Below are 72,089 nucleotides of genomic sequence, written 5' to 3' on the forward strand. Positions count from 1 at the left end.
GATGATCTTCAGGGCAAGTACGTTTCCAGGGACCTCTTGCCCGACGTCCTTTCCCATGTACGGGTTAACATGGGGTTTCCTGTTGATTCTACACCCTGCTCCTCTCAGGATGCTCTTTTGCTGCAATTTCGGAAGCCGGTTGCCTCATCTCTGCCGGTGCATCCTTTTTTATCTGATGTTCTGCTGAAGGAGTGGAAGGACCCGGATCATATTGCTATGCCCAGATTTATATCCAAGCTTTATCCTTTGTTGGATATGGTGGACTCGTTGCCTGATTCCATTCCTGTGGACTCAGTTGTGGCCAGTCTTGTGGGTCATCCTTCCATGGCGGATGATAACATTCTGAAGGACGGTGTGGAGAAGAAGGTGGATTCAGGTCTGAAGAAGTCTTATGCTGCCTTTCACCTGGCTATTCGTTCTAGTGTTTATGGGGTCCATGTTGCCCAGTCTTTGCTGACCGATTTCAAGTCCCTGTTTTCTACGATGCAGGAGGGTGGCAGTTGTCCGGAATTACTGGAGTCCATGGAGCGCCAGGCAAAATTCCTGTTGGACATCGCTTTTGATTCTGTGAGGGCTTCTGCGATTTCCTGTGGTTCCTCTATTGCTGCCCGCCGGAACCCTGTTGCTGTGGGATTGGAAGACGGACGTGGCCCAACTTTCCATGGCTTTGAGGCTGCCATTCACTGGTACCCATCTGTTTGGTGACTCTCTGGAGGAGAAGCTGCATATGGTCTTTAAAGAACGCAAAATTTTTTGTCTTTTTTTGTGACCTTCCGCCCCTCTGGTGCCAGGTCTTTCCGCCAGCCTTCCAGGTTTCCACAGTCATCCTTCAGGTCTCTGTGTGGCGCTGGCCAGTCTTTTCCATGGAAATTTCAGAAGAAGTCCCAGCGGGGTGCTGGGTCTGGCCCGTAGCATTCCTGACTATGCCGTCCAGGGGGACGTTCTCGATGGTGGTCCACCTGTGGTTAGTGGGAGGCTTCGCATGTTCCTTCCAGCTTGGCGCTTGATGACCTCCGACAGATGGGTGCTGGACGTTTTGTCTCTGGGTTACCGGATCGAGTACCTGTCCCCCCCCCCCTCCAGGGTGGTGGTTACCCCATCTCCTCGGGATGCCTCCCGCTATCTGGCCTTGTTGGAAGGGGTTAATCTTTTGGTCAGCAAGCTTGCGATAGTCCCTGTTCCGGAGAAGGAGCTGGGAATGGGCGTCTACTCCATCATCTTTGTGGTGCCGAAGATCACGGGAGGTTTCCGGGTGGTCATCAACCTTCGGGGTCTGAACTTGTTCGTGAAGAAGATCCCGTTCAAGATGGAAACTCTACAAAAGGTGATTCCACTGATCCAGTCCTGATGGGTGTTCTCCACTCTCGATCTTCAGGACGTGTACCTTCACGTCCCTGTGGCTGTGAGCGATCAGCGTTACCTGCGCTTCTGCCTGGAGGGTCAGCACTGGCAGTTCTTCATCCTTCATGTTGGTCTTCGGTCCACCCCAGGGTGATCACCAAGGTGGTCGCTCCCTTGGTGGCACATCTCCAGGGGGTTGCCAGTGATCCCATATCTGGACGACTGGATGGTTCAGGCTCCTTCTTTGGAGGTCATGTCTCGCCACCTTCTCTTGACCATGACTACACTCAGGGAACACGGGATCTTGATCAACCTTCCGAAGAGCCACCTGGAGCTTGCCACCCGGAGGACCTTCATCAATTCTGTAGTAGACAAGGTGTTCCTGCTGGACTCCCGGTTTCGTCGCCTACAGTCGTTGCTGAGGAAGTTATTGTCACAGGCGTCGGCTCCCGTCCTGCAGTAGCTCGAAGTTCAGGGTCACATGGCTGCATCTGTTTTCACCGTACCATGGGCCAGGGTTCATCTGCGCCCTCTGCTGTGGCATGTGTAGAGGTGGGTTCCCTTTCCTGTCTTGGACTATGCTGTTCCTGTGCCTGTGTCTCCGGACATTGTTGCTGCTCTCCAGTGGTGGCTGGATTCTTCCCACCTTTCAATGGGGATGTATATCCATCTGCCCCCTTCTTCTGGTTGTGACCATGGATGCCAGCGCTTCAGGCTGAGGTGCGACTCTGGATCATTGGGCGGTGCAGGCTCGTTGCCTCCGTCGGAGTCGCGCTGGTCGTCCATCTGAAGGGAGTTGTCTGCCATGGAGAGGGCGCTCCGCGTTTTCCATCTTCATCTGAAGGGTTGCCATGTCCTGGTGAGATTAGACATCTCAGTGACTGTGGCCTATATCAATCACCAAGGGGGGACCCGCAGTTCATTCCTGAATCTGGTGGCTTGTTCCATTTCAGATTGGGCGGAACAACATCTTCTGGCCCTGTCTGCTCAGCACATTGGGGGTGTGGACAACGTGGTAACGGATTCATTGAGCCGAAGGTTTCCTTTGTTTCTGTCCCTGTGTCTGGCTCCCTGGACCTTTCGGTTGCTCTGCCTAAGGTTCGGGACTCCGGATCTGGATCTGTTTGCCTCCCGGTCCAATGCCCTGGTTTCCCTGTTCTGCTCCAGGTCTCTGGAGGTGGGCGCCTGGGGGGGTCGATGCCTTTTCTCTCCTGTGGCCTCCTTGGCTTCTATATGCCTTTCCTCCCTTTCCTCTGATTCCTGCCTTTTTGCTGAAGGTCCAGCGGGAGGGGGCTCAGGTGGTGGCTGCCCTTCCACACTGGCCGAGGAGGTCTTGGTTTCCTCTGTTGCCTGGCCTGGCCGTGGGCCCTCCTTGGCTTCGGCCCTGCTACCCCTTTCCATTGAGTTCCCAATCCCCCCTTCTGGTTCCCCTCACCTTGGCGGTCTGGAGGTTGAACAGTTGTCTCTTGGGGTCCCCGGTCTGCCCGACCACATTATTTCTGTGATGTAGGCCTCTCGTAGGCAGTCTACCTTGGCTTCCTATTCGAAGCACTGGTCTTCTTTTTCGGGGTGGTGTTCGTCCTCTGTTCTGTCTCCTACCTCTTGCCCTGTGTCTTCAGTTCTTCAGTTTTTTCTGGATGGCTTTCAGAAGCGCTTTGCTTTGTCTACCTTGCGGGGCCAATGGGCTGCTATCCGTGCCTTCCGGGATCCGGTTTCTTTTCTACCTTCAGATGGCTTGTCGGTTTCTCGCCTCTTTCAAAGATTCTCTCTCTCTTCGCCTTCTGTACGTTCCCTGGTGCCCCCTTGGGATCTTTCCTTGGTGTTGGGTGTTTTGCAGTCCTCCCCTTTTGAACCTTTGGAGTCTGTGGACCTTAAATCCCTATCCTACAAAGTGGCTTTTCTGATGTGTATTACTTCTACGAGACGGCTCGGGGAACTTACGGCCTTGCGTTGTTCTACCCCTTTTTTGCGTTTTCTGGATGACGCTGTGGTGCTCTCTTTGGACCCTGGGTTTGTCCCCAAAGTCTCCTCTCGTTTTCATTCTTCTCAGTAGCTGGTTCTTCCTTCTTTGTGTCTTTCTCCTTCTTCTCCTTCTGAGCTCTTCATTCCTTGGATCTGAAGCGTGCCTTGTGAGGGGTTTCACTCTTCTGACTCCCTCTTCGTGACCTTTGGTTTGGCTGGTAAGGGTAAGGCTGCTTCCAGGCTTACTTTGGATCGCTGGATTAAGGCTGTCATCACTCTTGCCTATCTTGGTGCTGGTGTGCCTTGTCGGGCGGGTGTTCAGGCGCGTTCCACTTGGGGCGTGTCTGTCTCTTGGGCTGCTTATCATGGTGTGTCTCTTGATGAGATCTGTAGGGCTGGGACCTGGGCCTCCGAGTCTACGTTTGTTAGGCACTATCGTTTGAATTGTACCCTTTCTGACGGGACCAATTTTGGTCGTGGGGTGGTGCAGGCTGTGGGGGATCCCCCCCACTCTGATTCTGTGTGTTTTATTAAACTTTCACTTGCTGCACTCCTTTGTGTCTGGTCTGTGTTTTGCTGTGTTTGGGTTGCCAAAGGCCTGCTTGGGTGTTGCTTTGGTATGCCTCATGAGTGATGGCTGGGTCGAGGACGAAGGACGTAGAGGTAATGCTATGATTACTTTGGGTAATCCCCATTACTTTTAGTCCTACTCGTCCCAGTCATACTTCCCACCCTCCCTCCCTGTCCAGGCCTTTGTTGCTTGGTGTGTCAGGATGTGCATCTGGTGGTTTGGTATGATATAGCACCTGGCAGGAGGGAGGGTGGAGCCTAAAAGCGTTTCCTGTTTTGTTTCCTGTCTGTGGAATACCTTATGAGTGATGACTGGGTCGAGGGCGAGTAGGACTAAGAGTAATGGGGATTACCCAAAGTAATCATAGCAATATGTATTGTAACTAAAAAAGAGCAAATGCACCAATAGCATTTTTTCTATTTCTATTGTTATCACAAGACACAGAAGCCCCATAGAGAAAATAACACAAACAAACACTGTGGGTATAAAAATAGTATGCGGACTGCGTTTCGGCATGTGAGCAACGATACTTCGTTATCCGATCAGAACTGTAAAAAAAGGAATAAGGACCTGATTTTTCCACGTTGATTTGGTGTCCGTGACTCTCTCTCCTCTCGTCACCAACTGGGAAGCGGGAAGAGTTTGGCAAAGTGCTTCATATTTATCAATATATATATTGCTTCATTTAAAACTTATCACAGTATTGTGGTGTGCTGACCACCAACAAGCCAAGCCACCATCCCTGTTATTGTAGGCAAATGTAATGAGTTGCAGTTTGTTTACTACCGCATTACATCATTAATTATTACTGAGGTAGGTCACATTGTGATCCACTACGATTCTGTATTTTGTGAACTGAGCTATTGGAATTTAGGTCAGCTCACAAAATACAAATGCATTTTTTTAAAAATAGCGTACTAATTGGGACCAATTTCACTGAAAGCATTTTAGTCCATGAGGCCTCTACTAGGCTATTATTAGTACCAAATATTTGTGCAATTCCATTGAACACCTTTCATGGATATATAAGGGAAACACATTTTTAGTTTTAACAGTTGCTCAAAACAGTGTAAGGGTTTTTTTAGTACAAATATGTGTTTAGTATCGTGTGTTTGGAACTACTGCTGATTCTTACATTTGGAGGCAGAATAAACAGCTGTCTCGAGATTTGACTCTTTGCCAAACATGTAAATGAAGAAACAACAGTTAAAAAGAGATACAATGCTAGATACATGCAAATTTAATGGCTACAAAAGAGTCTTTGTATGGCTGCTGTGAAGGCACCGAAAAGTTGCAGATCCAAGTCTTACAAATCCACAAGGAGGTACACCCGGGGGATAAGTATTATGCATGATTCAAAAGCAGTGCAGATTTTCACAAAAGAATTATTCATCTTACATGTAAAAGTCAATTTAAGCAATTAAAACAATTTCAAGGGAAAGTTTGTTTAGCGAACATTTGACAGAAGATGTGTTTCTTATTTTTCAATGCTCTTTGGTTCATAGAATAATGAGGATGTGCAATTTTTGTGAGTTATTGTTGTAGAAGTGAAATAAATATAAATAATTATGCTTGAGACTATATAACAGTGTTGTTGTTAAACACTCAATAAAATGAGAAAGAATACACCAATTATTGAGCACAAAATGACATATATATTATTTTATAAATGCTTAGAGATAAACTTAAAGTCGAATTGGATGCATGGATGTGCTTCTTTCTGTGGAAACTGGGTATTGACATATAGTCACTCCTCATTTTTACTTATTCACAAAAGGTTTGTGGTAACTTACTACAATAGTGAGCATGCCTTACTGCTGAATATATCAGTACTTCTAGGTTACTCCATAAATTGAGGAATAAGCCAGGAGAAATATCAATGTGAATCCATCCAGTTATGTTCAATGGGTTTCCCTGATGAGGAATTGGGTCGATTTTTAAAGGACATAAAAACCTACTCAATATTCAGCAGCAATCCTTGTCAGGATGAACCACTAAAAAGTCACAAAATTAACCTGTGCTTTACCCTGCGGTAGCTAGGCATAAAAGCATTCAGGCTTAACTTAGAAGCAATGTGTAAAGTATTTATACATCACTCGAACAGTAATCCCACAACAATTTAGAAGACATGGAATGAGCTACCCTTTCATCTATGGACCACCTAATCTCTTCCATAGTTCAGAAATTCCCTCAAGACCTGGCTATTTGGTTAAATAACTAGACTCTGCCAGCCCCTGTATGCCTCCACAGGGACAAGAAGTACTCCACAAATCTACTGATTGAGTGTTTTTTTTTATTGTTTGTTCAAACTAAAATTTTAGTTTTTAGAATCAAACTCAAACTATATTTGTTGTACAATGGGATTTAATACTCAGATGGATCAGCTTTCTGTGTGAAACCAATCGTGTGAGGGCTTTGCCGGTAACAAGGTTTATCTTGTGAGTTTCTCACCATTTTTTGTTCAAAACAGGGTCTTGCACTATAAAAGTTAATATAAATACTCTGGTGTGTGCACATTGTGCATTGAAATTTAAAAACTCATTAATTAAATGGTACCAAAACATGCAAAGATTAAAATTACATGTTAGCCTTTTTAACCCCTTCCATGCTGGGCCATTTCCGCCGCTGTGCGGTAAACAAAAGAACAGGGCGGGGCCGTGACGGACCCCAGTCGTCATCAGCACACGAGCGCCTCAGAGCGTGACGGCTGGGGTTCGTCACCAGCATGGAAGGGGTTAAAGACAACGCATCCACCCTATGGGCTTGTTTAGGGCTTACCCTGACGTGTATATATTAAAAACGGAATGCTTAGGCATGTGGTTTATTTTCCCAAGTTGATTGGCAGTTTAATATTGCATACAGGCTGTAATGGCTGGCCTGGGACATTTTTCAAAGGACTACTTAAATGGGTAGTTCAATAAGTGCTTCAGGCCCTCTTTTATCACTGGGTATACAGTGAACCAATTTACAAGGGACTTGTATGTAAATTAAATTCGCCAAATAGGGTTTTTAGGGAGTGAGCATATGCACTTTAGCACTTGGTAGCAGTGGTAAGGATTTATAGATTCCTAATGCCAATAGGAATGAATTCAGAAAAACAGGAGAAGTCGAGGTAAAAACCGCGGGGTGACCCTGCAAATTGTTCAAGTCCAACCCCCCCAAAACCACAATGGTTCTACTAATAAGTTAGTGTGAGAAAGTGTCTATGTGCATGGCCATCCCCCTTTTATTTGTGGGCTGATGCTGCTGATTCTTTTATTGTGTGCACTGGGACACTACCAGGCAGATACCACTGAATGTGCTCTGACCCCTGAAAGATTCTGAAATTGGCTAAACCATTTTTAGAAAAATGTATTTTATTGAGTTTTTCACATAGCGGATCATATCAGATGTAAAAGACAATCAGCATAGTAATGACTTTTCGTTAATAGATACATGCAGCACAGCCATATGAAATCAATGGTAGCACATGATTGAAGTACCAGGAAGAAAACATAATGGGCAGTCCATTCCAAGGGCATATAACACATGTTTTACTTGAGAGGAATAGCGTGGCTCAGTGAGTGAGAATAAACAAGAGAACACGACAGGAAATGATTCATACAAGTATGTAGGCACCATATAGTAACAGGCAGTATCCAAGCTATAAGGCACAATACGGAGAGTGGAGATCACGTATTGTGACCACTGTCTGCAGGATGTTCCAGGAGATATGATTGGAGTGGGCCCCAAATATCCCAGGGGCGTCAGGAGGCCAGAAGGAGTTCAGCTTATGTGCTTGTTTGATCTTGCCAGAGTGGCATGTCCCCAATCCATTCCTTGGATTTGGGTGCTCTGCCCGAACCCCACCTGTAGGCTACACGCCGTCGAGCCGGTAGTGGGCTAAATGAGACACATTTTCGGTGTGTTACTGGTATCATTCAGTGTACGTCAAAATCAATTGATATTAGTTTTGTGGCTGACATGTTTCAAGCCCCAGGGATTCTCCAGGAGCTCTCATCATGGCTTTTTAGTTATAAGACATTGGTGCACTCTACAAAACAACCTTCAACTTTACTCTATTTGCTTCTGTATCTTAATTATATGACATCACTATACCTGCTCGTGTGGGGATTTTCCTCAACTTGGTTGCTGTTTGAATTATAGGGGAACCGACTGTAGTAAACCTGTTCAAACAAAAGTCTAATTAGACTTTCCGTGTTTGATTTACCTGTTTTAGCATTTATATTGTACTCTATTGCACCTACCTCAGTTTACTGAGTGGGGCTTTTAAAATGGTCTCTACAGCATCTGTTGCACGCTTGAGCAAATCTGAAAACAAAGACGGGAGTATTTCATGATATATTCCCTCTGCTCTCTCGATTGTTACTTAGTATGCCTACTCAATAATCTCTGATGTGTCTGCATACTTGTATCATTCCACACTTCCTTTTTTTGGCTCCTCTTTTGTAAATCGATAATCTTTATTTTAATACCTCCATCACTCTAAGATAAAAATAACACTGGGCTTTAGGACGATGGTCATATTTACACGCCGTTGTGCTTTTTAGTAAGAGTAGAAATTAAAAGTGTACCTTGTTGGCACTCCATGATTGTGCCGTTCCGACTCAATCTGCAGCAGGTTACTGTTGCCAAGTGTGTCTATTTATGAATACAAAAACGGAACGCGCAAAGTCAGTTTTAATCCTACTCGCACCTCACCCCTTCATCTACAACCTATTTTCAACCACATCTCTACTTACTTCATTCAGCAAGGGCTCTCCTCCCAATGTAACCATGTTCACAAGCAGCAGGGGCACTTCCTGATTAGAGCTTCCGTTATATTCAAAAGTTGCTAGGGTTTCTGGGAGATGTAGTCTACAATGTTTTTCCATTTTATTTAAAGGATTAGAGTTCTCATACTTGTGACAGCTCAGACATTTTATTAAGACCTGTAAGGAGACTATTGAACTTCAGTATTACATATGCTTGTGTTAGCCAACAGTACTAAATCTATATCTATCATTATTTTGGATAGATTAGGTAACCCCAAAATTGTCCACTTAAAGTCTCTTTCTGTATTTGCAGCTTTAATAAAGTGGTCTACCATAGAGGCAGTGACCACATTCTTTTTAATTCTGGACCTGTGCTGTGTGATTCTTTGATAAATTTGCTGATTTGCCTTCCCTCTATAGATTTTTGCACAGTGGCAAATTACAACATAAACAACCTTTTTTAATTTACAATTTGTGAATGTAGGGTGGTTCCACTTGATATCCTGATGCACAAACTCAGTCCCTTCAATGGTAGAGTCACACACGGTGATAGAGCACAAGCTCACCTGTTCAACATACTCACCTCGGCCCATAAAACTAAGTTTACATTTAAAACAGGTAAACATGCACTCAATCAATTTTACAGTTTTATCATTCAGAATCTTTACCATTTGACTTACCAATCCAAGTCACCAATACCTAAAGTCCTAGAGGATCAAGGGAGTTACAAAGAAAATAGGTAGTAAAATAGCATTTGGCATATTTTAAATACCCACAAACTTGGGAAAGGTGTGCTATTTTATCTAAGTAAACTTTAAATGATTAAAACCATGAAATCAATAATTTCTTGTCTATTTTAGAATAATGAAGTTTGAAACAACATATGCAATAATTTGGAAAGAAATATCATTAAGCATTAGACAAAGGGTGGGTAGAGAAGGGAAAACAGTACAATGACAAACCCACACTTTATAGTTACCTAGAATGGTGTGAAGACCAACCCTAGCCAAGGGCTGAGACAAAGGATTAAAATCCCAATGTGCAGGAGCCAGCGAGGAAGAACAGGTACAGATTAGAATCAGGACAGATTACGGACCAAATTGGTTCAGGACAGGACCACCACTGGCTAGGACCAGCACCCACAGCTAAAGTGCAACGCCAGCGCCACACCCCTCTCTGCAGATAACAGTCGAACCCCAATTGGGTTATCAAACTCCTTCCCAGAACGCCGATTGGGTTATCGAATCTTCTGACAGAGTGCTCTGCCAGCACCTCTGCTCTAGATCACCTATTGAGTGCGTTGGGTCAGTTACAGGTCAGCTATTCGGACACGTCGGACAATCTAACTAACTAAACCTACCCTAGTTATACTATTTTCCAGGTCAGTGTACCACCCTCCAATGTTGCAAATGGGTGAATCCCACAATTTTATTGGTCAAAAGACAAGGAGAGGACATCACACCATATTAATATGAGGTAACTGTCAATCATGTATTAAAATTACGTTCCTCCCATAACTTTATCTTCCCATGTACTTGTTATTCCACCCAGCAGTCAATGTAACAATAACATACAATGTTTTAACAAATTAATTAATTCAGTTTCCTCTGGCAGGGTGAGGAGGTCACTTTTCTCATAGTTTCTCAGTCCATGTCTGATTCTGGCACTAGTTTAATGCCATGGCTTCAGTGGCTTGAGTTTCTTTGCGCCGACGCAGCTCCTCCAAAGATGGAGTTCAAAAATAAATTTCAGGCCCAAATGTGATACATGCAAAAATAGAAGAGAAACAGTTTTAGAGACACAGAATAAATGAATGAACTGTATACCACTTATCTCTTTCTATTCCCATTATTTTATTTTAACTATTGCATTAAAGGTTAAGCAGGGTGAACAGATTAGCAAAAGCAGTGATGCAAAGCTTCTGGCACGTTAGGACACAAAACAGCCATCTTAGTTCTAGTGCGCAGAAGCAAAAGTTTCCCACCAAGCGAAATAACACATCACGTCACGTGAGTGTGACAGACGCACGCGCAGTAGAAAATCCCACGTAGCAGCAGCCATTTTAATGCAAGCGGTTTATAGTTAGTAAAAGCACATTGTCGAGCTTCCCCTAGATACTAGAAATGTCATGTAATGCATTATTAATATAACAAAACATGTTAGTACATTAATATTATTTTCGGGAGGGCTGAATACAAGCAAGTCACTTTACGTGTGCAACCTTGCTCCATCAATCCCGTCTTGATGATATTCTATATCATCACTAATTAATGAAACAGATGCCAACTTTTACATTTCACCCAACTCAATTTCTTCAAACTTTCTATTAAAATTCTTCTCATTTTTCATGTGAAGATCTTTCACTTTCTTGTACAAATGTCCATAATGCTCTTCTAATTCAATTTCATTATAATTTCCTTTCGTTCCTCTGTTATTCACTGTATATGTCTTTTTTTGCTTGCGACATTTGCAACAAGTTATTATCCCTACAATCAGTAAAGCTATACTCACCATTGGCATCATTATTCTACCTACAAAACTTTTCCCTACGTTAGAAAACCGACTACCTATAGAGGAGAGACGATTTGTAAGTCTCGTCCATGCTCTGTCAATCTCCAGTGGTTTGAGTTCTCTTCCTAAATGTGTAATATTCCTTACATACCTTTTAATTTCTACACTTTTGTCAGGTATTTAAGTGCAGCAATGTTGCGTTTTCACCATTCTGCAGACTCCACCCTCTTTTGCTAACAATTTATCAAGAGCAAGTCGATTTTGTAAAATCATTGACCTTACTGAAACTAGTTCAGTATTAATCATTAAGAGTCCTCCAGCAGTTTCAGTCAATAAACGATCCACCACTGTTGACAATTTGCAAATTCTTTGAGTATCAGAACCACTCCCACTGAAGATATCAATGCACTAAATATATATACTACAATTTCTGCAAAACTAGCACTTTTACTACGAGTTAGTTCATTAATTTCTTCATTACTACCAGTGTTTGTGTTTACATGATATACCTTTGGGAATACTATTTCAAAATAGCAACTCCCATACCAATGATCAGGCAATTTGTAATATGCTTTGTTCCCACATATGTAATAAATTCCAGGGAAAACTGGCTCAGTTCCATCCTTGAAATCCCAACCCCCAATTACTTTATAATTGTGTTCACATTCACTAGAACCAATGAATATATTATTATAAATAACTCGTTCTCTACCTGTGGAGATAGAGTTTCCCTTTCTTTTCAAAGTCCAGCAACATAGCAGCATGAGTTTCGGCATTCAAGGTGTATTCTTTGTTTTCTGCCCATTTAGGAATTTTTAATTTCTGTTCTTTAGCTTTTCTCTAGAAATCCTCTCTCCTTTTCTCAACTAAATTGAAAAAGATATTTTCTTCATCATATAAAGTGCATGTTAAATTGTTCGTATGTGCTTCAGCTATATCTATTGTACCTATTGTTAGAAAATATTCACCCATGTAACGAGTTATGTCACCCTTAGTATGTACAGGATTTAGATTACTATGAATAGGAAGTTCAGAGAAAATTACATCTGAGCTAGAATAATAATATTGCAAGGGTCCTTTTTTATAAAATAAAATAGCTAAAATACTACATGAAATGCCATAGGTCAGGGGCAAATTGTGATAAGTGACAACCTCCGCTACAGACAATGGTAGTTTCATACAAACATAGCAATCGCTTATTTCCATTGCCTCTACATAATGTACTAATAAATGTGCAAATATGTTCAAGTGTTTTCTATTTCTAACTTTATTGTAATGCAATTCTTCCTCATCAGAAGCTTCTAATTCTACTCTTTGCTGCCTAAAATTATCTATTTGTACATGGTTTCTAACTTTTCAGGTGCATTTACTTTCTCATGAATATTAGTGTTATTCTTCTCACTTTTATTTATTAGGTAAGGAATAGCTACTGTCAGTCCTAACTACACCATGAGCATTATTACTGCACTACATGTGCATATTCTACAGCATGTTTTTAAACAGTTTCTTTATGGTTTACCATCAACAGTATAATCAGCCATTTTTCGATTAAGGAGACTTTAGCCCCTCTTTGATATTTTTCACGGAATTTTAACCTGTGAAATGTTCAAGTTGGTCTTACTTCTTCATCTGTTGGATCATCAATTAATTCGTCATCACTTTCATCACTCAGTTCTAGATTTTTTAAATGTTCAAGGATGACATAGGTCCATTCTGGGCCCCTGAACTTATTCTTCAGTCTTTTCAGCTGTGGACTCCTCATTTTTAATTGTTCTGTGGAAAGCCCAGTTTGACTTGATATTTCGTTTACTTGCTCTGGTTCTTCATTTATTATTTTGAGGCGAAATTTCAATCTTTTGATAAAACTAGGCCACTTATCTCCCTTTCTGAGTCTTTTAGCTGGCACTGTGCTTTGTTTTTCTTCAAATGTTCTTTTATTCTCATTCAGTTGTGGCACAATTTGTACATCTTCGTTGTTTGTATTGCTCTCTATCTGACTTGGTCCAGGTCTTGCTTCTGTTTCTTCTGCCTGGATGCTAATCTGGCCTTGTTCAGGAGTGTGCTGTATTTGGCTTTGATTTTGTTTGTTTTCTTCTTCCTGAACATGTTTTTCTACATCTATCTGATCTTGCTCAGGTATCTCAATCTTTTGTTTTTCTTCTGCCTGAGCCTTTGCCCTATTACCTATCTGTCCCTCCTCAGACTTTTGAACTGCGACAGGTATCTGGAATGTTTGAGTATATTGATCTCTCCTTATCTGTTCCTCCTCAGAATTACTATTGGTTTTTATTTCTGTAATCTGAGTACGTTCTTCTATTCCTGACTCATCCTCACTATCACTCTGTCTATCTAAATAGGTCTGGCTTGTGGTTCTTATAACATCTGCAGGAATGTCAATCACTGTAATCCATTCATCCTGACTGGTGCTCAGTTCTTCATCATCAACTACTTTGGAATCACTTTCTTGAGACTCCTCAGCTTCACAACCTTCAGCTTCAGTTTCATCAGGTTCAGCCACTCTTTTAGTGTGACTTGCATGGATCCAATTAGGAACTCCCCTGCATTTTACAGCTGTAGTGGCGACCAATATCACTTGTTTTGGCCTTCCCCACCTTAGAGCTAGACAAGATTCTCAAGAATGTTTCTTTCTCACAACCCAGTCACCTGGAATCAAATCATGTGCTGGAGTTGATTGTCTGGTGACAGCGTCTTCTCCAACCTGGTGAGAGATAGATAAAACGCACTTGGTCAGCCAGTTATTTGCAGTATTCTAATACTAAGTCATCAGATATATTTATCAGCTTTTGTCCTGGCACCCATACCTGCCTCATTGCTCTTCCCATGAGTATCTCATGAGGACTCAAGCCTGTATTTCTGTCTGGAATGCTTATGAGTCCCATCAAAGCAAGAGGTAAAGCATCTGGCCAATCTAACCGAGTAGATTCATATATTTTTCCCAATCTTGATTTGATTGTGCCATCCAGTTGTTCCACCACTCCATAGGACTCTGGTGTCATTTAGCTAATTCTTTTCTATATACTGTGTTAAGTTAGCTTGAGCTTATTAAATGTTTAAACGTCATTTTAACTTTCTGCCTTATTTTGCACACAACACATAATTGTTGTTTTAGCTTTCAACCCAGCTCTGAACACTGTCTGCACAGTGAGTGCTAAAGGCTGCAAGGATAACTTGACACAATGTTGTTGTGAGGTCTGATCTTTGCACCTCAATAGACATAACACACATGCTGCTGCCAAAATCTGGCTCTAGGCGGGTTTTATATTGTTGTGCTGAACATACACGTAACACACTTGATGGTGCTTTGCATGCAGAGAGCTGGTGAAAGATGATGTGATCCTCTGCCACTGAGATTTTGAGGAATGGGCCTGCCCTGCTAAAACCAAAATGAGACCTTCATAGATATAAAATAAGCGTGAGATTTATGGTACTTTTGCCTTTTGTGTAGCAGAAGAGAAGGCATGGGAATTTAAAACAGAAATTATATTATAGGATCAACGAAAAGGACAATATGTACATTTCATGAGGAGTGCACCAAAAAGATTCAGAAGCAGAACAAGATAATAGCCCTTTGCAATTATTCATTATATGATTGATGTGCGATGAATTAGGTGAGAGCAATTACAACTAACAATCACAGACAAATGGCTGCATGTATTGGGCTAATCAAACTTGCAGCTGTCATGATGATCATCATAATATGTAGCCTAACACATTAATAATGTGATAATCACATATCTTTCTCCAGTTACCTACAGCAACAGGCCACCCACCCAGCCGCTAATTCCCAGCCATTCTTTTTTTAGGTCGCTGGCTTGCTCAGCAATCCACATCTTGTAGCTTGAAACATTCCTGTCTGAAAAAGAAACGAAAGTGTCCAGTAATTGTTTGTACCAAGGATCAAGAACTGAGGCACAGATGTAATGTTTGAATGAAACAATGTATCTTTGCACCTTTGTATTTACAGATAAACGAAGGATTAGGCTCTTCACTAACTCATGCGCGCATTTTTTCATACACACCTGTGTACATTTCAGACACCTCCTTTAGATGTTCCTGTAGCATGTGCAACAAACAACAGGATAGCTTGGCCCATGGTACTACCCTCCCTGCTGACCTCCTCTGTTAAAACCTCAAAAGGAAGCAGCATCTCTGTCAGGCATTTGATTAGGCCCCATTGGTCCATCTCAATATTCATGCCTTTCACAGTTGCATCTTCTCTTTGCATTACATATTTATTGATCGGCCTGTACCACGCAACAGGTGTTGCAACATGTAACGAGTCTAGTTCCAACATGTTGGCACCTCCTGTATGAGTTATTTAACTGCCATTCTATTATCTTCGACAGATTGACAGTAAGTTGTTGACTCTGTCTTCTTATCTAAGACAGCCCTGTACAACACTGTTGATGTAGTGCACCAAACACAGAACCCTGAAGCAGCCACCATCTGCCATAACTTTCATTATTTTACTGCCATTGTCCCTGGCAACACATCCAGTGTTGAGCCATCTTGGTCACTGTCATTCAAAACCTTGCTGTTAAAGTCATTGAAGATGTTTGTAGCAGCATGGGATTTTTCCATGTCAAAAATGGCTACTGTTGCATGCTTCTGAGCACCTTTAAAAATGTCAGCATTGTCAAAACCTGCAAGTATAATTTCTCTTACCTTCATAAAAGAGATGCAGTGTGCAGTGATGCACATGTAATCAGTGGATTGGCAACTGCTACACATGCCTGTCATCAGGTTGAAAGTGTGAACAGGACTCTGCTGCCAAGCTTGTCCAACTAATTGCAGCACATCCTGACTTTGGGTGGTTTCATTCGTACTGCTCCTCCTGCCTGAACATGCCAGTAAAAGTAGCCTGATGTTTTTATTTTCTGGTGCCTCTGATGCAGGTGCCTTCTTGAGAGCAGAAGGTGGTAGGCTCAATGTGTGTGTCAGCAGGGCAGTCACTGTATAGTCCTGCCTTGGTGTCTCAACCTGACTTGTGCCATTGTGATGTTGCTGACAGGCCTGATTTGCTTAAGGAAAATGTCATTCTCTTCACCTTCTACTGTGATCGGACTGGCTTCCCTGCTCTCACCCACTTCACCTACACCACCTGCAGGTCACTAGGGTACTCCTCCCAGCAAATTGTGTGGTGTTTTCTCAATTGAATTGTGTGGTCTACAGTACCACAGTTTGTACCAAGCTTACCCCAACTAACACTTGCTCTACAATTGGACCATATGGCAATGTTTGGCTCCTTCTTGCTAACCATGAAGAATGCCAAAACTGGGGAGGTCCACTTTCTGACACTGATGCCACTGCCAATGTTGGGAGAAATGGTGGTTGGTGTGCTTTTTGGTGTTTGCCTCTCCGCAGTGCTTACTTCTATGGAGGTGGTTGTGGATTAAGGTCACTGCTGGGGACTTGCAAATATGAAAGGTGACAGTGGTGCCACATCCCTTAGAAAAGGTTCAGCTGGGAAAGCGTTGGTCTCTTATAGGGTTTAGCTAACAACCATTATGACTATCTCATCATCATGCTCCTCTTCTTCATCCAAAATTCTAAGACTTCAGGAACCTTCCTTTTCAGTAGCCTTTCCTGGCGTGTCTCAAACTGAGTCGCATCTAAGTCGAGGTTTGATCATCAGACAAGGGGCTTAGAGAAGAAGATGGTGTAGTACACCTACCCCTCCTTTTTCTTGCTGGGGAATTAGAAGATAATAGATCTTCTCAAAGAGGGTCTTATTCTACCTCACCATGAAGTTCAATCTCCTGAAGTGCAACTACTTCAGGAGGAACAACTTATTTGCTGTGGCTTTTGTCCATTTATCTGAGTTTCCGCCAATGATTGGGTACTACTTTGTGACCAATTTAATGTCACTGCTCATCTGCGTTGACATGATTAGAGTGGCCACCTCTCTGCGAGACATGGACTTGGGCCTAGGTTGGGTGGGCCTGTTGATGCAGGAGTGCTGCTCCCAACATGCTCCCCGGAGGCTTATGCGGCAGCACAAGTTTGCCAGAAATGGTTCTGGTTGGCACACCAGTCATTGAAATTGGCTTCTTCTTCTCCAACCCATTGGCTACTTTATTTTCAGTACCTTTCTTTGGGGCCATCTTGAAGCTGTCAGTTGGCAATGGAACTTAGCTTCACAAGCTGAATAAATATCAGTGTTGTGTGGTCGCACGTCATGTCATGCACAGGATTCTGTCTGGCAGTACTGTGGGAGGTGTCTGTTCGCTTGTGTACCTAAAAGAAAACAAGCGAGAAGAACATCAGAGAAACATGGCATTGTTGCAGTTGAATTAGTAGTACAAGCAAACAATATAATTTAGTGTGGTTACTTAAGTCATAAGTATTTAACAATGCAGTGTACCCATTCACAAAATCATTTCACACACAAACTTCTATGTACACTCAGGAAGGATATGAAAGAGCAACAATAACATACAAATGTAACTGATTAGTTTTTATACATCAAGTTGGGGGAATAATCCTTAGAAAAGTAATGCTCTTGTGCAGATGTGAGCCTGTAGCAGACATGGGGTTGATGCTGGATATTAGGCTACACATAATCACATGGTGTGATTGCTGAACTGTATCAGTCAATAGAAGGGTCCGACCTACAGGATCGTGCTAAGAGACTTGCTGCCTCCCTATTTCCACTTTTTGATATTGAAATTGCTGCTATCACAAGTTTTTAACTGGTTTTACTGTTTTACTCTGCCACAGGTATTGATTGTGGAGCGGTGTGTAATGCTTCGAGGGTAGTAAGGGAATCCAAGGGATTAGGAAGCACGCTGAGTTGGCGACATGTCAGGATTCTAGTTGCTGAATCCAACGCACAGCTGACAGCTCAAATACGCCAGATGTCGTGACCGCGCATCAGTCATTAGAAGGGTTCAACCTACAGGATCACGCTAAGAGGCTTGCTGCCTCCCTATTTCCACTTCTTAAAAATTAAATTGCTACTGTCACAAGTTTTTAACTGGTTTTACTGTTTTACTCTTTCACAGTTATTGATTGTGGAGCTGTGTGTAATGCTCCGGTGGAGGTGAGGGAATCTAAGGGATTAGGGAGCATGCTGAGTTGGAGCCGGGACTGCATTCTAGTTGCTGAACCCGACGCACAGCTGACAGTTCAATTATGCCTAATGGCGCGACCACGCCACTGGTGGGGCGAAGGCTTGCCTAAGGCAAATTAGTCTGCACCCGTCCGCGGCCGACTGTTACCAGGGGCCAGAACCCCTGTGTCAGGGCCTTCAGAAATATTTCGCTATTCTAGTTCAGTGCTACGGCAATTGAGCAAAACTCCTGGTCCTAGCTGTTTGCATACTATTTCTTTGGACGAGCATCAGGATAGATGCAGATACTGCAACTTCAGTTTTCCCCCTAGGGTCCCTCCCGGCGCTCCCAGGGTCTACAACTTTCAGCTCCTTTTGCTCAATTGCAGATCCCTGCCCAAACATATGGCCAAGATGTTCACTCTGCTAAAAGATTGTAGTAAATAACTCCAGTCAAGTTGAGGTATTCCAAGAGGTATTTATTGAGATGTTAAGTCATCTTGAGTAAGTCCAGAACAAGAACCACCAGGAGCCACCAGCAGGCAGCTCAGCCTCATCATAACTGTGTGTTTCTTTCAACCTCCACCCAACATTCTATGATGAATCACAGTGCAGAGGCATTCCAAAGGCATTCCATTAGAAAGCATGAGGTGGATAAAGGCATGCATAGAAATATGCCATAGTAGAATATAACATACCTCCTTTTCTTCGACAACAAAATAGAGAACATAGGAACACAGAACATGGAAGTAAGAAAAAGCGTACCCATCATTACAAGCTGACACACCCACTGGCCGTGTCGTAATTTGACAATGGCCGGGTTAGCGCTTAGCTTTGCTACACGTTATTTCCCTTAACTTGGCCTTACTCGAAAACGCCATTTTGTATGTTACGGCGGCCGTTTTAGGGAATGAGCGGCCTCGTGGTCAGCATGCCCTTTAGTCCGTTGTCCGTACCGCTGACCACTCGAGTTTGCCCAGCAACAGGCTATTTTTAGTAACGGTCAAGCCTGTACATGCGCAGTTCCAACTGACCAGTCACCCCTCAGGAATGTTCCGCCAAACTGACCAGTGGCGTTGTAACCCCTCCCATTAGTTGGCTGTGCTCCAAAAATGACCATATATGTACATAAACTCTGTAACCTTGTACCGCCTATCTTTTCATTACCTGTAAAGTGTATAAAAGAAGGACTCACACCAACGTTCGGGTGATACTTCTTGCATTGCCGAAGGGTGCTGTAGGAATGTACCACCACCCCATGGGGTCTTAATAAACTTGTCTTTTGTACTTTTCAGTTTCCCTGCCAACAGTTCTTTTGGTGTAAGTGGGTTATCTGCGGAGCATGTAGGCCTTGGGAACCCAATACCACAAATTGGCGACCACGAAGGGACTTATCGGCGACTCGATGCCCGAAGGAGAGGTCGTGACGAAGGATTGGAAACTCGCCATGGACGCGTACGCTGCCACTGAGTGACCCGAGTCTTGGCACCCACGGTGTTTTCTTCCTTTCCTTCTGATCTGACCTTCCAGGTGGCGCCGGTCTCCGACTGAGATCCTGATCGTCTGCGTTGCTGTACAGTGCCTGTTTGGCTGATTCGATTTAAGACCTTGGCAGTTGGAATCTGGATATTTGAGATTGGGTAAGATTTGTGATCGGTAAAGTAGTCTACGGACGCTTACTGAAGTTCTATGATTGTGACTATGATTTGAGTTAGCTAACATTTTTGACTTTGTGAACTTTGAATATATGTGTAGTGCACTTCACATAGGCAGGCATGTAGAGATGTTTCTCTAACTTTGTTTTGCATTCTGAGCGGCACATTTGTGTGAAGTACTGTAAGTGCCATTTGTATGGTATCACGCTTTCGTGGTACTTTTTGAACATGCCTGTTTTCAGCACACTCCGAGGGATGTGCTGTCTTGGAAATGGTACCACAATTAGGTTAGCGGAATCTCAGCCGGCTCCCCCAGAGGGAACTCCAAACCGTGAGATGTATGTCAAATTTGGCCTTCCCCCTATACTGTACAGTAAAATATGGCATAAATACACTAGAACTGATCCCGAGTTGCAATGGCCACTACATGGGTCGTTTGATTTGCGAAAGGTTCAATTTGTGGAGCAATGTTTGTTTCAGCGTAGGTCTAGACAGAATATGTTTGATTGTGTGCGAATGTGGGAGAAAGCGGTGCGTGAATGTATGAAGCGTGAAGTTGCCTTGGCGGACAAAGAGCAGCGCAAGGCTGCTCGAGATAAAGCTTTACAGCTTGAGGAAAAGGAAGCGCAGGAAAAGAAAGAGAGGGAGGCACGGGAACGTAATTTGCAAATGACCGGTCAATTTCCTATTCGACGACCGCTTTATCCTGTCCTTAATAATGAAACTGATGATTTTTCGTTATTAGATCGATCTCCGCCTCCGTACGTTCCTCCTACGGCTCCGACTGAGGATTCCGGTGATGAAGAGCGGGATAAGTCGGATAAGGTGGATAAGTCGAGTGTCAGGTTATCGGCGGAGAGATCCGCAGAGTTGCGTAGTCGTGCTCGAAAATTAAATTTAAATCATATAACTGTGTCAGACATTGTCTCCGAAAGGAGTAAATGGACAGAACGAGAATTGATGTGTTTTTTGAATACCTTTGCAGATGAAGTTGTTACTCGATTTCGTAAATATTCAGAGACTTTAGAACCTAAGGCTGTGTCGGTTCATCGTGAGAATTTGGATAAAGGTTTATTTGTCCTTTCAGATGTCGATACCTTTTTCAAGCAACTGATCCAGCTGCGGGATGAGACGTCTAGGTTGCGGGAAGAGCAGAAAAAGAATAAGGAGTCCGTGCCGGGGTCCACTGAGAAGTCTAAGGAGTGTTCTCTCCGGGGTTCAGATAAGAATTCTAAAGTGCATGTTATGCCTATGCGTGAAGCTGCACCTTTGTATGTTCCCCCTAAGGGGGATGGTACAGATGAGGATAAAACGTCGAAGGATGCGAAGGGGTACTTTATATATAATTGGGTGTATACGCCTTGGAATAGAGCAGATGTTATGGCATTAAAAAATTCTTTGCCTGATCTTCTAAAAAATCCAGCCGCATTCTATGAAGGGGTGGAGGGGGCCATTTCCTCTTGTGTTATGACTCTTGCTGATATAGATCTCTTTTTTGGGTTAATTCTTCCACCTGATATGTGGAGGACGATTCGAAAAACTAATGATCAAGCGATGCTTGGGGGAACTTGGAAAGAAATAAACCAGGCTGACTTAGATAGGGAGCCTGCATGTAAACCATGTGATTTGATTTTAGACCTCCCAGCGGCTATTCTAACAAAACTAAAAATGCTTGTTCCTTCTAAAAAGATCGATTGGACTATGTTAGCCTCGTGCAAACAAAAGTTAGACAAATCGGTATCAGATTTCTTTACACGTTTCGAAGAAGCGTTTCATGATTATAGTGGTCAATCGTTAACAGATGATACGGGTAGGCATCTGTTTGTTGATAAGTACGTGGCTAATCTCCCACTGGGGATTGCGAAGCGGTTAAAAGCGAGTGAAAGTTCCTGGACCACGGCGACCCCTGCGTCTTTGTTAACAATGGCTCAGTATCACGAGCGGCAGGAATTAGACGCTAAAGAAAGTGCAGATAAGAAAACGAAGGAATTGAAAACGAAGGTGATGTTGGCGCAGGTTCGCGGGACGCAGTCTAGAGGGAATGAAAGAGGTAGACGAGGAGGGAGTAATGCGTCGTACGGTCGTACTGACATAGCGGAGGACCAAAGTGCATATTGTAAAGAGTTTGGGCATTGGGCTGACGATTGTCCGGTACTTCGTGAACAGCGTAGTCAGCGTGGTCGAGGAGGTGGTAGGGCGAGGAATAATTATTCAGGAGCAAGAGGTGGCGGAAGTGATCGTGGTGGGTTTGAAACGAGGGGCCGTGGTCTGGATGAACGAAATACTTTTGATAGACGAAACCAATATCAGATCTCGGAGGGTGAAAATGTGGAGCATCAGGATTATGTGCATGCATAGGATTGCGTAGGATGGGGTATGGAATCAGTTGAAGTGCCAGTAGATCAAAGAGGTCCATATGTATCAGCAGGCATTTTGGGTTCTACTGATCAGTTTTTAGTTGACACAGGAGCTACTCATAGTGCTTTGTCCAAAAACTTGGTTCCAAGGGCTACCCTGTCTGGCGAAACGATAACATGTATAGAGTTTGATGGCACACCCTCTCCTAGCCCATTATCACAACCTCTTGCACTTTGCATAGACACATTTTTTAGTTTTGGTCCATTTTTGTTGTCACCTCATACTCCAGATAACATTCTAGGTATTGATTTGCTTAAGTACTTTCGAGCAACAATACGCTGCGCTCCTGAAGGAGTGCGGGTTATTCTGAATGACAATTACCCAGATTCAGACAGATTTTGTACCATACATGAAATAGAAGCATTAGCCTCTCTCCCTCACACGTTGTGGGCGACCTCAGATACGGATGTGGGACAGATGCTTATTCCACCTATTCGAATTACTGTCAAGGAGGGAGTACTTTTGCCACGTGTACCACAGTATAAGATTTCTAGGGAAGGTGAAATTGCCCTGACGCACATCGTTCAGGATTTGATCATTGCAGGAGTAGTGGAGGAAGTTCCTTACAATGTTTGTAACAGCCCTATTCTCCCGATTCTTAAGAAAGACACCGACGATAAAGTCTATCGATTTATTATTGATTTGAGAGAAATAAACAAAATTGTCATCCCTCAATACCCAGTGGTGTCTGATATCACGACATTGCTTACATTGGTCCCTCCATCAGCGACGACATTTACTGTTATAGATCTCAAAAATGCATTATTTTCCATTCCCATTCATCCCGACAGCAGATACTTATTTGGCTTCACGTTAAATATTAAATCGTATAGATTTTGTCGTGTTCCTCAAGGTTACACTGAAAGTCCTAACATCTATAGCTAGGCTTTGAAAAGACAGCTTGATACTTTTGAATTGCAATCCGGAGTAGCCCTTATACAGTATGTTGATGACCTCCTGTTGGCTGCAGACACTTACGCACAATGTGAGGAAAGCACACTTGCTCTGCTTTCCTTTCTAGCCCAGAACAACCATAAAGTCTCCAAGAAAAAGCTTCAATATTGTAGACCCAAGGTGACCTACCTCGGTCATCTTTTGTTTAAGGAGGGGCGTGCATTAACATCAGATCGAATTCAGGCGATTCTAGACACACCAGTCCCCCGCACTCAGAGAGATGTATGCGCCTTCATAGGATTAACGTCCTTTTGTAGACAGTGGATCATGAGGTTTTCGCACATTATAAAACCTTTGCTAGCGTTACTGTCCAAAACTACACCAATGCCTCTTGAATGGACAGATGAATGTCAGAATGCCTTTGAACAATTGAGACAGGCCCTTTGCTCTGCACCCGTGCTAGGCACACCAGACTACTCAAAGATTTTCACGTTGTACGTGCACGAGAAAGATGGGTGCGCGTTATCAGTGTTAGTGCAAGCACACGGGGATAAGCAGAGGCCATGCGCGTACTTCTCAGCCATTCTTGACCCTGTAGCACGGGGGTTACCTGGGTGTTTTCGAGCAGTTGCAGCAACAGCAGTAGCTATACGGCAGAGTGAGGGAATAGTGTTATCGCACAAACTGTTGGTGCTAGTTCCCCATGCAGTAGATGCCCTGTTAAATCAAACAAAGACTCAATATCTTACCAGTGCACGTTTAACGGGATATGAGCTCACACTTTTGGCGCCACATATCACACTGAAAAGATGTGCTACCCTGAACCCTGCCACATTATTGCCTTATCCGGTTGAAGAGGGTCAGGAAGAAAAACATCATGATTGTGTTTTCCTGACTGCGGAACAGACAAAGGGTCGTGTCGACTTACAGGATATGCCACTTCCAGATGTGGATGGGGAACTGTGGGTTGATGGATCGTGTTTGAGGCTGCCAGATGGCACGACTTCCCCAGCATATGCGATCACGACACTTAAGACAGTGGTAGAAACAGCACGAATACCACAGAAATCGGCTCAAGCAGCAGAGCTGATTGCCTTGACAAGAGCTTGCGAACTGAGTGCTGGCCTATGTGTGAACATCTACACAGACAGCCGGTATGCCTTCGGAGTAGCACATGACTTTGGGCTACTCTGGAGAGAACGTGGGTTTTTGACCTCTCATGGAGTACACATTATGCACGGAAAACTGGTGCGTGATCTCCTAAATGCGTTGCTTTGCCCAAAGAAAGTAGCGATAATTAAATGCAGTGCACATAAAAAGATCACTGATGAAGTGGGACAAGGTAATGCTTTTGCAGACAGTATAGCAAGACAAACAGCAATGTCTCGAAATGACTCCCCCATGTATGTAGTGAAGTCGCAGGCCGAGCGATGGCATGATGCTAGAGCAGAGATACTAGACATCCAAAAATCAGCGACTGAAGCAGAACTTGTAACATGGGCAGCCGAAGGGATACTGGATGACGAGGGTTGTTGGAGAAGTAAGGACATGGAGAGATGGAAATTGCCGGCAGCTTACTTGCAGGCGATGGTCCAGATGACACACGGGTTAGCGCATGTGGGAGCTCTCGCAATTACTCGATTGTTAACGCGAGTTTGGGAGCATCCTGAGATTGCTAATACTGCTAAGAGAGTAGTGCAGACCTGTTTGATATGTTTACAACACAATCCTGCGAAAGGGACGCATACTCCGAAAGGAGGTTTCGTTCCACCTTCTGCACCATTTGAGGTACTTCAAATGGATTATATCCAGCTTGAGCGCTGCAATAACCTTAAGTATGTCTTAGTGGTGGTGTGTGCCTTTAGCAAATGGGTCGAGGCCTTCCCCACGAAAGATAATACAGCTTTGACAACAGCTAAGGTTTTGCTCAAAGAGTATTTCCCTCGATTTGGAGTTTGCAAATTTTTGTGGAGCGATAATGGTCCTCATTTTGTTGGGAAAAGTATGTACTAAAGGGGCTGGGGATCCAGTAGAAGTTTCATGCTGTGTTCCACCCTCAGTCAGCAGGTCTTGTCGAGTGGTACAATGCCACGTTGAAGTTGAAACTGGCTAAGATTGTGGCGTCCACGTCATTGAAGTGGCCGGATGCCTTGCCGCTAGCATTGCTTTCTCTTAGATCAGTGCCCCACTCTCGAACTGGCCTCACACCGTATGAAGTGGTGTTTGGAAGGCCTATGAACATATGGGGAGTTCCTAAGCCGCGATTGTTACATGATGTGCCTTGTATAATGATGAACGATTATTTGGCACGATTAACAAATGATTTGCTTTCTATTCATCAACAGGTTCGAGAAGCGCTCCCTGACAATTCTATTGGAGAGGCCCATAGTCTCCATCCTGGGGACTGTGTGATGGTGAAGTCGTTTGAGAGGGCGAATAGCTTGGAACCGAGGTGGTTCAGCCCCGAGCAAGTCCTCCTGGCAACTCGAACGGCTGTGGGAGTGACCAACAGAAAGCGGTGGGTGCATTCAACTCACTGCCGTCGCGTCTCTCCGGACCTGTTGAATCCTACCGTGCTGTCCGACTACAAAGAGATTTTGGATAAAGAAAAGAGCCCAGCTGTGACATCGGCCGAATCTGAGGGAGCCTTCCCGGACCATACTGTTTCTGGACGACAGCGCTACGATCTGCGGCCAAGATAGGAAGAAGATTTTTGTGCAAGACTGGTTGGTTACCGCTCTGGGGTTTGTGAAACGGAAGCCGGGAATCTCAAGGGGGGGGATCAGTTTTGCCACGAGTAGCAGCACCCGTCTTGACCCCGGAGAAGAAAACAACGGCTACCTCGGAGCTCAGCACCACTGTTTTTGTTTTTAATTTTTGTAGTTGTATATTTGAGACTATTTGAGACATTGTGAACTTTGAACTATGGCTTCTTCTACATCACGAGACAAGAGAATTCTTGGTGCCATTTTGTTCGTATTGACAATTGTGGTGATAGCAGTAATAGCCTGGGTAGTAGAACTTGTGGTGCCTGTACGAGAACATTTTCTGCCGACTACCCCGGCTCCATCTGAACATTTTCACTTCACCTTACCCTACCACGAAGAACGACATCGACAGACTTACTTGAACAATAGCTTTATTCAGATTTTGCATCATACTCATAATATGACAAACACTTCCAATTGCTGGGTGTTTGGGATGTTGCCTGGTCATCAGAAGAAAGGGGGCACTCCGCTCATCCCACTCCCATTCTCCCACAATGGTTCCTGCAACGCCTGGTATACTCTCCTATTCACTTTACGATGGCCAACAAAAGGGGGGGTGCTTTTCCGTTTAAACAAGATATGTTATCATGACCGGGATGGGTATCCACGAGCTGAGGGTACTCAATTTGAATGGGAAGAGTATCGCCCCGATAATGTGTCTGCACCCCGCGTTTACAGCAATCAAAGAAACATTAATATGTCCAGTTCACATGTTAATAATGTTATAAATACCAAGGCTGATCTCTGCATACGTAATAAAGGTACAATCCCGGTTGGAAAAAGTGAATGTAACACCACACTTACATTTGACAGTCCGAATGGCATATCATTTGTGGCATCCCGAAATACATACTTTATCTGCGGTAATAAAGGTTATCATCAGCTCCCTCTAGGATGGTTAGGCACATGTTATGTATCTTTTGTATTGCCCCCTGTATTCATTGCCCCACCAATGTATCATAATGACTACGTGCTTTATCACGACTTTGTGTTAAATCGAGTTAAACGTGCTGTGGTCCTGGACGACATTGACCAGACCGATACTGCCTTACAACAGTATGTAGACTTTAATCTGGGATTGTTTTCTTTTGTGGGGGCTGCTTTGAACAGTCGGAAAATACGACGATTGACTCGTGTAGTTGAGGCTGTAGCTAATGACACTGCTATTGCCCTAGGGAATATCACAGAAGAACTGCAAATTTCTAGAATTGTTACGCTCCAAAATCGCATGGTTCTTGATGTGGTTCTAGCTGATCGAGGGGGGGCATGTAGAATTATCGGAAGTAGCTGCTGTGTATACGTGCCAGATAATTCGCCATCTGTTTATGATGCAATTTCAAAACTTCACAAAATCGCTGCTGAAATACACCCGGACAATGGAACTTGGACTCTTTCGGGGTGGTTCTGGTCAATGCTTAGCACATGGGGTTGGAAGCTGCTGACAATTTTATGTATTGTAGTTGGGATACTATTCTTTGTATGTTTATGTATACAATGTGGCCCTGCCTTATGTTCCATGTGTTTATCAGCCTGTATTCCATCTAGACGAGCTCTTGCCCAAAAAGAAATGATGCTTCATGCAGAAGTAGCTCAAATAATGTTAATTGATATTGAAGATGAGTATCCCGACTACGTCCACTATGAGGTCGCTTCAGCTAAACGCTAAAAGGGTCGTCTGTCGTAATTTGACAATGGCCGGGTTAGCGCTTAGCTTTGCTACACGTTATTTTCCTTAACTTGGCCTTACTCGAAAACGCCATTTTGTATGTTACGGCGGCCATTTTAGGGAATGAGAGGCCTTGTGGTCAGCATGCCCTTTAGTCCGTTGTCCGTACCGCTGACCACTCGAGTTTGCCCAGCAACAGGCTATTTTTAGTAACGGTCAAGCCTGTACATGCGCAGTTCCAACTGACCAGTCACCCCTCAGGAATGTTCCGCCAAACTGACCAGTGGGGTTGTAACCCCTCCCATGAGTTGGCTGTGCTCCAAAAATGACCATATATGTACATAAACTCTGTAACCTTGTACCGCCTATCTTTTTATTACCTGTAAAGTGTATAAAAGAAGGACTCACACCAACGTTCGGGGTGATACTTCTTGCATTGCCGAAGGGTGCTGTAGGAATGTACCACCACCCCATGGGGTCTTAATAAACTTGTCTTTTGTACTTTTCAGTTTCCGTGCCAACAGTTCTTTTGGTGTAAGTGGGTTATCTGCGGAGCATGTAGGCCTTGGGAACCCAATACCACAGCCAGACAGATGTGACAGGAAGAAATGAACAGCAAGAAGCATAGAAACTACAGAGAATATATGAAGGAAAATAGATCAGATACATTCCAACTCTGTAAACACAAGACAAAGCAAAAAGCGAAAGAGACAAAGCAAAAAGCTAAAGTACACCGGGATTAGAGGAGTGAGACAAAAAAAGCAGAAGGACATAAATAGAAACTGAGACAGAAAAGCAGAAGGACATAAAAGGAACTATTCTGCCCTTTGTTCCCAACGAAAACATAAACATGGAACAGACAGGTAGCAAAACTGGAACACAAGAAAAATAAGAGCTTTCATTCTCCTCTACAGAAAATAATGAGAAAGGGAATACAAGGAACACCCCAACAATCACTCCAGACACACCCACAGCTAAGAAGAGTATCAAAAGGAGAAACATTGGGTATTATCAAAAGATGAAACATTAAGTATATGATGGAAATACCAAACAGAAGCAGAGGAAAGAACAAATAACGATCTTTCATACCACCCTCTTTAACAGAATTAATAAACAAGTTGAATAGCTATTAAAGAATTTGAAAAAAAAACTTCATAAACAACCTGTAGAAGTCATTAATGAATAACGTTAAAAAATTGAAAGGCTGCAATAGAAATTACATCCTCGAAAACATTGAGATTGACAATCCTCCATGGCGACAACCTCTGAAGGTCAAACATTGAAATATTGAAAGGCAGCAATAGAAATTGAAAACTTAAAAGTCACACATTGAAAACATTAGAAAATCCCTTGAATGTGACTATTTGAAAAACGTGAGCACGTCGAAAAGTACCACAATATAATCCCTAGAAGGGAACACAACTGGACTGGATGCAGATGTGATGCACATTTGAAAAAAAACATGTTTGTATGCACAAACACAGATAAAAGTGAAATTGAAACCATGCTCACATCTCTCTAAAAGTAAACAGGGTAAGCAGAGTATTCCTGTAAAACTAAAATTTGCGCACGTGAAGGAAAAAAAACATTGTGATGTACTACAGATTAGTGTGAAAACATATAAAATGTGAGCACTATCCCTTCCTCGTTGCCATCAAAATGTAGTAAATAATTCCAGTCAATTTGAGGTATTCCAAGAGGTATTTATTGAGATGTTAAGTTTATAAGGAATAAGTCAAGAACAAGAACCACCTGGAGCCACCAGCAGGCAGCTCAGCCCCATCATAACTGTGTGTTTCTTTCAACCTCCACCCAACATTCTATGATGAATCACAGTGCAGAGGCATTCCAAAGGCATTCCATTAGAAAGCATGAGGTGGATAAAGGCATGCATAGAAATATGCCATAGTAGAATATAACAAAGATCTAGGACCTGAGGTCCTGTTCCTCACAGAGTCATGGCTAAACACCTGCTCAGATCCGGACACGTTCCAAGCACTCCCACCTGGATATTTAATCCAGAGGAAAGATGGAATTCCAAAGATGGGCGGTGGGATCTCCATTATATATAAAGAACACCTGATCTGTAGACTACTAGATAGTCCACTTGCAGACTGTGAGAATGTTAATTTTGCAATCGAATTCACCCTCTAACTGTCATTCAAGGGCATTCTGATCTACCGTCCACCTGTGTCATTGAGCCAATTTGAAAAAGCCCTGATGGAGACTGTTATGACCCTGGCTAGCACCTCGGCTTACTTTCCCCTTCTAGGAGACTTAAACCTGCACTTTGATGACTCCTCAGCATCAACAGTGAGTGAACTAACGAAAGAGCTAATGGCATATCAACTCCACCAGAAGGTCTCCCAAGCAGCCCATATCAAGGGTCACCTCCTAGATCCTATCTTTTCAAACCTGTTGGACCTCAATGTTAAAATGTTCACAACCATACCTTTGTCTGACCAATTCCTTATCTCCACAATTTGGTCCCCGTCAATCCCCTGCATCACACTCACTCTCAACGCGAACTCTGGTCTGTCCGTGGTCCAAACTCCTGTGGTAAGAGTGGGTTCAGGAAATTAAAAATACATAACCAAATCTGGAACTCAGCCCTAACACCGTTTACCAGAAGTTCACACACTGGATTGAGGAATCACTGAACACAGTGCTTCCAAAGAAATAAATCCAGAAGAAAGTAGGTTGTATCAAGACCGCATGGTTCTCCCCTGAATTACTGGCGCTAAAACAAAAATGCAAATGCCTAGATAGGATTTGGAGGAAAAATGTATTTGCTGTAAGGAAACAGGAATATAGGAAAGCCATTGCTAACTATAAGGCCGAAATAAAATGAGAACAAGTCACCTCCTATGCGGAAAAGATTTCTGGGGCAGCCAACTCCTCTAGAGAAACCTTCTTGATTGCAAAAAAAGTCTTGAAGCCCTAGACCCCCTTGCGGCCCGATCCTTCAGGGGATCGCTGTAATGAATTTGCTGAATTCTTTACCATCAAGGTTCTTAATATTATCAAACACTTACCATATAAAAGGCAATGACCCCCTGAAATCGATTGCTGCATGCCAACATGGAGATAAACACAATTTGAAATCCTTAACTCCACTGACGCAGGAGTCATTCTAAGCAACTTTAGCTAAGGTTGAATCAGGTCACCTCTGGGCCTGCACCACTTAACGTATTAAAGTTGGCAGCATCTACGGTGGCCCCCAGAATGTCCTGTCTGATCAACTCCTGCCTTCCATTAGGGATTGTTCACCGCAAGTGGAAAAAAAACTATGGTAAAAGCCCTGCTCAAAAAGCCACACCTGGACCCGGCAGACTTGGGCAACTACCACCCTATCTCGCTGCTCCCAGCTGTTGGTAAAATCACAAAAAAATGGTTAACCATACCCTCTTCTCTTTCTTGGAATCTGATCACCTTCTCCACCCTTCACAAACAGGATTTCGCCCACGTCAGGGCACGGAGACGGCCTTACTGTAGGTTGTGGAGAAAGCAAGGAAGATCCTAGACTCCGGAGGCACCGCTGCCATTATGCTCCTTGACCTCAGTGCGGCTTTCGCACGATGAACCAACCGATACTTGCTCACCATTTCAAGAATGTAGGAGTTTTCGGAAGGTTGATAACCTGGCTCAAATCCTTCCTGGAGTATAGATGTTTCCATGATTTCTCAGGTGATGCCCAGTTCAAATCGGTCCCACTCAATCGTGGAGTCCCACAGAGCTCATCTTTGAGCCATACCTTTTTTAATGTCTACATGCATCCACTGGTGGAGATGGCTGCCCCCTTTGGGATCCATATAGTTACCTATGTCAATGACACCCAGCTGGTAGTGGCTCTGTCCCAGTCCGAACATATGTCCCTGGACCTTCACCACTGCCTTGAAGAAGTCACTAATTGGATGAGTCATTCCCAATTAAAAATCAACGGTGACAAGACTAATCTCATGCTACTTGGCAACCAGCTAAACTTCAAAGCCAATATTATGTGGCCAGCCTGCATGGGTCCAGCACCCACACCAAAATCAGAAATTAAAAGTCTGGGGTCTGGCTGGACCAAGACCTCTCATTCAAAGTACAAGCCAGAAAAACACTGCATTTTGCTTTGGCCAGCTTACAATGGTTCACAAAATTCTGCTATTACCAGATCAAGCTAAGAAAACTCTGGTCCAAGCACTCATGCTAGTAAGAATAGACTATAACAACGCCCTCTACCTGGGTGCCCCCTCCATGTAGTCTCAAAATTGCAGACCATGCACAATTCCACTGCTAATCTGCTTATGGGAACTCAGAAACTTTGTTCCGCTAAACCTGCACTACGCTTGCTCCATTGGCTACCAGGACAGGAAAGAATCAACTTCAAGGCCCTGTGTGTCGCCCATAAATCCCTGGGTGGTAATGGCCCTGCCATACCTAAATCCATAATCCGTCCTTACAAGGCTTCTAGTAGCCTTCGTTCGACAAGATTTATAGTAGTACCAAGGGTAAGGTAGGCCAGAAGCAGAGGTCAACGCTTCTCATATAATGCCTCCAAGCTGTGGAACAGCTTGCCGTTGCATCTGTGTCATCAATCCAACCACTTACCTATGCGTAAACAACTTAAAACCTGGCTCTTTCCTTAGAAGGCAGTCCCAACTCTAGTGAACGCACAGCGCTGGGATGCTTCCTGGTAGCCATGGGCTATAAAAAAACCCTTCTATTCTATTCTATTCTATTATATTCTATTGGTATTACCAAGGGAATTGAAGTACTATGTAAATGGTCAGAGGACTGCATGAGTAGTGCATAGGGGATTAGAGCGGTGCTTGTGTTAGTGACTGGGTCTTTGCATGAGTATATGTGTACGGTGTGGATGATCAAGTATTGCAAGGATACTGCGTGGTAAATTTAGAAGTGTTTGGGTATTGGCAGTGTGTTTGTATTCATACATGGTAGTGGCTGGGTGACTGGAGGAGTGCATGGGAAGTTAGAGGGTGATTGTTGGACTGCATGGCACCACCAGGGGATTTGAAGAAGCAAATGAGAACTGTGTAAGTGGTTAGAGCAGTTAATGAGTAGTGCAAAGGGGATTGCAACAGTGTATGTGTATGTGACTGGGTCATTGCATGAGTACACTGGTAGTGACTAGATGATTGGAGTACTGCAAGGATCGTGTATAGTGAATTTATATGTGCTTGTGTATTGGCGGAGTGATTGGATTAGTGCAAGGTTCTGGCTGGGTGACTGGAAGAGTGTATGGGAAGTAACAATGTGATTGCTGGACTGCATGGGCACTACCTAAGAAAAGGAATGTATGAATGAGCAGTGTGTGGGTGGTTAGAGGACTGCATGGGTACTGCACATGTGATTGTAGCACTGCATGTGTTAGTGTCTGGGTCATTGCATGAGTACATGGGTAGTGACTGGATGATTAGAGGACTTCAAGGAGAGTCTGTGGTAAATATATAAGTGCTTGGGTATTGGTGGAGTTATTGGAATAGTACATGGTACTGGCTGGGTGAACCCATTCCTGATGACGATCCGAATTTACAAGGATCGAAACGCCCTCGACCTAAAAATCTGAATAACAGGCGCACTCCTCCTTTGTAGCTCGACATTTAATTGAAAGAATTTGAACCAATTGTGATATCACGCTGTCACATCAACTTTTGAGCCACTCACTGTAAATTATTTGCACTTTATTCACAGTGCGCCGTCCACGCTGTTCACCTTCACTTGCTTCGCCACCTGCACTCTGTACACTTTTTTGCACCAAGTTTTATATGGTTGTCACCAATTGAATTTATGCAGTGCTGTTCTTAACTGTATAAAATCTGACCATGAAATTAATGTTACAATATAAAGATGATTAATTATCTTTTGGCATACCAACGAATATTCTCCTTCTTTCTTTACAAGAAATGCTATGTGCATGCATGTTTTAACTGTCTACAGATCTTTACCTCTCAGGACATTGGGGCATATTATCAAGGGGGTTTATCTCCGCTTTTTTGGCTTTAAAAGCCAAGAAAGCAGAGATAACATTATCTCCCTATTACCTAGCGTCGCTAACACCAGTTATGTTATGTTATGTTATGTTATTGAGTTTTTTGTATAGCGTACAGCTACTCACAAGGAGTGTCCCGACGCTTTCCACCCTCAACTCGAATTGAAATAACACAACACAGCTAAAAACAGACAACAAAACAGAACAAAAACAATGGGCAGTAAAAATAGGCTAGGAGTTGAAAAGCCAGGTCTTCAGGCCCTTCCTAAACTGGAGCAAATTAGCGACAGCTAGTAGGAGATAGCGACCATCTTGGGCCCCACTTTGCATGTCAGTGATATTTATCACTAATGACATGCAAAGTGGGCGTGCCAAGATGTTAGCGACTGGAAACAGTCGCTAATATCGCTATCTCCTATTACCAACTTTTGGAGATATTCGCGCTAAGCGCGATTATCTCCAAAAGCTAACACCTGCCCTGAGCAGTTCTTAGCCATGTTATCCAATGGGAGGTGGATAACATTGGTAAGAGCATTAGCTCTTTAATGCATGAATATCGCTTCATGCATTGCGGCCGATTTTTATCGCATTTTCGATAAACCTTGGTAATACCAAGGTTTATTTGCGATAAAAATCGGCGCAACTCAGCGGTAATTTTTTGTCTCTAACCAAGCAATAGAGATAATTATCGCTATTGCTTGGTAATATGCCCCTCTGTTTCTTTGTTGCAAAATGTCAGGAAGGCATGTTGTGCACTTCCATGCACAACATGGCAGACACCACGCGGTGCCTGCCATGTTGTGCTTGTAAAAGCAGGGGGTACCATAGGTACCCCCTATGTGCACCCTCAAAACCAAGAGTCCCTGGGGCCCACAACAGGCCCCTAGGCAGAAACCGTCTGCCTTTCTGTGGCAGCATTGTAACCACAGAAAGGCACATTCCCGCACTCATGCCAATATGGATGGCGGTGTCTCCCAGACACCTCCACCATGTTATCTGCTTTTCCGCCGGGTCGACTCTGCGACCGGGCAGAAAACTGATGTACGGTCTTTACATCTGCCGGGGTCCCCCCGCCATGGTAATCTGGCGGGGGAATTTGGGAGCATGCAGTGGTTTTGGCGGGGAGATCGCCTCCGCCATACGGGCGGTGGCTATTCACCCGCTTTACAAATGAGCCCCCTATGTGTTCACATTTCCTAAAATAAACTTGCTCAATGCAATTGCATATAATACACATATCGGATATATGAAATGCTTCTTTCTAAGACAATTTTCGAAATAGAATATCAAAGAACACAAACGATAATTGAATCAGCAATCCTTAAAATCTTCCCTTTAGTCTAAATGATGTTCTTGAAATAATTTGCAGTAAGAACAATCTAAATGCACTTCTTAATTTATATCGATATATTCCCACTAGGCTGAATGATATTACAGAAATTCTTTGTATTGAAATTATCTAACATAATCTCATTAATTCATATTGACATCTTCCCAATAGGCCGAATGATGTTCTCAGAAATTTGGCATAAAAAAATATTAGGTATGAATTTGGTAGTTCATTAGGCAACCAATATTTGAAAACCAAATGGACATCATTACAATGTGTCCATCCTTTATTGTACTTTAAATAGACAGTGTAGTGTCCAGATGTTGCAGAAGGTCCATTGTGGGAAATAATTGCTCCTGCTATGAATGTTCTTCCTGATATTGTTAGTTGAATTGCTATAAAAATTCTAATTACAGTTTCCAATTTTCTTCCATCTGCTGATCATTTCTGATTTGCAGTGACTACACTCCATTTTTTGAAAAGCTGATTTAACTAATTTATTAAAAGACACTGTTTTACAATCTGGTATCGTCAAATATATGAATCTTTCAGTGTCTATTTTGATACGTTTGATACTGTCTCGCATCCTATCCTGTTGCATCTCCTGGAGGAGATTGGGCTGGGTGGACCTGCCCTCCAGTGGTTCCGGTCTTTTCTAGACGATCGTTTGTTTAGCGTTGCCGTCCCACCGTTCCAGTCCCAATTCCATCCTTTGAAACAGGGGGTGCCGCAAGGATCCTTGCTGAGTCCCACGTTGTTTAATCTTTACGAGAGACCGCTGGCTGAGGTCGTCAAGCAATGGGGCATGACTATGGTCTCGTATGCTGACGACACTCAGCTAGCGGTTACGATCAGCGGGAATGCGGACCGGGATGCCCCCAGGTTTCAGAGTGGACTTAGGGCGGTGGCGAGCTGGATGAAGAACAACTGTCTCCAGCTCAACGCTAAGAAAACAGAGATCATGATCGTCGGCAAGAGATCGGAGCTATGGGGGGACAGGTGGTGGCCTACAGAGCTGGGGCCGGCCCCCCTTCCGGTCACGGAATTAAAGAACTTAGGAGTATGGATGGATCCCTCCCTCAGCTATGTAGGCCACACGAAGAAAACCGCGGCCTGTTGCTTTGGTATCTTACGGTCGCTTCGCCCTGTTCTGAAGTTTTTTGACCATCGCACCAGGCAGCTGATAGTCCAGGCTACAGTGTTATCTCGCCTGGACTATGCCAGCTCTCTTCTTGTAGGGTCCAATGTGGCTGAGGTTACCCGCCTCCAACGCGTCCAGAACGCTGCGGCGAGAGCTATTGTTGGCCTACCTTGAACTTGTTCTGTCACCAGCACATTGAGATCACTGCACTGGTTGCCTATCAGGGCCAGAATTCAGTTTAAAGTGCTGTGTGTGGCGTTCAAGATTTTGAGGGGGGTAGGTCCCCCAATTCTTGCGGACCTTCTGTCTTGGTATGTGCCTGCTCGGCCCCTGAGATCCCTGGGGCAAGCACTTACTGTGATTCCCCGATACAGACTGCGTCGGGTCGGTGGCCGTTCTTTCCGGGTCAGAGCAGCCGAGCTCTGGAACTCCCTTCCTGTAGAGATGCGGCTGTTAGACGATCTTTTAGTCTTTCGCAAAGTCTTAAAAACTTTTTTGTTTTAATAAATCACTTTCCTCCTTTTTATTATGTTTCCTGTGGTGTTGCATTTTTATCTGCCATGCGCCAGGACGCCCCTTAGCTGGGGCAGCTGTGCGCAATACAAAAGTTTGTAACATAACATAACATAACATATGTTAGTGAGTGGTAGAAGTAATTGTGCAATTTTCACATTCATGTTCCAATCTGTCACAAAGTCCAAACCGATTTTCAATTTGTATTCCTTTATCTTCCAATACTGCAACACAAACAAGAAATTCCTGAGCATCTTGCTGTTCATTCTGTGTAAATTGCGAAGAACCAGAACATATATCCAGAAGATTCTGAATGCCAGAAACACTTTGGATTTTAGTTTTATCAGTATTCAATTTTTCAAAAATAAACTGCAAGAAGGAACAAAGCCTTTTTTTACAAATCTCCAAAGTTTGTTTCTGGAGATTTGCTAGAACAAATACGACGTTCACAACTACATTAGCATAGCAGTTGATCTCGTCAACAGTGTCTATTTTCTTTTCGTTTGGAATCTTAACTTTCTCTTGATTTTTTTCCTTATTTCCAACTTCACTACAGAGTTTCTCATATGTTCATTTTTGATATGCTACACCCTTTCTATATACAGAATATTCACCTAAGTTGGGAGCATCAAGTCTTCTTAACTGATTATACTCTCTTACACAATTTGCATCTGCACTAATCTTTCTCTCATTAAAATCAATCAAATACAATCCAGATAAAATTCTGACTTTGGACAATCCAACATACGCCATTCCCTCTTTAAACATGGTACTTCCAATGTTTAACAAAGCACTGTCTACTCTTAAGCCTTGAGATTTATAATTGGTCACCGCATATGATAGGGAAAGAGAAAACTGGTACTACGAACATACAAGTCTTTAACAAGCAAAAAAACTAAAAGAACAACTTCAAATCTGTTTTCCCTCTTCAATCTGATCAAATGTAATCTTCCAAAATTCAATTTCATCTCTATTTTGATAATTACCAAAATAATCTACTTTTCCCATTGCTCCATTTACTAAACCCTTTTCCACATCCAAAATACGCCTTAAAGTTACCAGAAAGTTTTCACAAACATATACTTTCTTTTCTAAACCAGCAGTCTTAGATATAGATTTTTCCAATGAATCCAATTTTTGTTTTAAATTTTTTGTCAAAATAATAGTAATTCCTTTGCGCTCTATTTTAGCAATGGCTTCCATATTTGTTTCCCAGCTTAAAAAGTTTTTTATTGATTGTAGAACACTCTCGCAGTGTTGACATTAGGCAGATTAGCGTTTTATTTTCTCAGATTTTTTTGTATTTTATATCCGGAGCAACATTTTCATTTGGAAACAAGTTTGTAAGTAGCCTACTTTGCAAAGCTTCTTTACCATGTTCTATCAATACACCAATTCTTACATCTTGAAGTATGCTTCCATAATCTTCATTACTTGCCTGTCCCATATTTTCAATAAGTTCTTTGTATTCAAAATATGACTAAATGTTCACGTTTCCAATAATGCCCAAAGACTTTCTGGTGTCTTCATGCACAAGTTTTTTAAATACTGATTGCCCTTTGATCCAGCGGGCCAAGAGAAATTCTGTCTCATATATATAATTCTGTCTCATAAATACATTTCTACACCACAATACTCACCATAATTCATAAATGTATCACTAGGCCCAGAGACATGAATTGACCAACTGAATCTTATGACCTAATTAATCACAACATATTATAAAACATTTAATTAAGTCAATATCAAAGGCAATGGATTAACTAATGGTAACTTAAGAAAACATACAAGTCCAGCTTGTCATTTCAAAATCTATGTATTAACTTTATTTTAAAGCAGAATGCATTTTTAAGCGAAAACTCTTTTATTAGCAATTTTATTAAGCAAGATTATTTATTAGAAAAGGCACATTTGTCTGGCAGTTCAAACCAAGCTCAGCATGAGAAAATGCTCAAACACTTAGATTATTTCTCCAAAGCCCTATTTCCCTAACTAAGCTAAAGAAAACCTATTGGGAAGTAAATTCCCAATGGATCTTACGTGAAACGAATGTCCGGCAGCATTTCTGGAGCACAGGAATGAACGAACAGTGTTCTTATCAAGGGGACAATTTTATACCTTTTTCCTATCTAAAACGAACTAAAAGAATACAAATATTCAAGCAAGACGAAACACAATTGGTCTAAGACATCATCCGATGAGATCATACGACTCTCGCATAGCAAAAGTCACGTAACCTCAAGAGCAGCATTGTTCATAGTTTTTTGCGTGTCACAGGCTTCCCGAGATTAGCAACATTAGACAAAACTGTCCAATACTTCCTCCATCCGTCCAAGCCTTTCCGCCGCTGAGCGTCTAAACTGTCCTTGACCATGAAACTGAATCAAATGTCCTTTAGCTTCCACACAGCCTTGTTTACGAGCCATTTTCAAAGAATTATTGTAGAAAAATATTTCCACATTCAAACGTTGCTTTGCAAGGCCCACTTTTGACAAAGCTTCGGACATCCATTTTAGAAATAGGCCACAGGCCTCTTTTAGCATTAGTCTAGTATGCAAGGAAACACAAGACAATAATTAATTCAGGAAATGATAATTATTCTGTTACCCACTCCCTTTACTAAAATTAACCCATTAGTCTATGTTACCTAGTTTTGCATACAAAAGATAAACAAAACACAAACACATGAGATGACATAACATAGACAAAAGCACATTTTAAAACAGTGCACATGCTATTATTCAGAACAGCCGCAGTTAATGTACAACAAAATGAAAGACAAAGTAAATATATTATTCAAAGCAGAATAACGAACATGACAAGAGCACAAATGATTAAACCCGTGTGTTTATATAGGTGCACATTATTCTAGGTTGAGTCAGTACAAACGTGCAAATCATGCAACACTCATTAGTACATTAAAATTATGGGAGTTTCATTTGCCGTGTACTTTTATTCAGAATTAATTCTGAAAGTCCGCTCCATCAACTCCCTCATCTGGTGATTTAAAAGTCACCAAATAAACCCAAAAATTTATACTAAATTTTACTTTTTAGTAATGTCATATAATGATCTCTCTCTGTATTAGTAAATCTAAACTCCTGTTTCATCAGTCTTTCTGGAACTCTCATAATCAGCCCTGCGGAACTCATCCATTACTATCTCCTTCTCCGGAGCTTTTCTGAGTTTATAAATCCTCTTATTCTCCCTCACATGCTTCTTTCTCTTGTGAATCATGCAACTGATTTTAACAAAAGTGTCACTATAACAATGACTATTACAGGGTAAAGCACTTTGCCAATGATTGAACTGCCAATATCTGCAAACCACCTTGATTGCCCCAAACCTTTTTGCCAAACGTTCAGAAAAACTGTCACTTTCCATGGGTTCTATTTCCGAATGAAATTCTGTTATATTCTTGATTAGTAATTCAATGTTCTGAATTTTATCTGTGATATATGTGCAGCAATGCTGAACATGCAAAATCCCACAGACTCCTCCCTCTTTTGCTAGAAGGATGTCTAACGCAAGCCGGTTTTGCATAACCATGCTTATGGTAGCAATGAGCTCTGTATTGACCAACTGGAAACCACCTGCAGTATCAGTGGAGAACCTGTCAACAATTGTGGAAACCTTTCTGATTTTAATCGCATTCAGGGTAATTCCCACCATAGGAATTATTGCACCGAATGTATCTCCCATGATTTCAAAAAAGCTTTCTCTTTTTAATCTATTCAGGTTTTTGCCAATTTCAAATGACCCTTCTCCATTCCTGTCAACATGGAAAATTTTAGGAAAAACAAGACCAAGGTAACATGTGCCATACCAATGGTCAGGAAGACTGAAATATACTTTGTTTCCACAAACAAAATAAATTCCTGGGAAAATTGGGTCTTTACCACCTTTAAATTCCCATCCCCCTACAATTCAGTATGTGTCCTCACACTGGCTAGCACCCACAAAATATTTGTCGTAAAGCGTGTTATCTCTTCTAATGCAAAGCTTACCACTAACTGGCTCATCTATGTGAATAGCAGCAAATCTATTTTCACCATTAAGTTTCTCATCCTCGATTTGCCAAAACTTGGATTTAGTTTGTTACAGCATTTCATTCCTCTTATAGATTGCTCTCCTCTCCTCAACATGATCAAGGAAAGATATTTCTTCATCCCTCATTTTGCAAGTTAAATTATTCTTGTAAGCGTATTCATAGGTAAGTTCATTTGTTACCAGCAAGAATTCCCTCATCTGCTTAGCAGGCCTAACTTTGTTAAGACTACGCACTATTTTCAGGTTAGCAAAAATCTCATCAAAATCTGAATAATAGTATTCCAGACGACCAGTTTGATAGAACAAGCTTGATATAACACTGCATGTTATTCCATAAGTAGGGGGAAGCATATTATACTTAACCCCTTCAGAAACTGAAGTAGGAAGCCTAACACACATATAGCAATCCTTAACATCCATGACTCTAACATACTCCGAAAGGAGTCTGGAAAATGAATTAGTGGAAAAATCTCCAACAGAGCTGTCCTGATGGATATCTGGTTTATGCTCAATGATTCTGTTAGTCTTCCCTGCAACATCATGATCAGTTTGTTTTGATTCAGCTTTACTTGTCATATTTATCTTATAATCCTCCCTATTAATGCCAAAAGAGAAAATGACTGCTAAAACTAACCAAACTAAAATAATTAAAATCACACAAATACAAGACATTTTACAACATCTCCTAAGAATTGCACACCTAGAATTATCAGCATTAGGCATCTTTACTCAACTTAAACTAAACAAAAATGTAAAACTTGAAATTTTACTTGTAATCAGTAATCATGTAACACACACCCTCCCCTTTTAAATTTTTTTTAGTAACCTTCTAACAGCTTTTCTTCTACCTTGCGTCCATAAAAGTATTCAGCTAACACAATTTCTTTGACCTTGTGTCACCTAACACAATTTCTTTAGCCTTATGCCAAATGCAAACCTCAACTTTAAAAGTAACTAAACCTCAATCATTGTCACTATTTTCTTCCAAATCTTCTTGACTACTAATGCTAACCTCAACTATTGGTGGGATAATTATGTAGGCCCACTCTGGAGACTTGTACTTCTGAGTTGGTTTTAATGGCCTTTTGCTTTTCCAGTTAATAACTTCAATTTTCTTTCCAACTTGTCCTTTTTTGTCTGATTCACCCTTTTGACTAGAAACTTTGTTGACCTGTTCTTTCGATCTGTTAACTTATTTGAATTTTAAGTCTTCTTTTGGCCAAACATCACCTTTTCTCAAGAGTTTCTTCTTAGGCTCAATTTCATTACACACAGCTTTCCAAGCTCTTTTCCTGAATCTTCTTACTTCAGATTCTTCATCACTGTCATCCGAATCAGTTTCAGAGATTTCAATACTGTATCTAGGAACTTCTTTACTCGGCAGCTTCACTCTGTTAGGAACAACGTCTCTGTAGCTGGTACTTGGCAAATCGTCCTCCTCTTCCGGAATTATTTCAAACTTCCCAGTTCCAGATTTCCCGTTCCTGATTTCAGAGCTTCCAATCTGCTTTTCAATACTCTCCTGATCTTTAATCTCTACTGACACAGTTTCTTTTTCAGACCTCTCTTCTAGAGCATCTTCATCATTTTCTGAGTCAACAACAACGATGTCTAGATCTTTTTCATTCGATGCTTGATTTGGTTCTGAGCTTTCCAGATGTCGACTTCTCTGTCGATCTTCAGAATCAGGATTTTCAGGTTCTTCTTCTGAATCCGAATCTGCTGTAGTCTCGTCACTGTCTTCATCAGGGTTATAAGGTGCAGGTACACGAAGGGTATGACTTGCATGCACCCACCTTTTCAAGCCTCTGCACTTGACAGCATTAGTTGTGACCAAAATCACTTCCCTTGCTTGCTGCCACCTGGGTACCAAACAGTTCCTCCTCCGATGAACTTTTGTTCTGACCCAGTCTCCTGGCAAAAGATCATGAGCCTGCTCCTTTTCTTTTGAAATCACATCTGTTCCCACCTGATGGAATACAGAAGTCACTACATCAGAAAGTTGCTTACAATAGTCTAAGATTGCACTGTCATTAAGTGCTAACAACTTTCCAACTGGAATATAAGCCTGTCTCATTACCCTTCCCATGAGAATGTCATGAGGGCTAAGACCTGTTTTTTTATCTGGAGTACTTCTTAAAGACATCAGCACAAGTGGAAGTGCATCAGTCCACTTAATTCCTGTAGCTAAGCACATTTTTGAAATTCTGTTCTTGATTGTGCCATTGATTTACTCAACGACACCTGATGCTTCTGGTCGGTAAGCACAATGTAGCTTTTGTTTAATCCCAAATGCTTCGCACATTAATTCAATCAGTCTGTTTTCAAAATGTGTGCCACAATCACTTTCAATAGTTACTGGAAAACCATATCTAGGTATGATCTCCCACAAAAGCAATTTTGCCACAGTGATTGAATCATTGTGATGAGTTGGGAATGCTTCCACCCATCTTGAAAACAACCAGACAATCACAAGCACATACCTGAGCTTATTGTGTTGTGGCATGTCAATGAAATCCATCTGTAACCTGGTAAAAGGACCACCCTCCCGACCTATGGTTCCCATGCTTACAACTGTTTTTCTGTTTGGATTGATTTGCTGGCAGATCAAACAACGTTGGCAAAGCGACTCTGCAATAACCCTAAATTTTGGATTATACCAAGTCTACCTGAACTGTCTGATCGATGTGTCTCTTTCTAAGTGACCTGGTCCATGGTACATCCGTGCCATGTCAGCAATCATGCAATTAGGCATAACAGGTCTACCATCTTTGTAAACCCAAATTCCATCTTCCTCTGGCTGTCTACAACCTTCCTTGAGCCATGTGTTTTTCTCCTCATCTTTTGCCTCATCTTGTAAGTCTTTTACTCCCTGCCATGTTTCTACCACAGATATTAGCATGAGAGAGTTCATTATAGGCTCATTGTCCTTCTCCCGATTAAGTGAAAGATTGTTCTTTGCACAGTATCTAACAGTCTCATCTGCAAAGGCATTTCCTTTAGTAATGTAATCTTGACCTTTTTTATGTGCACCGCGTTTAACCACAGCTATTTTTTCCGGTAACTGAATGCCAACGATCAGTCTTTTAATTAATTTTGCATTCCTGATTGGAGTTCCTGCAGAAGTTAAATAACCTCTCTGAGACCAGAGCTGACCATACTGACTGTCAGTCACTATGGTAACTTTTTTCCCTGCAGCTTTTTCACAGGCACAAATTAAAGCAACTAATTCTGCTACTTGTGCTGAATGAATTCCTTCAAGAGTTGAACCCTCAACGATCTCAGAAACTGTACAGACTGAATATGCTGCTCTCAGAGTGCCCTCATCTGTTCTCAAACAAGAGCCATCAACAAAGTAAACATGTCTAACTCTGAAAAAGGCACATCTTTAATGTCTTTTCTGGGTTTGGTACAGTATTCTAAAACATCCAAACATTCATGATCCACATCATCATCATCAGGAGCCACATTATCTGGCAAAAGTGTAGCTGGATTGAGATTAAGACATCTCGCAATAGATACATTATCTGATCCCAGAATAACTTTCTCATATTTTTTCAATCTGTTACTTGACAGGTGTTGCGTTTTACTTCTGGTAAGAAGTGTTTCAACTGAATGAGGTACATATACTTTTACAGGGAACCCATTATGACTCCTTCACTTTGCTCAAGGCTTACACTTGTAGCATCCACTGCTTTTAAGCAACCTGGCAATGCTTTTGCAACAGGATCAAGAACAGCTGAAAAGTAAGCTATAGGTTTTCTCATTTTCCCATGTTTCTGAATGAGAACTGACAAAGCACAAACTTCCCTTTCACTGCAGTACATCTCAAATTCCTTATCATAGTCAGGCATACCCAATGCTGGTGCTTCACTGAGACTTTTCTTTAACTTTTTAAAAGCCCCCAATTCTGTTTTTGTCAAAACAATCGGGTCCTTAATGTCTGACTCTGTTAATCTTTGCAAAGGTTTTGCAATTACTGAAAACCCACAAATCCATTGCCGACAATAACCAACCATTCCTAAAAACATCCTGATCTGTCTTTGAGTTGTTGGTGGTTGTATTGCTCGAATCATTTGTATTCTCTCAATTGTCACTTGTCTAATTCCATTTGCAATTCTGTGACCAAGGTATTTAACCTCTTGTTTGCAAAACTGTAGTTTTGCAGGTGACACTTTATGCCCTTCATCTGCAAAGCGATTCAGAAGTGTAACAGTGTCAGTCACACAATTTTCTCTTGTTTTTCCTGCAATCAGGAGGTCATCAATATACTGGACCAATGTTGAATTTCCAGGTAATTTTAAATCTTCCAATGATTTTTTCAATAACTGATTAAAGATAGATGGACTCTCAGTATACCCTTGAGGGATACGACACCATGCTAATATGCGATCCTGGAAAAGAAATGCAAAAATTTGCTGCCTATCTAGATGAAATGGAACTGTAAAGAAGGCATTACACAGATCAATGACTGTGTACCATTCTGCATCATGCGGAATCTGATATAGAATTACCGCTGGATTTGGTAAAACTGGACAGCAAGGAACAACTATCTTATTAACCTTTCCCAGGTCCTGAACTATTCTGTACGTTCCATTCGGCTTTTTAATACCCATAATCGGTGAAATACATGGGCTGCTCTCAATTTCTCTCAAAACACCTTGCCTAACTAATTTTTCAATAACAGGAATTACACCTTCAATTGTTTCAGGTTTTATTTTGTACTGGGGAATGTTTGGAAAATCTATTCCCTCTCTCACAGTAATTTTTACTGGGTCCACATGTTTCATTAAACCCATTTCCTCACCAGTTAGATCCCAAATTTTTGGATTTACTGTCTCTTTCAGTTCTTCAGGTAAATTACTTTTATCAAAAGCAGGAAACATTTTATTTTCTTCATCAACCATTAATAGTGTCAATTTGTACAAACCATCTTCTTCTAGAGTTTGCAGCTCAATACAGTAAATTTTGCAATTCATCTTGCATAGCAGATCCCGACCTAAAAGGTTAACAGGACTGCTGTTACAGACACCAAATCTGTGTTTGTCTTTGTAATTCCCAATTTCTACATCCACAGGTTTTGTCAGATTCGTTTTAATCTGCTGATTAGCTACACCAACTACCTGGATAGAATCACGCGAGAGAGGAAGATTTTCAATTTCCACTGATCTAACAGTAGAACGGGTAGCACCAGTGTCCACAAGAAAAGTGATATCTTTGTCATTCACTTTACCATTTACAAATGGACCTGACTGATCTACCTCAAGAGTGGCTCCAAGCACACACTCTTCTTCCCCCCTCAGGCACCGTCATGATTAATCCTCTGAGTCACTGCTCTCGTTTTCTTTTAACCAAAATTGTTGAGAAACATTTGACACATTTACTTTTTGTGACCTTTTTACCTGTTCAGCTCCGCAGAAACCAGGCTCTGGATTATATCTCTGTGTATTCATGCAATTTGGCAAAGGTGGCTGTGGAATTTGGTTTTGTTGAATTAATTGGTTCTGCTGATTCACTAACTGCCGCTGTAGCTGTTGCTGCTGACTTATTTCATTTAACTGTCACTGAAGCTGTTGCTGTTGCGGATTTACCTCACTCTGCATCTGTGGATTCAATGATGAATTTTTAAATTTTCTGGGCGGATTTTTACACTTACGCTTCCAGTGTCCAATTCCGCTGCAATTAAAACAAGGTAACTTTTGTTTTAGCTCTTCAATATTTATATTACATTTTGGCTTATATGTAAAGTTCCCTTTGAACTTGCCTGGATTCTGGTTCTGCTGAAATTTTTTATTTTCTAATGCTGCTATATGCTGCTCAGCTACCTTCACTTGTCCCCACATTGCCTTTTCCTTGAGTTTCTTCTGCTTTGCATCTAACTCATCACTGCAGTATTTTGCCTTTCTCAGGATGTCATCAACTGAAAGTGCTTGCCAACCCACAATTCCAGTCCTAATCATATCCCCTATCTCAGGTCTCAGGCCATAAACAAACCTGTAAATAAATTGGCTCATCTCACTTTCACTTAATTTTTCATAGCCACTGCATTGTTTAAATACCAGGAGTAACCTTTCAAAATAGGAATGAACTGATTCTTTTGGTTCCTGGTTAGTTCTGTCAATTTTAACCCAATCTACTTCTCTTGCAGGAATCTTGTCTTTCAGCCAAACAATTACTTTGTCATAGAAATCCATGACAATATCTGAAGGTGCACCTGTTACTTTATGCCGCTGCGGTTCCTCCTTGGGCCAGCTAACAGAAATGTTGCATTCTGTCCAAATATCTGACGGGACAACAATGTCAAAGAAACCATCAAGATCAATCCACAGAACTTTTGAGACTTTAATGAATCTGTCAACCTGACGATACCATTCCACTGGCTTTTCTCTCAGCCGAGGAAAATCATTCATGAACAGTAATATATCCTGCCTTGTCCATGGAACATGAACATAACCCCCACCAGCTATTTCCCTCATCGGAAATTGACCAAAAACCTCTCCCCTGTCTCTCTTTTCTTCTTCACTCTTCTTTTTCCATTTAACTCTCCATTTACTTAAATCACCTAATCTTTTTAAAAACACAATCAATTCTTTTATATGGGTTATTCTGCCTGTAGTATTTAGACTCTCTATATCTTTTTCAGAAAAATCTACTCTGTAATGCTTTTGTAATTGCTTCTGGTGAGTTAAATCTATCTCTAATTCAGCAACCTCCTCTTCAAACTGTTCATATTTATTCTTAGTTTTCCACTGAATACTTTTGCAAATGAAAAGTAGTTCATCATCCTTATATTGCTTCAAACAGTCAGTACCAATTGTGCCAATAATTAATTCTTCTAAATCTGCTTTTAATTTTGCAACATCAAGTTGTTTAGACTCAGGAACTTGTGTTCTATTTATAGAACCAGAATCTGATTCTGCATCTGATGGTGTGACATTTGACAAACCTTGATTTAAAGTTAAATTTGGCATTGTTTTATCTTTATGAATTTCTGTTAACTCAGAATAACATTTTTCAGCTACTTTTTGAATTTCTGCATTTAAAGGATTCGTTATAACAGAATGCCTGTTCTCACCCTGATCAAAAACTGGTACAACAGGACCAATTGTAACTGGAACTGTCACTGCTTCCATGCCTTTTGTTAATTGTTGAATTAATTCTCTTTTTGCTTTAAAATAATCCGTTATATTTGGAATATCCTCAGGCAATGTCCTTTTATCATTTCTCGGGAAATTATTTCTCGAATTAGAAATATCTCTTGGAGAATTTGTTTTGCTTCTTGATCTCACTCTATCAGGTAATTTCATAAATCTGGGTGAGTGGTGCTGTGGTGGCGCTGAGTGGTGCTGTGGTGGTGCTGAGTGGTGCTGTGGTGGTGCTGAGTGGTGTTGTGAATTTATGAGGTGTACATAGTGTTGTGGTACAGACATATACATGCATGTTATCAAGAATATGGTAAGACTTACAGCAGAAAGCTTGTGAGCGCTTCCTGCTTCCTATTTGACTAGGCGTAACATTATAAGTAGTTGTAGAATGGTAAAGCAGCAGCACAAAAGTGAGGTTTGAGATATGTTTCTAGAGATATTATCACTCAAGCAGTTTGTATTTACTCCTAAAATCTCCCATACATTATCCTGGCACTCATGGAATCACTATCCTTCATCTCTGAACTTGTCTATTCCCCCAGACATACTTCTACAATCATACATTTCTCAATGCATTAGCTATACACTGGTTCAATCACCCAGGCACAACCCTTGCACTCCTCCAATCACCCTGTCAGGATCGATGCACAGTTCCAATCACTTAGCCGTGCCTATGCACTACCTTTACACTTCTCCAATCACTGAAGCACTACCACAGTATTTCTACAATCACCTAGGCACCACCCTTGTTCTCATGTAATCACCCAGGAAATACCACTGCACTCCTTCGATCACACAGCCTCTACCACTGAAGTCCTTTGATCACACAGCCACTATCTAAGCACTTAGGAAATCACTGAGGCACTACTTTTGCACTCCTGAAATCCCTCAGACATTACCTGTGCACTCATGGAATCAACAAACATTACCATTGTATCCCTCTAATCCTCAGAGATTACTTTTAGAGTGTATTTCATATTTGTTTCATCTTTTATTTGAAAGTGACCTCTCTGCACTTTCATTTGCAGTGAATCGCATGTTAAAAACAGGAATCATTTTACTGATGTTTCTGCATAGCAATTCATGGACAAAGTTGAAGAAAGAGATGAACAATTAGAGACACAGGTAATTCATTTGATGGTATGTCATTGGTATCGACATCATGGGGAACAAAAATGTATGTTAAGGAACTTAGGAACCCCTTCGTGGTTTGTTACACTTAGCTGTGCTGAGTCTGAATGGGATGATTTACTTGATTTTCCATGTCAAGTAAAATTCAAATATAAAAATATTGAATTGAAGACAGCTGGAGAACTGTGTTCCTTGGATCCTGTAAATGTGTGCAGGTATTTTAATCATAGGTTTGAAGCTATGATGTCTTTCACCTGTAATATAAGGAACCCACCTATTGGCAATGTTATTGATTTCTTTTTTGAGAAAGGACAACTAAGCTAGAGGTGCACCTCATATTCATATGCTATTATGGATCAAGAATGCACCAACATTTTGGAACTTGGAGACTGTTCTGTATTTTATTGAACAACATGTTACCTGTACTATACCAAAAGAAAAAGCAGCAAACAACTTGAGACAGCAAGTTTTACAGTTTCAAAATCATCGATGTGCAATTTCACCGCGTGCACTGCATCCCATTTGGGGATGCAGTGTGTGCAACGGAATGCATTTTACTCATTTATATGTTTACTTAACTGTCATCCTCCAGAATCCATAGATTACTACCCCCCAATCTGCCCCTCCCTCTCCCCAAGTCACTGCCCGTCAACTACTCCCACCACCGACCGCTACTGAAAGATAGCATTGAGAGTACTATTTTTCCAAATGATCTCCAAATGTTGAATGTTGAGATTAATTAAGAAAGTACTATTGCAGCTGAAATAGCTAGAGACAGTTCTCACGATAGTCAGTGATCTGCTGCACAAAGTCAAGAGCTACTAGGAGAAGCCAATCGTGAAAATGAAGCAGCAATAGCAATGAGTGAAGTGGAAACAGTAATGCAACAAGCACACCAGGACAATATTGATTTGAAAAAAGTTAGAAGAACAATTGAATACTGAACAGAAAGAAATATATCACCAAGGTACACAACAGAGAGAACATGGATTACTGCATGAAAAGAATGTTTGTCACTGTACATCATTTAAACCTATTCTTATGTAAATGAGTGGGTAAGCTGGAACAGGGAAAGGTTTATTGATTAAATGTTTGTCAAGTTATCTACAGAAAACAACTGATTCACATTTTTCTTGTGTTGTAATTGTTGCAACTGGGTTAGCAGCACAGAATATTAACGTAATTACATTACCTCGCTTACTAATGCTACCTGTTGAACATAAAAACAAATTGGAATATCACAAGCTTTCTGGAGAAACTTGTTTGGAAGTTTCACGTGTTTTAGGAAAAATAAACTTCTTATTAGTGATAAGGTGAGCATTGTCTCAAAGATAATGCTTGCCTTTGTGCATTTCAGAATGCAGCAAGTTTTAAAATCAGAATACTATGTCTTATTTGGAGGAAAACATGTGATAGCTAATGGCAATCTACTGCAACTTACCACTGTAAAAGGTGATGGAGCAGACTTTCAAAATTAATTCTGAATAAAAGTACGCGGCAAATGAAACTCCCATAATTTTAATGTACTAGTGAGTGTTGCATGATTTGCACGTTTGTACTGACTCAACCTAGAATAATGTGCACCTACATAAACACGCGGGTTTAATCATTTGTGCTCTTGTCATGTTCGTTATTCTGCTTTGAATAATATATTTACTTTGTCTTTCGTTTTGTTGTACATTAACTGCGGCTGTTCTGAATAATAGCATGTGCACTCTTTTAAAATGTGCTTTTGTCTATGTTATGTAGTCTCATGTGTTACAGGCACACATGGTCACTGGAGATACATCTTCTGGCCCTTTACGCAGCTGCAGTGTAGTAAAAGCAGTATACATTTACCCAATGAGTGAGCACTTACAGGATTAGCCAGTAGAAAGTACACCAGGGCAAATCACAAAAAAATCCGCGATTTCGCAGGATAATTCGCGAATTTGCTGATTTTATTGCGATTTCACTGGGAAATCCGTGAATTAGTGGAACGAGAACTCGCAAATTTCACCCATGCTTAGATATGTAGAACGTGAAGTGTCAGAAACTCAGAAAAGATTTTCTTATGCACACAATCAATATAATGCACTGTTCTCAGTAAAGCAAAACCAATATTGACAATGTTTCTCTCTCTTTCTCCACACATATACATGTAAATAATAACTCACATTGCTTCCCATATTATTTCAAATTCTAAAACACATTTCTATTGGTTAGACATAATAACCCTTGCCAACTGACTTCGAAATGAACCCAAACTGTTTCTGGAATTTTTTAGAGTTGGGATTCCACTGTGCACCATATGTGATGGCACCGTGAATCCATACGGGAGCTCAAAAATATACTACAAATAAATTTAGCACTTTTTTTTAATAACACACCACTTCTAGAGATACCACTGACTTGGGAAATCTTATTATTATTATTATTATTATTATTATTATTATTATTATTATTATTATTAATATTAATATTATTATTATTATTATTATTATTATTATTATTATTATTATTATTATTATTATTATTATTAATAAGCTTATAAAGCACACGGCTACCCCCGGCGGGGGTGTCCCGGCGCTACAGACTGCAAGCAAGAGAGAAATGAGCTGGTTATGAGATGGTAAACAGCCAGGTTTTCAGTTTGCTTCGGAACAAAGGCTCCGAGTCAATGAACCTAAGATCAAGAGGGAGGCTGTTCCAAAGTTTAGCTGTTACTACGCTGAACGCTCTGCCACCACTCCTGGCACGACGGAATCTGGGTTCCACCAGGAGGCGCAGGCAGTTCGATCTCAGATGTCTGACAGAATGGGACAGTTTGAGTCTCTTTCTCAAGTATCCAAGGCCTAGCCCATTGAGGGCACGGAAGACAAGGATCAAAGCCTTGAACTGGATGCGACGGGCAATGGGGAGCCAACGCAGCTTCTTCCGGTATGAAGCAACCGAGTGGCGAAAAGGGATATTGCCAATCAGTCTCACCGCAGCATTTTGAACTATTTGCAGACGGTCAATTTGGTACAGGGGGGCGCCCGCATAGAGACTGTTGGCATAATCTAAATGCGATGTAATCAGGGCATGAACAATGGTTTTGCGGGAGTACACAGGGAGGTAAGGGAAGATCTTCCTGATCATACGTAATTTGCCGAAGCAAGCTGCTGTGACCTAGTTGATTTGTGATTTGCAGGACAATGCATTATCAAATTGAAAGCCCAAATTTCGGGCTGTCTGGACTGGGACCGGAGGAGGATTCAGTACAGTTGGCCACCATTTGATAGCGTGCAGCGCGGTTTTCTGAATAAAAAACGAAACCTCAGTTTTGTCGGTATTCAATTTAAGGGGGTTAGAGGTCATCCAGGAGCAGATGTTGCTGGGGCAGTGGCGGAAATTGATGAAATTGGCGTCAGTGTGATCTCTAAATGAAAACACAAGCCGAGTATCATCAGCGTAAGAGATCAATCTGACCCCCAAGATTCCACCACATTTGCCAGCGGAGCCGGATAGACATTAAAAAATAGGGGGCTCAAGGCAGAGCCCTGAGGCACTCGGCAGAAAAGAGGTTTACCCTCTGATTAAAAATGTCGGAGAAAGACCTTCTGGGTCTGACCTGTAAGGAAAGATCTAATCCAAGTCAGCACGGTACCTCTGATTCCCGCCTGCCCCATCTCGTGAGATACTGTATTGATAGGTCGAGGAGGACCAACATGGCCTCCTCACCCCTATCCACACACTCACGAATAGTCTCCGATACCTTTAAAAGAGCGGTTTCGGTACTATAGCCTGTTTTAAAACCAGACTGTGAGTCATGAAGCAATTGGTTGGATTCTAGGTAGTCTGCCAATTGTTTTTGGGCAGCTTTTCCAGGATTTTTGCTGGCTTTGGAAGGAGAGAAATCGGACGGTAGTTGCAGAATTGCGAGGGATCTGCATCCGTTTTCTTCAAAATCGGAACTAGCATTGCCTGTTTCCATGCCAAGGGGAATTGACCAGTGCGTAGCGAGGAATTCCAAATGGAAAGGAGAGGGCTAATCAGTACAGGGGTAAGTTTGCCCATCACCTTAGCAGGAACCGGATCAAGCGGCGACCCGGTTTTGCATTGGACAAGTAGATTTATGGCAGTCTTGGAAGTGAGCTCCTTAAAAGAATTCAACAAGGCATTCTGAGAGTCAGGATCATCGGTCGGAGGAGAGGCCAGAACCGGATTAAATGAAGAGGTTAATTTAATAATTTTATCCTGGAAGTAGTCCAATAACCCATCGCAAAGTGCCTGGCTAGGGAAACTCTGAACCATCATGGCAGGGGGATTAACAAAGTCCTTCACAATTTTTAAAAGAGTTTTAGTGGAGTTATCTGCATTCTTGATTTGCTGGGTATAAAAGTCTCTCATAGAGGACCGTGTTAATTTTTTTAATTTGTTCAGGGCAGTCTTGTAAATCATTTTCGACTCAGCATCATAGGTCTGCCGCCATTTGCGTTCCAACTGTTTACATCGGCTCTTTTCCTCACGCAAGGTGGGGGAGAACCAGGGTGCAGAGGGCCTAGATCTAGTGGAGGTGATAGGTTTTAATGGGGAAATGTCATCAATAGCCGCTAAAAGAGCGGAGTTGTATTTCATCACTTCTTCGGTAAGGTCCTTAGAGAGAGGATCAAACTGATAAGAGAAGCGAGGATCAATGGCATCACATGTGACTTTGTGCCATTTTCTCCCTATTTCCCCATTAAGAGTTGAAGGGATGGGTATTGAGGGGATAGTAAGATCAAAAGGAAGGAGGAAATGGTCCGACCAGGTCAGGGGAAGTGAGGGAAGGGTGGTGATTCCAGGGTGATTAGAAAATATCAAATCAAGAGTGTGACCTGCTGTGTGAGTCGGGCCCTGAACTAATTGGGACAAGGTTAGTCCTTGCAAGGTCTAAATTAACTGAGACGCTTGTGAACAGGTGGGATTGTCAACATGCAAGTTGAAATCTCCTAGTACAGTAAAGTGTGCATGTCTGAGGGAGAGGTCCGCTATCATGTGCAACAGAGATGACTAATGATGAAGTAAGAGCATTGGGGGGGTTGTAAACCAAGATGCCAGCCAGAATAGTAGTGGCAGAGTCCATGATCGTAAAATACATGGCTTCAATAAGCCCTATATTGGTTAGTTTCTTAACAGTCAAATTTAGATGTGACTTTAAAATGACGGTTTTAGCGTTATCACGATTGATATCCACCAGTCGGTAACCTGAGGGTGTGGATAAGCGAATATCAGGTTTAGAAGTATCTTTATTCCATGTCTCTGTGAGAAATAAGATGTCCCAGGCATAGGTATCGAGTGACATCCAGATCTCACTAGCGTGACGAGGAAGGGAGTGGCAATTGAGCAGAGCAGCCTTTAACATCTGAGGGTGGCTCGGGCATTTCGCCAACGTCGAGGGCTGAGGGGGACGTATCATCCAAGGGGTGAGAGTAATCTCACAAAGTGCGCATTTGAAAGGACGGTCCTCTAGGCTGAAAGGGCAGCAGTGGGCAGCTGGTGCACAAATACCTTGTCTCATCTCAAGGAGCTGAGTTCTAGTCCAGCAGAACTTTTTGGCCAAATTGACAGGGGGACCGGCGCTGGGCGCGGGCCAGGCGCGGACGGGGGCAGACGGACTTGCCTTAGGCGTGCCTTCGGCGCGCCATCGGCGCACCTGCTGCGCCCGCCCGCTGCATGGACGGGAAGTCCTATTGTTTATATCCATACTAGAGGAGGGTGGGAGGCGTCCAAGAGCTGGACTGCTACCCTGCCTCCCCCTAAGATGGCGGAATTCGCCCTCTGACTCCTGGCATCAGAACTTCAATCAGCTGCGCTGGGAGGAAGATCTGAATACCAGGAGCCTTGGCAGCGATGTAAATCTCGACCCCAAGGATCGGTAATAACATATTACTTTAATATTTATAACAAATTCACATGTTAATGCCACAGTTAACTTTCAACCCTATCCCCATTCTGCTCAATGCCGGTTTCCACAGTAACAGTTCATGGAACACTCAACTGAGCTCACAAGTTCAGCATATTTTGAAGCTCAACACTCAATGTTGCAAATACAAACAACTGGTGTGGTTGACTTTCTAAAATATGAACTTATCCTTTCTAATGTATCTTTCAAACATTTTTTGCTAACCAATAAGAAAAATGCATTTTAAAAACATAAACATGCACCGTATTTTTGACTATACAATGTTCCTAGACAGCCAATCAATTCTCTACGTTTTGAAAAACAGCATCTTGTCCACGATTTTATATACCAGTGATTCTACCAACTGAATACTTCAACTACAGACATCTTTTCATTACGTTCAGACTTCCCTTCAAGATACTTAGAGTGCGAATTGTGTGACACATCTATGTCTTCTGGTGCAAAAGGTATGCTGAATGTAGAGGTATTGGCAAAGACCTATCTTTTCAAAATGTGGACATTAAATGGATTGCACAATGAGAATTAAAGTGGCACCAATTGATGCCTTTAGTTAAACATCTCTAACGCCCTGACCTTACTTTTGATTGGGCTCTGTGGTGGCAATGACCTAGGCACACTGACTGGGGTAGGTCTGGTAATGCTAATGAAGGGCACCTTTGCAGAAATTATGTTGCTTTTCCCCCAAACTGTCTTTGTATACTCTAACATATGCCAAAGACAGAAATGGAAAAGGTCCTATCAATTCTGTCCACTGATTGATAAAACTAGAACAAATATCAATAAAGCTGTTTCTGCTTATCTCAGAGACCATAGGATGGGCTCCATATACAACAACAATCTACGTTTTGATATGGATGGTATCTACAGGAGTGATGGTGTACACTTTACAGATAAGGGAAACAGAGTTCTTATCAACAACCTAAGACTCTGCATCAGCACTTACATGTAGCTACAAAAATCTTAGAGCCACCCAATAACCCAACATATAACCTAGATTTAGAAAAAATATCTTCTTTTATTTTACTTGGAGTTGCGCACCCATTGCGACTTCAGAAGACACGCACCCATTGTGTTCACACTAGGGGCTGTGCTGAGAGCCACGTACTCATCGGGTTCACACTAGTGGCCGTGTTGAGAGCTGCACACTTATCACATTCACACTAGGGGGCCACGATGAGAGCAGCTCTAGGGTTGCGACTCCAATTTTTTTTTAAACCATCCACTTTCATTAATTTACATTCGCCATGGGGACCCTATCTCCCGAGGCATGCCCACATCTGCATATTTTGTTTTCTAACAAACGGGGTTCGCGTGCCCCTCTCCCGGGCCACTTCTGGCCTCATGGACCCCATCCACCAGGGCCGGGCATTTGCATTGGGGACCTTGGGGGTAGCCCCAATGCCCCCACGGTCCCGCCAGCTCCCCCCATCCTGCGGGAGCCAGCATTGCTTTTGAGCAAGAGGAGCTTCCCCTTACTCAAAAGCAATCTGCTTTGCTTCGTTGAAGCAAGAGCAGGTTTTCCTGCTCCTGCTTCAATTAAGCAAACGAGGGTTTGCTATGACAGGGCGGGAGTGGTGTTCTCACCCTGTTATAGCAAACAGCAATGTCCCGGAAGTGGACCCTGGGGCACGGGGTCCATAATGGACCCCCACATTTAAATATTAAGTGCCCCGGGGGAGGTGGGGGTCCCCAGGGCAGCGTGGGGGGTTTGAGCCCCCACACTAATTTGTATTTATAGCCCTGGAACATGGTGGTTCCTGGGGCTCGAGGGTCCTACGAGGCCCCCCACTCATTTTTATTTCTGCCTCGGGGAGGAGGCAGTTCCATGGGCTCTGGGGGCCGCCACAGGCCCCCAAACATTATTTTAGGAGTGCCCTCAGATCCTGGCCCATCCGGGGGCTTATTTTAAATGAAGCACGTGCTTTGTTTTTTATAATTTCGGTGAGATTTGCGACCCGATTGGGCTTTATGCTGAAATCATTTTAAAAAACACTTTCTTTGGCTGTGGGTGTCCTTGTGGGATCCCCTGAGCAGGCCTAGGGGGTCAAGGTTTTCTACCATGCCCCCTTTTCTTTTTTTAAAATCTTTTTTTTACTGTTTTCTTGTGACTCAGTTCTACCTGGTTTGTAGTGTTGGAAACCAACACTTGTGTTCGGGAGGGTTCGCAGACTTACCAAGGTCATAAATATCGAAACTTTTATTTTTTAAATTTCTCAGCAGCTACTGAATTTACCAAATTTGGTGTAATTCTGTTCAGCTGTTTGGCCTGTAGCCTTGGCTAAAGTTTCCAATGGAAATTAACATGGAGAAAACATGTTGAAGTACCCACCTTTTTTATCAGCCCCCGCTTGACGAATCACCCCCAAACTTTCAGTATTGGAGCTGACCTGGATAGACCTTTTTTTAAAGAATTTAACAAAGATTCATCAAACAACGCCAAAGTTATTAGCAAATTAAAAACACATTTCCTATGGAAACTAGGTCCTAACTATAACTACTTACTGGCGACCACCGATAGGTAATATATATATATATATATATATATATATATATATATATATATATATATATAACCTACTGGCTATCGCCAGTAGGTATATATAGTTAGGATTTATTCCCTATGGGATTTTTGAAAATTCTATGTCTAATAACTTTGGCGTTTGTGGACGGAATCGGCTGAAATTTTCAGGAAAATGGCACATTTTGTTTCTGAGCAGCCCTTGAAAATTTGGGGGGGTTTTGTCAAGGGGGGGCCGAGAAAAATGGGGGGGTCCCAAAACGCGTTTTTCCCATGTTAATTTCCATAGGGCGGTTGGACTCACTTTTAGCTCGAACGGCTGAATGGATTTGCACGAAACTTGGCAAAATTGTAGGGACTGTTAGCCCGATGTGCCTTTGCTAGGTCTCAATGTATGTGCTCCAGTAGTTTTTGAGAAATTAACGTTTAAATCAAGATATATATCTGTAACAGCGCTCCAGGCTGCGCTCCAGTTCGCTTACTTTTCGCGAAACGGAACTTTGCGATGCGAAGCTGATTGGCTCCCCCGTGTCTGTCAACATTCTAAACAGTCCGGAGCGGCCGCCATCCTATCTCTCGGTAGGATCGAGAGAGAAGAAGAGGTGAAAAACGAAGGGGGAATTTAATGAAAGGGGGCAAGGTATACCCCTCTTGACCCCCTAGGAATGTTGTTGGGGTTATTAAAGGGTCCCGTGGGGAAAATAAAAAAATAAAAGATTTTTCACGGTAGAAGCGCTTCACGGGCCGTGAACTGGGCCGAAAACTGGTAGCGAAACGGGAATTTGCCATTTTGTGCTTCCTTTTTAATTAAATTACTAGGTATAAGGGGGTGCGGGAGACGTATCCTAATCCCCTATGTTTCATGAGGGTGGCTGAGGAGGCTCATATATGTTGATACATCTCTTCCAGCGGCTGTGCGTGAGCTTTTTATTTTTTTTGCTGCGTGACGTCTGTTAACGTTCGATTCGATGGAAATCAGGAAGTGTTGACCGCCAATTTGTCACTGCGATAAAATATTTTGTTATAAATGAATCCTTATTGATAAACATTGTCTGCGCCATCTTGCCTTTTTTCCAATGCCACAATTTTGTCGTGCACGGCAGCCATTTTAGATGCCAGGCTGGTCCCAGGCTATCACCTACTCCTGCGGATGTAGTTTATGGCCCCAGCTGTAGAGAATCCAGACATGCCAACCCTCCCGATTCAGGCGTGAGACTACTGATTTCAGTGCTAGTCTCCCGCCTCCCGATTTCTGCAAGCAAAAACCCGGGGGCATATTACCAACAACTAGCGATAATTTTTGTCTCTAACTTGTTTAGAGACAAAAATTATCGCCGCACAGGGACTGTTAGCCCGATGTGCCTTTGCTAGGTCTCAATGTATGTGCTCCAGTAGTTTTTGAGAAATTAACGTTTAAATCAAGATATATATCTGTAACAGCGCTCCAGGCTGCGCTCCGGTTCGCTTACTTTTCGCGAAACGGAACTTTGCGATGCGAATCTGATTGGCTCCCCCGTGTCTGTCAACATTCTAAACAGTCCGGAGCGGCCGCCATCTTATCTCTCGGTAGGATCGAGAGAGAAGAAGAGGTGAAAAACGATGGGGGAATTTAATGAAAGGGGGCAAGGTATACCCCTCTTGACCCCCTAGGAATGTTGTTGGGGTTATTAAAGGGTCCCGTGGGGAAAATAAAAAAAAAATGATTTTTCACGGTAGAAGCGCTTCACGGGCCGCGAACTGGGCCGCAAACTGGTAGCGAAACGGGAATTCGCCATTTTGTGCTTCGTTTTAATTAAATTACTAGGTATAAGGGGGTGCGGGAGACGTATCCTAATCCCCTATGTTTCATGAGGGTGGCTGAGGAGGCTCATATATGTTGATACATCTCTTCCAGCGGCTGTGTGTGAGCTTTTTATTTTTTTTGCTGCGTGACGTCTGTTAACGTTCGATTCGATGAAAATCAGGAAGTGTTGACCGCCAATTTGTCACTGCGATAAAATATTTTGTTATAAATGAATCCTTATTGATAAACATTGTCTGCGCCATCTTGCCTTTTTTCCAATGCCACAATTTTGTCGTGCACGGCAGCCATTTTAGATGCCAGGCTGGTCCCAGGCTATCTTCTACCCCTGCGGATGTAGTTTATGGCCCCAGCTATAGAGAATCCAGACATGCCAACCCTCCCGATTCAGGCGTGAGACTACTGATTTCAGTGCTAGTCTCCCGCCTCCCGATTTCTGCAAGCAAAAACCCGGGGGCATATTACCAACAACTAGCGATAATTTTTGTCTCTAACTTGTTTAGAGACAAAAATTATCGCCGCACATCGGCGATTTTTATCGCAGATAAACCTTGCTATTAGCAAGGTTTATCGCAAATGCGATAAAAAACGGCTGCAATGCATGAATATCGCAGAAAAGTCAGCGATATTCATGTATTATCGAGCAAATGCTCTTAGCCATGTTATCCACCTCCCATTGGATAACATGGCTAAGAACAGTTCAGGGCACTATCACTGACATGCAAAGCGGGGCCCACGATGGTCGCTATCTCCTTTTAGCTGTCACTAACTGGTGTTAGCGACAGCTTGGTAATAGGGAGATAATTTTATCTCCGCTTTCTTGGCTTTTAAAGCCAAAAAAGCGGAGATAAACCCCCTTGATAATATGCCCCATGATTCCTCGGGGGTTTCAGCTGACAGGGCTTGGTATTGTGTTACGTGGTAATTCTTCCAGGAAACGTCAGAGGGTCGATGCAGGGGTTCTAGAAGGGGTGATAAACCATTTAAGCCTCATAAACAAGCGCATGGTTTTTTAAAGATCTGTGAAGTACTCGGGGCGACGGTGTGTGTGTGTCCTCTTTCAGGAGCGGGCGGGGGGGGGGGGCACTGCCAGCAACTTCCAGGCTAGGCAGTGTTCAACACTTGCATCACCCTTTCTCTGCCTGCTATTGCGCTCCATGCTTCGGAAAGGTAAGAAAAAGAACGTGCATTTGAGTTTGAAATGTCCGATCCTGTAGCAGTACACTTGCAAAGCCCACACATGACAATAACCCGATTCAAGGCCCCATTCACCCGTTTTAAAAAAAATTTATAACACTCCAACAAAGTAAGATTATAAAACTTTATTAACTTTTAAATATAATGAACGGAACAAAAACTGTAAAAAATTTTAAACATTTTTCACCAAAAAAAGCAACAATTGTCAGAAGCTGTCTTTTGTGCGAATAGTCCCAAGGCAGCACAACGTGCTGAGTTCTGGACGGCACCCAGGTGATGTCGCCTGGGTGCCGCACTGGTTTTGGTATCCTACAATGCTGCTCCGAAAATTGGCGTGGGGCGTCCCGGGTGGTGCGGGGGGAGGCCTCGTCAGTAGCGGTCTGTTGTGCGAATAGTCCCAAGGCAGCAGAACGCGCTGAGATGTTGATGGCACCCAGGTGATGTCCAGTAAACTGCCGCACTGGTTTTGGTATCCTACAATGCTGCTCCGAAAATTGGCGTGGGGCGGCCCGGGGGGGGGGGCGTGGGGGAGGCGGCGTGAACGGGCCTCCCCAGGTGGCGGCCATCCAGCTGAGTTGCGCCCGCTCTTGCGGCTACAGCGTTTCGCTCACCATGTTGTTGAGTTGCTCCCACTCTTGCAGTGCAGCGATAGGCGGCTGCCACATGACTCTTAAAATGGCGGACGGCTCTTCGGTTTTGGGCCTGGTGCACTGAAATGGCCCTGGGACACCTTGGAACTCGGGCGCTTGCCTGCTAGGGCTTGGGCTCCATTCTCGAAAAGCGTCCCCTCAGCCGTGAAGATTCTACAAAAGTCTTGGGGGCCCCCGACTGCCGCAGGCTTCCGGTGGGGAGCAGCTGCCATGATTGCTCGCGGAATGACCACGACAGAGCTACGAGATGGTGGTGCTCTCATGCTGACGCCAGCTTTTGTCTGAAACATCCAGAAACAAGGTGGGGCTTTCATCGTTTGGGAAAAAAAAATGTTCTAAACCAATGAAAAGTGTTATTTTTAGGTCATATGACCAAGCCTTCCATCTTTAGGAAAGCAAAAGTAAAATGAACCAATGAAAAGTTTTATAAACAAGTCACATGACCTGTTATGCGGCATAGGGCTACAAAAAGCATAGAAAATCCGTTGGCACGTGAGGCGGCGTCAGTAGCGGACCGATGTGCGAATAGGCCGAAGGCAGCACAACGCGCTGAGATCCGGATGGCACCGAGGTGGTGTCCAGCAAATTGCCGCACTGGTGTGGCCATCCTACAATGCTGCGCCGAAAGACGGCGTGTTCAGCTGAGTTCCGGTCACTCTTCCGGCACAGTGACTCGAACGCGCCGAGATCCGGATGGCACCGAGGTGGTGTCCAGCAAGTTGCCGCACTGGTGTGGCCATCCTACAATGCTGCGCCGAAAGACGGCGTGTTCAGCTGAGTTCCGGTCACTCTTCCGGCACAGTGACTCGAACGCGCCGAGATCCGGATGGCACCGAGGTGGTGTCCAGCAAGTTGCCGCACTGGTGTGGCCATCCTACAATGCTGCGCCGAAAGACGGCGTGGGGTGTCCCATTGGCTTATGAGGTGATGTCAGTAGTGGACCGATGTGTGAATAGGTCGGAACCAGCACAAGGCGCCAAGATCCGAATGGCAAGTCCTGGATGTTGAGTGCCATAGTTGAGAGTTCTGAGCAGTGCTTGGAAGACTGTCTGAAGCTTATTTGCACCTGCTGCAGCTTCACTATTGCCCTGGTGTGGCCAAAAGTCGCACATGACATAGGCAGCCGGCTCCCGAGGTCCGGCGGAACTTTTTTCCTTTTCTTTTCTGCTTCTTGTCCTACAATCCGTTTCATCTGAAAACACGACCAGGTCCCTGAATGTGTGCAGGGGGACGCTATTGAGTGAATGAAAATGGCGGCTTGACACAAAGCTGACTCAAGCGTTGCTGTTGATGCTATACAGACAAAAATTGGTTTTCAGTTTGTACATTCTTCAGGATTTTTTTTCCATCCAAGGCTGATTGAGAGTTTGTAGAAAAATGGCTTCAGATTTTCCACATACTACTCTTCAACATTCTTCCTAAATGTAACAATGTGAAACTCACTAGGAGAACGGCTGTTTATGTTTCCTTTCAAAATGCTGCCAATAATATTTTCTGAATGGAAGACACCATCTTATAGCATAAAGGGCCGAAAGGGGTTCTGGTCTGGCCGATGGTTGGTGGAGACATTTTGACTATATCTTGGACCTGCCCGGCCTCGCCCAAAATGGCGCCGGTATTAATGGGACTCGTAACTTATTGTTGTGTACTAGTTGAACAACCTTGATATCACGAGATATGAATGCAGTTTTGATGCTCATGGCGGGCGGGGACGAGAATTGATTGAATATTTCGACATCCCTATTGATATTAAGTTCTGATGTGTTATTGATTACTGTACTATTGAAAGTTCGAATTAACGTCACCCATGGTACTTGCACGCAAATGTATATCTAGATAACTTTTTTGTACGTGGCCCTGTCGTATTTTAATTAGAAAATGTACGTCCACCGATTCCGCAATTGTTAGACACCTTAGTTCTTGAAACCTAATGGCTCGTTCGTTACGTTCCTCCATAATGTAAATGTCTCCTCATCATATACGATTCCAGTTTGCTCCGTGGCCGGCCCACGTGGTTATAGGCCCGTATTTGTATACTGACATTTTCACAATAAAGCTTTTTAAAACAAAACATGGTAGTAGTATTTACATTGGTAAAGTTTTTACTTTTAGTCACTGTTTTCGAATCAGTAAAAGGCAAGTGAAATAAAGTAGTCCAATTACATGACGGATAAAAGGTATAATATGTAGGAACGCAGTAAAGATAAATGGTCAAGGGCAGTTGTGTTTTTCATTTCTGCAACATAAAGTGATCGATAAGAATCTGATAATCAGGCGTATCGGCGACTAAGACAGCAGGCCGAGTCTCTTTTACTCAACGGCTCCGTCATGGAACGAAGAAACGCCCTTTTTCTCGAAAAAGGAATATATTTTACTTGCAGGACAGTTGTAAATTTTCGGGAAAGTGCATTAGCCGGGAATATTATAACATATATGTTTTTAAAAAAATAATGTTCGAAAACAATAAAAAGCGTAATTTTTAGGTCATATGACCAAGCTTTTCATCATTAAAATAACAAAAGTAAAATGAACCAATGAAAAGTTTTATTAACAAGTCACATGACCTGTTATGCTTACGTTACGCGCTGCGCGCCGCGCACCGGATCACTTCCGGGTGCGCTAACGCGGCGTGTCATATAACGCATTACGCGACAACGTAGGTCAAGAATATAGTCAAAATGTCTCCACCAACCAGCGTTCGGAACACAACCCCTTTCAGCAGTCCAAAAAGTTCTGTTAAATGACAACAGAGGGGACAGGCAACAAGAACCATCAGTCAAAGAGGGGAGGGCAAGTTCTTCTCTTCCGGGTCATGTTGGGGCGCTACCGGAACTGATCGAATTGGTAGTCTACAGTGTTTCTGGATGTTTCAGACTAAAGCTGGCGTCAGCATGAGAGCACTACCATCTCGTAGCTCCGTCGTGGCCATTCCACGAGCAGACATGGCAGCCGCTCCCCACCAGAAGCCTGCGGGAGTCGGGGGCCCCCAAGACTTTTGTAGAATCTTCACGGCTGAGGGGACGCTTTCGAGAATGGGACCCAAGCCCAATCAGGGAAGCGTCCGAGTTCAAAGGTGTCCCAGGGCCATTTTAGTGGACCAGGCCCAAAACCGAAGAGCCGGCCGCCATTTTGAGAGTCCTGTGGCATCCGCCTATCGCTGCACCGCAAGAGCGGGAGCAACTCAACTACATGGTGAGCGAGACGCTGTAGTCGCAAGAGCGGGCGGTAAACAGCTGAATGGCGGAAGAGGCACAGTGTAGCAAAAGCGGGCGGAATGGCAACTGAAACGGTAAAGGGGCGCCCCACTACAGCGTGTCTTCAGGTCAAACGGATTGTGGGACAAGGTCCAGAATAGAAGAGTCATCAAAAGGCAAAAAGTTCCGCCGGACCCCGGGAGCCGGCCGCCTATGTCGGGGGCGATCTCAGGCTACATCAGTGCTATAAGACTTGGGGAGGGGGTCGGAGCCAAGCGTCTTCTCCGAGTCCATGGCCATCACACCGCCCCTCGGGGGCCTCCGTCAAGCTGTTTAGGAAGGTAACATATCACATTCTTTTCAAATGCAGTCAGGTCCACAAACGACACTCACTTACTTTGAGAATAGTGAAGCTGCAGTAGGTGGAAATAAGCTTCAGACAGTGTTACAAGCGCTGCTCAGAACTCTGAACTATGGCACCCAACATCCAGAACTTATGCCATTTGAGAATGGCAGTGACATTGAAGCAACTCAGGGACCAAAACCATTAACATACTTTCACGTATGAAAATCTTACTTGGGGAGGGGGCAGGAGCGAAGCGCCCCCTCCCAGTCCGCGCCACCACACCGTATGTTGAAAATCTGAAGCCATCGTTCTACAAAGTCAACCAACCTTGGATTGAAAAATCTAGAAAAATGTACAAACTGAAAACCAGTTTTGGTCTGCATAGCATCAGTAGCAACGCTTGCTATCAGAGTGCTCGATCGATTGAGCTAGCCGGATCGGGCAATAAAAAGTATCAAATAGTTATGTAAATAGTTATTTAATAAAATGTTTTACCCTGTTTCTTTGCTGGTGTGTTGTCTATATTTTTAATATTTGCATAGGGTTTGCCGTTATTTTGGGCGGGGTGGGTGACGGAGCCGAGCTGTCCTGCAGCCCTCATGGTGTGGAGCTCAGTTCATCTCACTATTTTCGTATTTCTCATGAAGGGTTGTTTATAATATTTCTATTTTAGCGAGGTCAAAAAGAGATCCAATTAGAGGCCTACTGATTTTGCTCGATTACTTTTATTTTTTTACACGATTTTTCACGATCTGCAAAGACTAAACAGAGTATTGCGACTTTGTGCTTATTTGTAAATAGAGAATGAACCAAAGAGAATCAATTGTAAAACAGTAAATGCTTGGATAATAATCAATCAAATGGAGAGACAAGCAGGCAGGACGGATTACAACGGGGGCAAAGGCCTGCGTTAACTACTCTTCACTATCTGCAAAGAGAGAGTACTACTAAGAGAAAAGAGGGGAGGGGGCAGCGTTCAAAGCACATCAGCGTGCATAAATACGAAAATGTTTTTATCTATCACGTACTTGACATTTTAAAGCTTTTCATATTTGCTATTAAAAAAACATTGAAATTCACTGAAAAAACCATAGGATATAGTCGATATATAGTTAGGAATTTGCATTTACAAAACCTTGAAAATTCAATGAAAAAACCATAGGTTTTAGGCCTTGTCATGAATGATGTAATATGTGACATCATCAGCAGTGGATTGCGGGTGCACGATATATAGTTAGCGCATCTAACTATATATGGAATTTCAATAGTTTTATGCGAGTAAAATAAGGTTTTGTAAATGCAAATCCCTAACTATATATGGCCTAAAACCTATGTTTTTTCAGTGAATATATATATATATATATATATATATATATATATATATATATATATATATATATATATATATATATTCAAACCCTTCTTCCTCTGCCATGAAGAAATTGGAGTCGCACTCACTTTGTTAGCATGCAGTTCTTTTATTGGTTGTGCAGGTAGGCAGTCCTGACGCGTTTCGTTGATGCTTTCAACTTTTTCAAAGGTGTGCCTTGAGTCTTGCTACAGCGGTAGCCAATTAATTTATGCAATTCATTTTTTTAATCCCTCCAGTGGGTTGCTGGTCGCTGTAGTTTGCTCGTGTTTGCACCAAAGTGTCCCGCTTTCGCCTCTCTTCAGTGAAAACCAGGAGTCATGCTGGAGCCGGTATATATATATATATATATATATAACCTACTGGCGTGTCGCCAGTAGGTATATATAGTTAGGATTTTTTTCCCTATGGGATTTTTGAAAATTCTATGTCTAATAACTTTGGCGTCTGTGGACGGAATCGACAGAAATTTTTAGGAAAATGGCACATTGTGTTTCTGAGCAGCCCCTGAAAATTTGGGGGGGTTTCCTCAAGGGGGGGCCGAGAAAAAAGGGGGGTCCCAAAACACGTTTTCCCCATGTTAATTTCCACAGGGCGGTTGGCCTCACTTTTAGCTCGAACGGCTGAATGGATTTGCCCGAAACTTGGCAAAATTGTAGGGACTGTTAGCCCGATGTGCCTTTGCTAGGTCTCAATATATGTGCTCCAGTGGATTTTGAGAAATTAACGTTCAAACCAAGATATATATCTGTAACAGCGCTCCGGGCTGCGCTCCAGTCCGCTTACTTTTCGCGAAACGGAACTTTGCGATGCGAAGCTGATTGGCTCCCCGGTGTCTGTCAACATTCTAAACAGTCCGGAGCGGCCGCCATCTTATCTCTCGGTAGGATCGAGAGAGAAGAAGAGGTGAAAAACGAAGGGGGAATTTAATGAAAGGGGGCAAGGTATACCCCTCTTGACCCCCTAGGAATGTTGTTGGGGTTATTAAAGGGTCCCGTGGGGAAAATAAAAAATATATATTTTTCACGGTAGAAGCGATTCCCGGGCCGCGAACTGGGCCGCAAACTGGTAGCGAAACGGGAATTCGCCATTTTGTGCTTCGTTTTAATTAAATTACTAGGTATAAGGGGGTGCGGGAGACGTATCCTAATCCCTTATGTTTTCTGAGGGTGGCTGAGGAGGCTCATATATGTTGATATATGTCTTCCAGCGGCTGTGCGTGCGCCATCTTGTCTCTCGGTAGGATCGAGAGAGAAGAAGAGGTGAAAAACGAAAGGGAAATTTAATGAAAGGGGGCAAGGTATTCCCCTCTTGACCCCCTAGGAATGATGTTGGGGTTATTAAAGGGTCCCGTGGGGAAAAAAAAATTGATTTTTCACGGTAGAAGCGCTTCCCGGGCCGCAAACTGGTAGCGAAACGGGAATTCGCCATTTTGTGTTTTGTTTGAATTAAATTACTAGGTATAAGGGGGTGCGGGAGACGTATCCTGATCCCTTATGTTTTCTGAGGGTGGCTGAGGAGGCTCATATATGTTGATACATGTCTTCCAGTGGCTGTACGTGAGCTTTTTTTTTTTTTTGCTGCCTGACGTCTGTTAACGTTCGATTCGATGGAAATCAGGAAGTGTTGACCACCAATTTGTCAGTGCGATAAAATATTTTGTTATAAATGAATCCTTATTGATAAACATTGTCTGCGCCATCTTGCCTTTTTTCCAATGCCACAATTTTGTCGTGCACGGCAGCCATTTTAGATGCCAGGCCGGTCCCAGGCTATCACCTAGCCCTGCAGATGTAGTTTATGGCCCCAGCTGTAGAGAATCCAGACATGCCAACCCTCCCGATTCAGGCGTGAGACTACTGATTTCAGTGCTAGTCTCCCGCCTCCCGATTTCTGCAAGCAAAAACCCGGGGGCATAGTACCAACAACTAGCGATAATTTTTGACTCTAACTTGTTTAGAGACAAAAATTATCGCCGCACATCGGCGATTTTTATCGCAGATAAACCTTGCTATTAGCAAGGTTTATCGCAAATGCGATAAAAAACGGCCGCAATGCATGAATATCGCTGAAAAGTCAGCGATATTCATGCATTATCGAGCAAATGCTCTTAGCCATGTTATCCACCTCCCATTGGATAACATGGCTAAGAACTGCTCAGGGCAGGTGTTAGCTTTTGGAGATATTCGCGCTTAGCGCGAATATCTCCAAAAGTTGGTAATAGGAGATAGCGATGTTAGGGACTGTTTCCAGTCGCTAACATCTTGGCACGCCCACTTTGCATGTCATTAGTGATAAATATCACTGACATGCAAAGCGGGGCCCAAGATGGTCGCTATCTCCTTTTAGCTGTCACTAACTGGTGTTAGCGACAGCTTGGTAATAGGGAGATAATTTTATCTCCGCTTTCTTGGCTTTTAAAGCCAAAAAAGCGGAGATAAACCCCCTTGATAATATGCCCCACGATTCCTCGGGGGTTTCAGGTGATAGGGCTTGGTATTGTGTTACGTGGTAATTCTTCCAGGAAACATCAGAGGGTCGATGCAGGGGTTCTAGAAGGGGTGATAAACCATTTAAGCATCATGAACAAGCGCATGGTCTTTTAAAGATCTGTGAAGTACTCGGGGCGGCGGTGTGTGTGTGTCCTCTTACAGGAGCGGGCGGGGGGGGGCACTGCCAGCAACTTGCCAGGCCAGGCAGTGTTCAACACTTGCATCACCCTTTCTCTGCCTGCTCTTGCGCTCCATGCTTCGGAAAGGTAAGAAAAAGAACGTGCATTTGAGTTTGAAATGTCCGATCCTGTAGCAGTACACTTGCAAAGCCCACACATGACAATAACCCGATTCAAGGCCCCATTCACCCGATTTTTAAAAAATATATAGCACTCCAACAAAGTAGGATTATAAAACTTTATTAACTTTTAAATATAACGAACGGAACAAAAACTGTAAATACATTTAAACATTTTTTGACAAAAAAAAGCAACAATGGTCAGAAGCTGTCTTTTGTGCTGAGTTCTGGACGGCACCCAGGTGATGTCACCTGGGTGCCGCACTGGTTTTTGGTTTCCTACAATGCAGCTCAGAAAAACAGCGTGGGGCGTCCCGGGTGGTGCGGGGGGAGGCCTCGTCAGTAGCGGTCTGTTGTGCGAATAGTCCTAAGGCAGCAGAACGCGCTGAGATGTGGATGGCACCCAGGTGATGTCCAGTAAACTGCCGCACTGGTTTTGGTATCCTACAATGCTGCTCTGAAAATTGGCATGGGGCGGCCCGGGGGGGGCGTGGGGGAGGCGGCGTGAACGGGCCTCCCCAGGTGGCGGCCTTCTAGCTGTGTTGCGCCCGCTCTTGCGGCTACAGCGTCTCGCTCACCATGTAGTTGACTTCCGCCCACTCTTGCAGTGCAGCGATAGGCGGCTGCCACAGGACTCTTAAAATGGCGGACGGCTCTTCGGTTTTGGGCCTGGTCCACTAAAATGGCCCTGGGACACCTTGGAACTCGGACGCTTGCCTGCTAGGGCTTGGGCTCCATTCTCGAAAGCGTCCCCTCAGCCGTGAAGATTCTACAAAAGTCTTGGGGGCCCTCGACTCCTGCAGGCTTCCGGTGGGGAGCGGCTGCCATGATTGCTCGCGGAATGACAACGACGGAGCCACGAGATGGTGGCGCTCTCATGCTGACGCCAGCTTCAGTCTGAAACATCCAGAAACCAGGTGGGGCTTTCATCGTTTGGGGAAAAAATGTTCTAAACCAATGAAAAGTGTTATTTTTAGGTCATATGACCAAGCCTTCCATCTTTAGGAAACCAAAAGTAAAATGAACCAATGAAAAGTTTTATAAACAAGTCACATGACCTGTTATGCGGCATAGGGCTACAAAAAGCGTAGAAAATCCATTGGCACGTGAGGCGGCGTCAGTAGCGGACCAATGTGCGAATAGGCCGAAGGCAGCACAACGCGCCGAGATCCGGATGGCACCGAGTTAGTGTCCAGCAAGTTGCTGCACTGGTGTGGCTATCCTACAATGCTGCCCCGAAAGACGGCATGTCCAGCTGAGTTGCGGTCACTCTTGCGGTACAGTGACTCGAACGCGTAGAGATCCGGATGGCACCGAGGTGGTGTCCAGCAAATTGCCGCACTGGTGTGGCCATCCTACAATGCTGCGCCGAAAGACGGCGTGTCCAGCTGAGTTTCTCCCGCTCTTGCGGTAGAGTGACTCGAACGCGCCGAGATCCAGATGGCACCGAGGTGGTGTCCAGCAAGTTGCCGTACTGGTGTGGCCATCCTACAATGCTGCGCCGAAAGTCGGCGTGGGGTACCCCGTTGGCTTATGAGGTGATGTCAGTAGTGGACCGATGTGTGAATAGGTCGGAACCAGCACAAGGCGCCAAGATCCGAATGGCAAGTCCTGGATGTTGAGTGCCATAGTTGAGAGTTCTGAGCAGTGCTTGTAAGACTGTCTGAAGCTTATTTGCACCTGCTGCAGCTTCACTATTGCCCTGGTGTGGCCAAAGATCGCACATGACATAGGCGGCCGGCTCCCGAGGTCCGGCGGAACTTTTTTCCTTTTCCTTTTTGCTTCTTGTCCCACAATCCGTTTCAACTGAAGACACGACCAGGTCCCTGAATGTGTGCAGGGGGACGTTATTGATTGAATCAAAATGGCGGCTTCACACAAAGCTGACTCAAGCGTTGCTGTTGATGTTATACAGACAAAAATTGGTTTTCAGTTTGTACATTCTTCAGGATTTTTTTTTCCATCCAAGGCTGATTGAGAGTTTGTAGAAAAATGGCTTCAGATTTTCCACATACTACTCTTCAACATTTTTCCTAAATGTAACAATGTGAGACTCACTAGGAGAACGGCTGTTTATCTTTCCTTTCAAAATGCTGCCAACAATATTTTCTGAATGGAAGACACCATCTTGTAGCATAAAGGGCCAAAATGGGTTCTGGTCTGGCCGATGGTTGGTGGAGACATTTTGACTATATCTTGGACCTGCCCGGCCTCGCCCAAAATGGCGCCGGTATAAATGGGACTCGTAACTCCTTCTTGTGTACTGGTTGAACAACTTTGATATCACGAGATATGAATGCAGTTTTGATGCTCATGGCGGGCGGGGACGAGAATTGATTGAATATTTTGACATCCCTATTGATATTAAGTGCTGATGTGTTATTGATTACTGTAGTATTGAAAGTTCGAATTAACGTCACCCATGGTACTTGCCCGCAAATGTATATCTAGATGATTTTTTTGTAAGTGGCCCTGTCGTAATTTAATTACAAAATGTACGTCCACCGATTCCGCAACTGTTAGACACCTTAGTTCTTGCAACCTAATGGCCCGCTCGTTACGTTCCTCTATAATGTAAATGTCTCCTCATCATATACGATTTCAGTTTGCTCCGTGGCCGGCCCACGTGGTTATAGGCCCGTATTTGTATACTGACATTTTCACAATAAAGGTTTTTAAAACAAAACATGGTAGTAGTATTTACATTGGTAAAGTTTTTACTTTTAGTCACTGTTTTCGAATCAGTAAAAGGCAAGTGCAATAAAGCAGTCCAATTACATGACGGATAAAAGGTATAATACGTAGGAACGCAGTAAAGATAAATGGTCAAGGGCAGTTGTGTTTTCCACTCCTGCAACATAAAGTGATCGATAAGAATCTGATAATCAGGCGTATCGGCGACTAAGACAGCAGGCCGAGTCTCTTTTACTCAACGGCTCCGTCATGGAACGAAGAAACGCCCTTTTTCTCGAAAAAGGAATATATTTTACTTGCAGGACAGTTGTAAATTTTCCGGGAAAGTACATTAGCCTGGAATATTATAATATACATGTTTAAAAAAAAAAAGTTCGAAATCAATAAAAAGCGTATTTTTTAGGTCATATGACCAAGCTTTTCATTATTAAAATAACAAAAGTAAAATGAACCAATAAAAAGTTTTATTAACAAGTCACATGACCTGTTATGCTTACGTTACTCGCTGCGCGCCGCGCCCCGGATCACTTCCGGGTGCGCTAACGCGGCGTGTCATATAACGCATTACGCGACAACGTAGGTCAAGAATATAGTCAAAATGTGTCCACCAACCAGCGTTCGGAACACAACCCCTTTCAGCAGTCCAAAAAGTTCTGTTAAATGACAACAGAGGGGACAGGCAAC

Source organism: Lissotriton vulgaris, chromosome 4_1 (genome assembly GCF_964263255.1).
Source record: "Lissotriton vulgaris chromosome 4_1, aLisVul1.2, whole genome shotgun sequence".
Taxonomy (NCBI): domain Eukaryota; kingdom Metazoa; phylum Chordata; class Amphibia; order Caudata; family Salamandridae; genus Lissotriton; species Lissotriton vulgaris.